Genomic DNA, 72089 nt, shown 5'->3' with positions numbered 1-72089 from the left:
ACAATTACATTGGAACCTCGTGACTTTGCTGCACATCTTTTCTGCAATGTATGGCTTTGGCTTCCTCTCTTCTATTGTTTGCTAACAGCCAATGATTTTTCTACATTCTCACTAAAGTACTTACATTCCTGTTATTTTGACTTAAGACATATTGATCAGGTTAATTCCAATTAAAAGCAAATGGCAACAAATCAAAAATAGACAAAGAAGGAAGAAGAAGAGAGGGAGAGAAGAGGAGTGGGGGAGGAGAAAGAGGAAGAATAAATGTTTGGAACTATCTATATCAGTGAGTTTTCTTAGCTTCAAAATTGTAGTCACCTGTAAAGGTTTTATATAAATGCAATCTAACATTGTGTTGGCTTTCAAACTGCACCCCACAAGAAGCAGGCATTCTCAGATATTCACATTGGATGAGATATTCTGAATATTTTATTATAAAACTTTTCAAATTAAGCAGAATTCTAATTAAAGTGGAAGCAAGAAGCACTTGGTATTACTTTTCTTGAATTGAGAAGATTTTATAGGAAAGGAATTAAATCTTTACAATTAATCAGAAAAATAACAAGCATATGACAACTCTGAGATTAGATTTCTATTATTATATATTTTAGAAAGAAAACTATGAGAAGTATTTAATGATCCTTTCAGTCTTAACTTTTCCTACTGATACATTTCCAAAATGTCTGCTATCTTGATTGATATATGTGACCTCGCCATCTAAGCAGCCAATTAGAAGGGGTACTTCTGGTATGGCCGTTAGAAGTCTATAGACTCTATACTAAAATGGCATTTAGGTTACCCATTAAAAAGAGCTTTAAAAGGCAAAAAAAATGTTTCCAGTAAATCTCTCTTAAGCTCCTCTACAGGCAGCTTTCTAAGCTGGATCTTTTGGCCCAGAGTAGGGATGAAATTCTTTAGTTCTTTCAACCTTTAGGACTGCTTGTCAATCAGGATATAATATTCCTAAGTTTAAAACACAAAATCCACATTTTGGATTTGTGAAAAGGCTGGTTTAATCCTATTTCAAAGAACACAGTACAAATTAAATAGTGGGGAATCAATTCAACTGCAAGACTATGACTTCTTAAAAACATAAACAGGAGAGAGTTCTTTGGAATTTCAAGTATCTTCATTCTAATATTCGGATGTGGCTAATGAGATAGCTGACATTAGCTGTATATTAAATAGTTTAAGATACTAACAGTATCATTCCTGAGACAAATAAAAAAATGTGCAGCTCTGCATTCACTTACTCAACTATCTCCTCATGGTTTGAACCAAGTGGTGAACAATAAAGCCTTACAATGAAAAAACACACACTATATATGAACCCTATGGTTTCCCCATCAGTTTGCATTTCATTGTCAACTCTTATAAATCTACCTGGTGGCAGGCCTGGGGAGTCACAGAAGATGCAATGGCTCTGGGGCCAGGATGAAAGGAAAGGACTATTCTTACTGCCCAATAATGCAAACTCAGAAAACTACAAGAGATTATATTTAAAATTTTGATATTTTGTTCCTCAGGAATTTTCTTGCATTATTTTGGTTATTTTAAATATGGTCAGTGTTATTTATCTCCATTACCAAGTTTCCTGGCAAAAATATCCCTGATGTTGTTCTTGAGGTGCATGCCTCATTCATGTCACTGCAATCCCTACCTTGATGAATGTTAAAGTGCAAGCAAAATTTGTACCACTGGAAGAATCAAAAGAATTGGATCAAACAGAGGAGATATCAAGCAACAAGAGAAAATATTTGGTGGCCAGTACTCATATCATTATGTTGGTACAACAAGGCCATCTTCTCACGGGTGGTTTAATCAGGAGAAATTCTAAAATGCTTGAGCAGAGGGAGGTCAAGGACTGCCATCAATTTGTTAATCAATCCAAAAAGTCCTAAATTTCTACTTTGAGTTTTCTGTAGCTGAAGGGAACTTGACTATAAAGAAACATGTCTCTACCCTGAGATCCTACACTTAAATATTTTCTAAAGTTAACTGACTGATGAGAATTCTTAATCTCATTCTCTATGGATCCCCATGATAAAGGATTCAATTTAATCTTGCCTTAAGGACAGAGGCTGTTTGTTTAACTCTCTTTTCTCAAGTGGTAGAAATTAAAGCTTTAATCTCGATGCAGAACCAAATTAGCAGGGACATATCCCCAAATTCTGTCACTTACTCACACAGATAGTTCCCTCAGCCGCAGCCACTTGTCCTCTGAGTCATCTCACCACCCCCTCTGGTATTGTGTATTCAAATCAACCTGCAAAGGGACAAAGGGGATGCTGCTCTCTTCTCCTCTGATAATGGATAATTGAGCTCAATATTATTTTATCACCAGCCCCTGTGATTCCCAAATAATCTTAACAGGTTGCACTGTATAAAATCGAGCTAGGGAATGATTCTTTTGAAAATTAGCATGTTCAATCAAAATCCAGCCGGCTTGCCTTTTTCAAAGCATCTGTTGTCATTTCAAATTCATGAACCACTTTAGCAATGTCTGTGACATCAATTGGCTTTTGAGCGATCAGTTCCTAGTATGTAGCAATATGTGTTCTGCTGAATGTTAGTGAAAGACAATATCGGCCTTTGATGGCTTATCAAAGTGTTTTGATTTAGCTACTTTTCAGAATCATTTTTGTGGTTTGCTTTGGGGTTTCAGCCTAGGAAGATTCATTCATCTGAAAGAAATGGGGAAATCCAGTTAGGGCAGATCTCAGCACTGTGGCTTTTGTTCTGTCCCCCAAAGAGCAGTTTTTTCCCTTAAGAGTTAAGGAGACAGTGCCTCAAGGGGTAGTACTGATGTACCCTCCTTAAAAAATCCAAGCTTTACGGTTACAATTCAGGAATAAAAATTCCTGATCTGCAAGTAGTCAGGAAATTAAAAAATTAAGAACTTAAATTATGTAAACAGTGTCTTTTTCAATAACTTATTCTATGAAAATTTTTGCCTAGGAAGGGGGCACCTCCCTAAGGTAGATCAGTGCTTCTCAAACTGAAGACTGCTACAAACACCAGATCTGCTTGTTAAAAATGCAAATTTTCCAGCCTCACCCCCCAAAGACTTTGATTCTAAATTTGTAGACTTACAGTCAGCCTTGAAACATAACATTTCATGTGATTATGATGAAATTAGAACGAGGATCTCAATCGGAAGAAAAATTATATTCATTGTAAAGTATGTAATCACACTGGACACATAGAACTCAACAACTATTAGTTCCTCCCCATTTTGTCACCTTTAAGGCAGCATACTAAAATTAATAGCCCCCAAATTCTAATTTGCAATTATTCATTAAAGTCAGTATTTCTTCCTCAGGAAAAAAAAAAATCTTTCTAAAGACTAAGTTTGAGTGGACTTTTTCTTGTGGTAATATTTCGCCATACAGTCCTCCAGTTTATAATGAATGTCAAGGGGAAAATAAAATGCAAGTATTACAAAAAACCATTTCCAGCAACTCTCTTTCTAGAATGTGTCTATTCCCTAGAGTAAGCAACACCTATAGTAGAAAATCAATTTCTATTCTCACAAAGATAACTATAAATTGGTAGATGCTCATAAAACCTTAGCCTGAAATAAATGAAGCTTTAAAGAAACCAAGTTATGGTTGAAGATGGATTTAGTTAATTTTTTAAAAAAATATGTTTAGAAAACTTATTACTTCTGCATTTTCTCCGATAATGCTCTATCCAATTAATATGCCCCCTGCCTTGTGATGTAGTTAAAAAGGAGAATTGCTGATTAAAAGGAGAAGACAATATAATTTGAAATACATACGCAAGCTACGTTTTATCTTGGCCTCAAAATAGAAGTAAACAACACACACTGCTAAAGTATATAAGGTTGGTATGTCTTCCACTCTTTTACAATAAGTGATGAAGCATTTTCTCTATGTTAAGAAACTATATTTTTTATATAAATGTACTTAAATGATCCTATATGACCTATATATGATTGTGCATTGTGTTGTTACTGTTATCTATTTTTATGTATTGTTATGTAGTTCAATCAAGAGATTTTCTCTGCCTAAAATTGATTCTTGTTATATTTACTGCCAACTAAATGACCCCTCCTACTTGCCTTGTGGATGATTTCCATTTACTTTGCTGTATCTTTATAATGTGTTGCTGACCAAGTAAATACGTGATATACTTTAAATTGTCTACAGATACTCAGCCCTACCCAGGATCTATAATTTTGAAGTCTTGCGCCTAACAAGGGAGCCCATATTATGTGTGCAGTTCAGGTATGTATACTTTAAAAACAGATGGTCACTTCAAATTGTGTGATTTCAGAATCGCAGGGAGGCAAGCACTTACGCAAAAAAGGGATTCCACCTGTGATTTGCTTGTTGAAATCTCACCCAATACATATTCATTACTCTGGGACCTTCCCTTGCATTTCCCCTCCATTTGTTAAGGGCAAAATACAAATACCACTAGAAATAACAGCTCTATGACATTATATGACATTATAAATGTTATAACTCACACAGTCTGAGTTAGGTATTTAGAGTCTTCTTTTTTCCCTGAGAGCAATTTTCCATTGGTAAGAAGTTGAAAAATCACTTGAAATTGACATCTTTCATGAGCGTACGTGTGTACGTGTGTGCGCATGCGTGCATGAGTGTGGAAGAAGTGTAGTTTGGAGAAGGATCTGCCAAAAAGAATGGGTAGTCTAGAGAGTATTACAATCCTGCTACATTTTATTACTTAATAATTTAGTGTGGGGATTGCCCATGTATTATGTGCACTTTTAGATTATTATGAAACTGTCATGTAGAAGCATCCTATCTAAAAATCATAATAATGTTTGCCAACTGACTTGCTTAACACCTGTCACTGACCTGTAGTGCAGAGAAATGATTTTAATAAAATACTCTTACAGGCATAAAAGCGTGTTGTCTTTGTCCAGTGAGGGATAGTGGTATTTCAGTTGGCCGACAAAGCACACTGGTTTCCATTCAGGACACGGTGTTGCCAAATCAGTAATTGGGTGTGCTCACTAGTCACAAGCTGTTTCTGCCATCACTTGGGAATTTAAATTCCCAACATAGAACTTAAAATGAATTTTCAATAGAGTTAACCATTTCTTATAATTTTATTTCATTTCAGTACTGTTGCCAAGTACATGTTTTCTTTCATTATTCCAATAAAGTATACATATGTATATAAAGAAAAATATTTTAAAAATTAAATATTTTTAGATATTTTTTATTTCTTATTTACCTTTTGTATTTTTTATTTTAAACAATTTTGAAATGTTATGCAAAAGAAAGAAGCTTAATTTTTCCATATAGATTGGCAATGGCATTGAAGGCTTAAGAGTGGAGAGGTCAAAGGTCACTACAGAGAAACAGTAGCGGAAAAATAGATGGTTTCTCCTTTTTTTTCTCTTTTCCTAAAATATTTTTTAGTACTTGTCTCTCATGAAAATGTTTGATTGTCTGAAAGACTCTTGTAAGTGTCAGGATTTTTTTTTACCTGTGCCTATTTAGATTGTTCACAATGTGGTAAAATAGAAACAACTGGGTATCAGAGGACAAGTGTAGACCCTATGTAAGCAGCAGGTGAAGACAGGTGGTAGGTGGTAGGAGGCATTGCCTGGAAAGATTCATGGTCAACCATCTCAGACACAACAGACTCTTGTCAAGCTGAACTCACCCTTACTCCTGCCTTCCTACAATAGACTTCCCTCCACCTGTTCCCCTGGTGATAGCATTGCCTTGTTGCATTTACATGTTATTTACTCTTCGAAAAATGTATATTATGTGCATGAGAGAAAGAGAACCAGAAAGAGAGGCAGAAGCAAGGTAAGGAGAAGAGTGCATGAGACTCCCTAAAATATGCTTCCCCAAATATTGCTACTATATTGCTATTTTACTGAGGGATTTGTTTATTCTAAAATGATCTTACATTTATCCATCTGAATATGCCTATGATGTGCTTGAACCAGAAAAAAAGATGAGGCCAAAGCTATTTCCTTTAATGATTGGCAAATAACACTTTCTGGATCACTGGCATCTATGGATAAGCAACAGGGTCTCCATGAACCACCCCAAAATTATTAAGTCAAGAGAAGCAGTGTTTTGTAATGGTTTAAGTATAGCGGGTTGGAACCAGTAGATCAATCCCTTAGGATTAGATACTTTCCAACTTTGGCAAGTTACTTGACTTCTCCACACATTCAGCTCTCTCTCTCTCTCTCTCTCCTTTTTTCCTAACCATAAAGGAAAAGAAAAATACTAAACCTTGGTTCTTTTTTCTTTTTTCTTTTCTTTTCCCTTCTTTTCTTTCTTTCTTTTCTTTTTCTTTTTTTTTTTCTTTTTAATTTAGGGAGTGAGAGAGAGAGTGAGGAATAGGGGGGCAAAAGGAGAGCAAGAGAGAATCTTAAGCAGGCTCCACACCTGGTGCAGAGCCCAGCCTGGAGCTTGATCTCATGACCCTGATATCATGACCTGAGCCGAAATCAAGAGTCAGACATTTAACTGACTGAACCACCCAGGCTCCCCAGTTATAAGATTATCTTCAAAATGAGATGACTTAATGCATGTATTTTAGAAGAGTGTTTGTATATTATAATCCTACTATTACTGTAACAAATAAGCACAAACTTAGTGGCTTTAAAACAACACAAATTTATCATTCTGCAGTTCTGTAGTTCAGAAATAAAAAAGGTGTCTCACTAGGCTAAAATCAAGGTGACAGCAGGGCTGTGCACCTTCCTGGAGGCTTTCTGAAGATTGTGTTTCCTTGCCTTCTTCCAGCTTCTAGAGGCTGCTGGCATTCCTTGTCTCCCTGACTCTTTCCTTCTTCAAAGCCACAGTGGTGGTCTTGTCTTTCTCATATCAAATAGCTCCAGTGATGACTCTTCTGACGCCCTCCTCCACATTTAAAAGCCTCTTGTCATTTACACTGGGCCCACCCAGATAGTCTAGGATAACGTCTTAATTTTAAAGTTAGCTGATCAACAAATTTAATGCCATATGCAGCTTTAATTCCCAATCACTGTGTACCTAACATATGTACTAACGCCAAGGGTTAGGATATGGGCATCTCTGGCAGAGTCATTATCTGCCTAACATACCCTAATACATAGTAAGAACTTTAATATCTTAACTATTGCTATAACATTTTTAAAATATATTTATTTACTTGAAAGAGAATGAGAAATAGCAAAAGAGAACATGTGCAGGGGTAGAGGGAGAAGTGGACTCCCCACTGAGCAGGGAGCCCGACACAGGCTCAATCCTAGGACCCTGGGGTCATGACTGGAGCCGAAAGCAGACACTTCACTCACTTAGTCACCCAGACACCCCTGCTATAACTTTATGAAAATTAGCATACTTGGATTTTTTTGTCAGGAGTTATAACTTTAATAAACTCAAAATAATCCAAAAATGACCAAAGATATCACTATTTGTAGAAATAAAGTACATGCATTAGAAAATAATGTATATGCATTCAGATGAATGCTGAAGAGTGAATGACCAGAATAAATCTTTGTGTCTAATAATATATAATCCTTAACTGGATCCAGATTTTTATTTCTCTTAGAGAAGTATACTCTTTAAAAAAAAATATATATATATATATAATATTTTAATTTGAGAGAAAGAAAGAACAGGAGCAGGGAGAGAGAAGCAGAAGCAGACTTCTGAGCAGAGGGCCAGATGTGGAACTCAATCCCAGGACCCTGGAATCATGACATGAGCCAAAGCAGACACAACCCACTAAGCCACCCAGGCACCTGAGAAGTACTCCTTTATTTGAAAAAAAATTGAAATGCTTTTGTTTTCTGTCCAATTCTAAACATCTCATTCTAAACAGAAATAATGAGAAAGTAATAAAAATTCTTATAAAATAAAAAATAAAAGTATATGCATATGGCTTTGTTAAATTCCACAAGATAAAAGTCACCAATATTAAATCAGGAATGGGAACTAAACCCAAGTGCCTACATGTTCTCGACAATACGCTAGGTGCTTTATTTGTTGCTTCATTCTCACCAAAGTCATATGTGGTTCAGAAGGGTTGTCCCATTTTACAATAAGAAATTGAGAGAGGAAAGGAAGGAAGGAAGGAAGGAAGGAAGGAAGGAAGGAAGGAAGGAAGGAAGGAAGGAAGGAAGGGAAAGAAAAAGGTCAATCAATCTGAGATTTGGAATAGTTGAGAACCTTGACAGAAGTTACAAAGCTAGTAAGATGTGAAGCTAGCATATTGACCAGATTTTTCTAACCCAGAGTCCTGCTGTTCTCTCCGCCCTCTGCTTCCTCTCCAAACTGCAGTTCATGTTGCTTTGCCATCTGTACCATTAAATTTTTCATAAGACATCACCCAGTCTCCACATAATATAGGCACATATAACATTTATAACATAACCACACGACCTGTAACACAGTATTATGGATGGCTGTGACATTATTTCCTAATGCCCTATTAAGTGAGCAGAAACTACTGTTTTGAGGGCAAATAATATTTTCCACCTAGTAGTTAGCATATTCATAATTTTCAGTCAATGCATGTTTTCAATTTCATACCAGGTGATTCTGAACTAACAATTTCAAATCAGTGATATTTGTCTTTGTCTCCTTCTTAATGAACTGAGTATTTCTAAAAAACATAATAATGTAATTGTATTGCTAAGAAAGATAAAGTCATTTTCTCTGCAGAAAGTATTCTTACTAGCCTCCAAGATTGGAATTAGTTGAGAGTGATTCTTAAGAATAATGAAGTTCAGTTAGGTCAAACTTGGCAATTGGTTCTCCTCAAGCACAAAAATTTTACTTAAGATTCTTTTTCCTTCGATATCTTATTCCTTACGCTTATTTATGTCATGTGTGTGATAATCATTTCCTAAGGAGTATTGAAGTAGATTGTGAGCTCCTTGAAGGCAAAGCTTATATTTCTACTTTATTTTCATGTTGTACAACATGGAAATACAGTAGTATCACACTTTTTCAGGCAAACAGTTAAAACAGAAAGGACTAGCAGAGCTATTTTACCTCCCTCTTCTCATAAAGGTTTTTGTTTTTTATAAAAATGTGATAGATTGAATGATTGTGTTCCCATACCCCCAGCCCCTAAGTTAATATGTTTAAAAACCTGATCCCCAAAGTGATGGTGTTTTGAGGTATGGTATTTGGGACATGATTAGGTCATGAGGTGTAGCCCTCAGAATGGGATTAGTGCCCTCATGAAAAACATGCAAGACAGCTCCCTTGCCCCCTTCGTCATGTGAGGACACAAGAAGAGGTGCCATCTATGAACCTGAATGTGGGCTCTCTCATCAGACCTGATGTGTTGATCTTGGATGTCCTAGGATCCAGAGCCATGAGGACAAAAATCTGTTGTTATAAGCTTTATGGTAATTTTGTTACAGGGGCCCAAATAGACAAAGACAACCAGATACTTTCATATACTTATAACAAAGGATGCTCATGACTGCAGTATCCAGAGCTTCCTTCACCTCACTGTCTTTGAGCCAATTTTCCATGCTTCACCAGCTCGCTTTCAGAAGACCCAAGGTGAACAAAATGGCTTGAGATGTAAATTACTCCTTTATAGCGTGGAGATATGGTAACAAAAAAATGTATTTGTGAAAAGCTTCAAATTATTGTATAATCAACAAAAATCATAAATGGTTCAGTGAGCAAAAGCAATATACACAAAAATAGATCTTTTAAGAATGGGCATGTGTCTTATCTTTGTAAGCAGCTATATTTCCTAATTGTGAAGTGGCTTTACGGAAACACACAAGACCGAACCTATGACTTATCTGTAGTTCTACCAGAATACATTTAGGAATCAGGATACAATTGACATGAAGACAAAGGATAATTTTTCTATTCCATGGGTTTCAGGGGCATGTTTCCTTATTGAGTTCACAATAGGGGAAGGCAATCATTTCAAATATTCTTGTCAGAGGGAAAGCAGGATCTGTCACTGTGAAATTATATTTTTTAACCATAATGACCAGGCTGAAATTCTCTTTCAATGAAGATTCTTATACAGAAAGAAAAGAAATGCAAATTAAATGTTGCTAAAGTGTTAAAAATTGTTAACGTTTGACAATCAGAACTGGGGACATAGTTGAGGTTCATTCATTGAGCATTTAAATTATGGAATCAAAAGAGTTATTTTTAATAATTCCTCTTTATTGTCTCGGACTACTATGTCTTCTGCTTATCTATTAGACAGAAAGAGAATTGCATTTATTTACTCTTTGATTGTTTCACTTTTTGTTTGTTTATTTGCTGTCTGAAACACGGTAATATGGGCTAGTTGCCAAAACACTGATGCTCACGGGGATAACTCATGTGACAGAATGAAATCCAGATAATTTAGGATTTACAAGGGGAAACTGAGTTAAGGGGAAATGTCAGTGGAAAGGTAGGATTTTCTTCTGATGGTCTAAGTGTTAGTCACTATGTTCCTTTTAGAGTTTGGATGGTGGCACCTGTGCCCAGTCCCAGGTCACAAGGTACAACACCTGAATATGACTCATATCTTAGCCTTTGCAAGACACACTGAACATTCCCAAAGTGGTATCTGATCTTTTACTCTGTTACCCCAGTAACAGAGGAGCTGGACAGTTTTGTTCTCTTTTCCATCCTATGTTAATGCTATCTTCTAAAAAAAAAAAAAAAAAAAAAAGATATCCTCCTCTTCTTTTTATTTTCCTACTTCATAAATAGATTTTAAAAGATTTGGTTAAATTTAAATTTTTCTATAAGCCAGAGCTTATTTTAAACTTGTTTTGTTCTCTTGACATTGTGGCTTTTTCCTATAATCATCCATGATCTTATAGCCTTCTTTCCAACATTTATATAGATCGTTAAAAATTCTGAGTTCATCATAAAGCTCCCTGTCTTTTGCATTAAGTGTCCTCTTTTTTCTTCTCACAAGAATAATATGTGATTATATTAGTATAACTTTTATAGTCTTCAGGTCTTCTTGAGTTATCAATATTCTTAAGACTCTTAGAACATAGGGTCATAAAAATATTTTCCTAGAATGTTTTATTATTGTAAAACTATTTATTAGTTATTATTAGCTGAACCACACATATTTTATGATTTTGTGGGTAAAAGTCAAGAGGTGTATAATAAGTCAATGGTCTGACTACTAGTAAACAACTAAATGTCTTGCAGACGGGAGGTGTGTATGTGTGGAGGTGGGGTGGGGTGGGAATAAAGATGTGAGGCATTCCCTGAATTTCCAGTGTAAACACTCCCACTATGGCTAATTTGAAGCAACCAGCATTACAATAGTGGACAGGGAGTAGGGGAGAGGTGAGAACAATGAGCTCCAGGGAGCTGGTGTGAGCTAGTTGTAGCTTACTCCTGATTATATTAATAGTGCTCTATTTGCCCAATACTCCTCCCTTCCACCCCTGTCTCCTGAGTCCTCTCTCCTGGGGTGGCAACTTTCATCTGACATTTAGGCATCTATCTATATATTGTTTGTATGTATGTATTAATAAGATTAAATAGCTCCTTTTGATCTTAGATATTAGACATTGACTTATTACTCTAATAGAGGAGGATTTAATTCTCTAACACTGCCATCTCCCTTGCTTCCCTTCCCTCTGCCTTTCAGTTTTATTGAATAATAGTTTTTGTTTAAATCAACATTGTTTTACTTTATTATGTTTATGAATATATAATCCACATATTGTTGTGTACCATTATTACATTTTACTGCCTACTTTTTCCTAAATCTAATGGATACCTTTAAAAATTTTGCATAACTTTTCTTGTACCTATTGCTAACTTTTTCTACATCTTCCAATAGCTTCACAGGACTTTGCAGAAGATTAATTATATCCTATAAACTAATACTTTCAAAGTTTCCTTGGAATCTTTTCTTCTAGAGACTTCTTCTAACTGGATTGTCTGTCCTCTAGTCCTACCCAATAATTCTCATTCTGGGACTTTTCCTGCTGCTCTCCTAAGAACTCGCTTTGCTTTTTTGCTTTTCTCATGGTTGGCTTACCTGTTTACCCATTTGATAGATCTTATTTGTCTTTCTAGGCGCCCTCTCCCTTTCTCTTTCTCACTGGAGTACATTCTCTTGTAGTCTCATCAAAATGAAAAGGCAACAAAATAGCTGAGAACATGGTATTAATGGCCTCAATATATTTAACTTGAGTCACACAGCTTCAGACCATGTTGTCTTTGCCTAGTGCACACCTGGTATTCTGAGATTCATCACCCTAGAGGAGGATTTTTAAATTTCTCTCCAGGTTTGTGCTCCTGCTTCCGATTACCTAGTATCTAACTTTGTTGGTTTACTCTTTTTTTTTCTTTTTTTTTTTAGTGAAGTGTATCTTAAAACAACTTCATGAGAAAAGGAGATAAATATTTTAAGACTATGTATATCTGGAAATGTCTTTATTCTTCTATACTATTTAATTGACAGTTTGGGCATAAAATTTTAGACTGCAAATCATTTTCCATCAATATTTTGGAGACAGTTTTCAATTGCCTTTTCTTATCAATCTCTGCTATTAAAAAATTTAAAGCCATTTTGGTCTCTTTCCATTTCATATAACCATCTTCCTCCTCTGGTTGTTTGTACTACACTCAGTGCTACACTATTGCTCTGAAATAGTGAAATGATATTCCTTAATTAGTGAGTTGACTTTCTTTAATTATGCTGGGATCTCAAAGGGACCTTTTAATCTTGCAACGTACGTACTCAAGATTCGGGAAATTTTCCTGAATTACGTCATTTATGATTTTGTTTTCCTTTTCTCTCTTGGTAGCACTTCTACATTTTGGAAACTGAGTTTTCTTAACTAATTTTCTAATTTTGTTTTTTCCCCCTGTTTCTATCATCTCCACCTTTTCACTTTACTTTCTGGGAGATTTTATCAATTTTTTCTGTTTTATTCAATTTATAATTTCTTTCCTCATGTTATTTCCCAGAGCTCTTTTTTTTTCTCTGAAAGATTCTTTAATACACCCCCTTCTTTCTTATGTGGAATATATTTATTTCTCTGAGATTATTACTAACACATTTTTGAAGATATTTTTCCTTCTCCATCGTATCTGTTTTCCTCAAAGATTCTTTATCTTTTCATTTATTTTGGTTTCTATGTCTCATGTTAGCAGTCTTTCTCAGAAGTTCAGCAATCCTTGATTATCTGCTCCTATTAAAGAGTGAGGGAGTAGGGCACCAGGGTGGCTCAGTGATTGAGCATCTGCCTTTGGCTCAGGGCATGATCCCAGGGTCCAGGAATCAAGTTCTGTATCAGGCTTCCTGCAGAGAGCCTGCTTCTCTCTCTGCCTCTCTCTGTGTGTCTCTCATAAATAATACATACAATCTTAAAAAAAAAAAAAGTGAGGGAGTAAAAATCAATTGGCAGCTTTGACCCTATGGATGGTACTTGTAACTAAAGACATATTGGGGGGTCATTTGTTGACATAGGTGGGCCATTAGTTGGAGAAACGCTATGGTAAGTATGATTTAATATTTCTTCATGAGCTTGTTAGATTTTCACAAAAAAATAATCTTCTGAACTTCTGCTTGCAGGAATGAAGGCCAGTCAACGTTTTTGGAACCCAACAAGGAGAAAGAAAAGTGGGGCTGGGAGTGGAAGAGATTGAACATTCAGCATCCAGCTTGGTTATTTTTTTGCCTTGGAATAATATGCCCACCCTCAATCATGGGGGATTACTATAGCCTGTAGAACCTCAGTTTTAACCTCTCCAAAGAATGAAGCTTCTATGTCTGATAATATGGTCAGATAGGCACTGAAAAGCATTCCAAGTCTGATTTCTTAAATAGCTTTCAATAAGTCCTCCGTGGTTTAACTCTTCCTCCCAGGTATCCCATGAAATCTGATGTTCCCAGTTCCTAAGCTACCTGGAAATTGTGTGTACAGATTGAGTTGTTGCTTGGCTGCCTCTTTCCAGTCATTGTTGATTTAAGGTTTGGCTTTATAGTTTGTTTTGTTTTTCCTGTCAGGTTAGTTAGAACTTGTATATTTATTTCTTTTCAATTTCTAAAAGTTTGTTGGTGTTTAGTCTTCTTTATTTCCTCCATTCTTGTGGGTTTATGTCTAGTTAAAAAAAAATCTGTTTACTGTCATTTATGTGGGGTTTATGGGGGGAACAGCTCAGATGCCCAGTTAAATCTACCACCTGCATTCAAAGCCCTTTCTTTGAACTTTTTGAAATCTGCCTTTCTAAAGCACAGAGTGCATTCCTGGTGAGACCCAGGTCTCCACCTGATGATCATAGACTCTGCAAGTGCATGTTCATCACATCCCAGAGTTCCTGTCATTTCCACTTCACAGAGTCAGTTCTCTGCATTTGCTTGTCATTGTATCCATGGTTACAGTTCCCCTTGTTACTTACTCAAACTTCAGAGATAGAAAATAAAAAAGAAGCCATAGTATCTTTGTGCAACATATTCTGCCTTTCCTGGACAAAGGCTTCATTCAGGAGAGGAGACAGTCATGATTACGGGGGAGATATAAGGAAATGAAAGAGTATAATTGATGCTGAGAGGGTCAAGACATTCCCTTAGCCAACAACAACTTTGCTGGTAAATGCTGGCTAATGGTTTTCTTGGAGGCTTAATCTCAAAAAGTGTTTCTCACTATCCAGAATTGAGTATTACATTTTTGAACAATTATAAAGATACATGGGTCCACATGTATCCAAATTGTACTTGAAGTGAAACAGAAGCCCTTCCTTAATTCTGCAGACTGAAAAAAGGTACAGACCCTTATTTCCTTGAGCCCTAAAAGAGGAAAATAACCCCCAAACATCAGCAATAAATTCCAAATAGCATTTCCCCTACTACAATACCCCTAAAACCCATACCTTCTCACTGGTATGAAGCAGGGAGGTCCAGTGAGACTCGCATCCAATCCTGAGCTTGCCCTAGAGGATCATCAGAACATTCTTAACCCACCAAGGAATCAGGCCCTTGGATGCAGCAGGAGAATTATTGGCTTCAAAGTCAAGGTTTTAACTCTATCCCGCAGGAAGAAACATACTGGTCAATGTCCTTGACAAAGTCACTTCCTACTCCTGAACGTCAGGTTCTCAGTCGATACCCAGGGAATGATACTTCTCTTTGCAGGAGTTTTGAGATTTAGTAATAATATTTGTAAAACATGTAGCTCTTTGCTTACTAAACGTGGATGGCCAATTAATAATACCTAATGTTGGCATTTATAGATGATAATATAAATTGAGAATTAATTATACTAAAATGTTTTAAAAGTAAATAGCTTCCATGTGTCTTCAATAAACCAAAGAGTAGGTAATATTTTTATATCATCTTCATAAGTTAAACTAGCTATCAGTGCATTTCAGTTTCTATGACCAATGTGTCTAATTGTTTGGCTTGTGAAATATGAGTATGGTTTGAAAGTTACATGTGTCAAAGAACACATTCATTACTGCTAATGGAGTTCAAACTAAGTACCTTTTTAATGGTCAGGCTTGAAGCCTTTTCATTAGAAGATTTACTGTCTCATCAGTTGTAGGGTGAATAGCTATGCATTGTTTTTGAATAACTAATAATGATAAACATCTTAGACCAAAATTTAGACAACCTAATGTGCACAATAATGAGAAGAGATAATATTAGCATTTAACTTTAAAATGCCCTTTTATTCTGTCGCTAGCAGTTCATCACAGTTAAAATTCAATTCATTTCTTACTTGCCCATGGTGAAAATGCAACATAAAAGCTATAAAATGGACATCCACAGTGGTGGAGTAGGGAGCAAACAAGTCAGAGGAACATATAGGTGCCTTAGACAATTATATTGAATATTTCCTTATGTTGTTTTTTATTTATTAAGTAATTGAAAATGTTGACTAATCAGGAGGGGGACGGAAACCCTACATGGATTGAACACTTCACTGTATCTCATTCACGAAGATAAAAAGCATCAGAAGACTCAGATCTTATCCATAAGAACTCACTATTTTTCCAGATTTACTGAGAAATAATTGAGACACATCGTGTGTAGGTTTAAGGTCTACAACATGATTGCTTGATTTACACGTGTTCTCAAACGATTACCACAATAGATTCAGCTAACGTTCATCTTCTCATTGAGATGCAATAAAAAGGAAAGAAAGAAAAAAAAATGCCTCCTTATCATGAGAATTCTTAGTATTTGCTCCCTTAACAACTTTCCTAGATGTATAGGACTGTGTTGTAGTCATCATGTGGTACATCCCATCCCTAATACTTATTTATCTTGTAAATGGAAGTTTTTTACTTTTTGACCATCTTCCTTCAATTCTCCCTCCCTTCCCTCCCCTTCCAATACCACAAAACTGATATCCTTTTGTATGAGTTTGGTGGTTGGTCAGTCAGTCAGTTGGCCACTTGGTTGGTTGGTTGGTTGATTGATTTAAGATTCCACATATAAGTGAGAGCATACAGTCTTTTTCTGCCTGACTTACTTCACTTAGCATCATGCCTTCAAGGGCCATCCATGTTGTAATGAATGGTAGGATTTCCTCATTTTTTTTTTTTTTTATGGCTGGATAATATTCTATACCATAACTGCTTTATCCCTTCATCTGTCAATGAACATTTAGGGTGTGTCTATGTCTTAACTATAGAAAATAATGCTGCTTGTGAACATGGGGGACAGATACCTTTTTAAGTTAATGTTTTTGTTTCATTTGGATATAATCCCAGAAGTAGAATTGTTGGATTATATGGTAGTTCTATTTTTAATTTTTTGAGAATCCTTTATATTCTTTTTCATCCTACCAATAGTGTACAAGAGTTCCTTTCTCCCTACATCTATTCCAGTATTTGTTATCTCCTGTCTTTTTGATGAGGCCATTCTAATAAGCATGAAATAATATCTCATGGTTTTATTTTGCATTTTCCTAATGACTAGTAATCTTAAGCAGCTTTTCATGTTCCTATTGACCTTTCTTATTTTTTTTTAAGATTTTATTTATTTATTCATGAGAGACACACAGAGAGGCAGAGACAGGAGAAGCAGGCTTGGTGCAAGGAGCCTGATATGGGACTCGATCCTGGGACTCAGGGATCATGCCCTGAGCTGAAGGCAGATGCTCAACCACTGAGCCACCCAGGCATCCCCCTATTGACCTTTCATATATACTTTTTTTTTTTTTTTTCATATATCTTCTTTGGAGAAAAGTTTCTTCAGGCCTTTTACCTACTTTTTAATTGGGTTATCTGGGGGTTTTTTGCCATTGAGTTGTGTGAGTTCTTTTTATAGTTAGATATTAATCCCTTATCAGATATATGATACAGAAAGTTATACATGATTTGGAATTTTTTTTCATATTCTATATAGATTGTCTTTTAACTTTGTTGATGGGTTCTTTTGCTGTGTGGAAGATTTTTAGTTTCTTTTTTTATTTTGTTGCCCATGTTTTAGGTGTCATATACAAAAAAAAATTATTACCAAGACCTATGTCAAGAAGCTTTATTCTTGTTTCATTCTAGGATTTTCATGGTTTTAGGCTGTACATTTTTTAAGTTGCATGTAACTCCTCTCTTTTACTATTCTTAATTTTTTTTCTTTGTCTTTGAATTTTGACAATTTAATTATGTGTCTCAGTGTAGTCCTATAAACCTATTTGGATTTTTTGGATTGCCTGATCTGGATATTCATTTCTCTTAAGTTCAGGAAGTTTTCAGTTATTATTGTTTTAAATATACTTTCTGTCCCTTTCTCTTTCTCTTCTCCTTCTGGAATTCCCCAAGTGCAAATACTGTTTCTTTTCATGTGTTTCATAATTCTCATAGGATTTCCTTATTTCTTTTCTCTCTCTCTCTCTCTCTCTCTCTCTCTTTTCCTGTTCTGACTGAGTAATTTCCCATATCCTATCCTCCAGGTCATTGATTCTTTCTTGTGCATGCTCACATTTACTTTTAAGACTCTATTGAATTCTTCTGTTATTGTATTTTTCAACTCTAGGGTTTCTGTTTGTTTTTAATGGATCTTATTTCCTTGATGAACTTCTCATTTTGTTCATTCATTGCTCTCCTAATTTTGTTTGGATGTCTGTTTTTTTTGTTTGTTTGTTTGTTTGTTTTTTGTCATTCACTAAACTCCCTTTGATGGTGTCATATTTATCTAATTTTTCATGATCCTTAATTCCTTATGTTGGTATCTGTGAATTTGAATAATCAAGTTTCTTTTATAGAATTTTATAGGTTTGCTAAGGCAGAGACAAGAGACAGTTCTTCATCCATCAGCTTAATTTTCGTTTCTATGTGTGTTTCCTGATAATGTCCTTGGGCAATTGGGGCCTACTAGTATAGTCTATTTTGGGGGAACACAACTGTTTGAGTTCTAGGGATGGTGGTTGTGCTACTGGCTGCAAACAGTTGTCTAAGACAGCTGGCTTGGTTCCCTACGCAAGTGAGCCTCTAAGATAGGTTCCATGGTTGCCTGGATTCTCTGGCCAGGCTTCCGAGATAGTTGGGACTGGGTACTCTATTGAGTAGTAGATGAGACTATGAATTAGCTTTCCTGCCCTGACAGAGCATAAAGACAAAACCCAGGGCCTATACAGTTCATTGCTTGTGGACCCAAATCAGTCCAGAGTGTGCACTAAATTCCCTGGTCACATGAAGTTGCCAGTTTTGATCTGCAGATGAGGAAGCCATAAGCTGTACTCTCTGTTCAAATGCCACCATACGTAGGACTGTTGAATGATCTGTGAAGCTTTCTATGTGCTCTGGTTAGGGTTCCTGGTTTGACAGGCTGAAGGCTGTATTAGGCAGTGAGTAGGGCTATGAATTAGGTTTCATTCCCAGGTGCAGTGGAAGAAGCAGATCCAAAGCAGGTAAAGCTTTTTGTTGTCTTAATTCAAGCCGACCTGTATTCCAAGTTTCCTGACTCAGCAGAGCCACTGGCTTTGCTCTGAAAGCTATCAGCTCGGCCTGTCCAGTACTCGGTTTAAGGGCTGTTGGGCTGCACAAAATCCTGGAATTGTCTCCAGCCCTACTGGTCTATGGGGTTAGAAAAACACTCTCCATGGTGGGTGGGACTATGTCTCAGCTCCCTTGCCTAAGCGGGAAGTGGAGAGTCTTCTATAGGCAAGTCTCAATTTTCCAAATACACTTTCTGATTGTGAGGGGCGGGGAGATACCTTCAGTCCTGGTTATGAATTAATTCCTCTGCCTGTGCACAACATGAGAACACTCCAGGCCTGGTAAGGGCTTTGCTCTGAGACAATCAGCTCTGCTCATCTGCCTCTCGGCTCAAGCACCGCTGAGCTACACAGCTTCGATGCCTTGTTATTAACCCTTTTGGTCAGATGGTGTCAAAAAGCACCCTTCACAATGGGTGAAAATGGGGCTCTAGGCTAAGCCAAACTTCTTGTTTGGGGGGCTGAATCAGCCAGATCTGCCTCTGAAGAGTTCCTTAAGCAGAGTGCACCCTTGACTTGGTTCTACAGATGAGCAAAACCTCTAATTGGGACTAATACTTGAGAAATACAGATACAAATTTGGTCCACTAAGGTCTGTGTGATGGTTGTTGTGCACCCCTCTCTGCCTTTTCCTACAGTCAGATTCCTTATGGTTGAACCCAGCACATTCATTTGGGGCTAGTTGTCCCCCCTGGGTTCTTTTTCTCCACTGGAGGAAATTAGTGCTTAGGAGAGACCTCTCCTCGTGATGCTGTGTTGGCCTTGGGCAAAGACTCTATGTGTGGTCACTTCCCTTAACTTTCTATTACAGTCTGTCTTGGTCTCTGTGGTGTAAGGATTGCTTTAGCCTCACCTCTATGTTCTAGGATTCTCTCAGTGATGTCTTGTTCTTGAATCACTGTTAGTTGTTCGTCTGAAGTGGTGGAGTGAAGTCAGGAACAACCTATGCCATTGTCTTGGTGACATCACAAGAACTCACTTTCTGTGAAAGATGACTGCAATGCAGGATGCTATGTGCAACAGCTAAGGTGATTTCCAGGTACTTTGCAGGAATGGAAGAGGGTTCACTCCAGGCAGAGTATTCAGGAAGAGTTTCATAGTGATTCTGGAGGAATAACATTAAGAAAGCAATCAAATAAAGTAACCTGGTAGAAAGCTGTGTTAAGAATGTAAGCAGCAGTGAAGTAGATGTTTTAAGAATTACCATTTTGAATTGTTTTGAGACCCAGTAAGCAAACAACACTGCTGAAAAGGTTTCAGGGATTATAACAGCATACACTCCTATTGATTTCCATTTGACTATTTCTTGCTAGAGGTAATGTCAAACAAAAATATAGTTTCTATTTGGATTCATTGTTCTATCTATTCCTGCTTGGGGCTGCAAAACCGAGCCCATGGCCATATAGCACTGGGGAAGCCCGACTGATGATGAAAACCTTTGTCCCAAATGCTTTATTCTTCAAGCACCGGATTTTCTCCAAGCCTGCATTTCTGTCATGTGTCAAACAATTCCTTAATCTTTCTTTCTTTCTTTCTTTTTTTTTTTTTTTTTAAGTCTTGACCTATTTTTTTTTCTCCTCTGTGTCTTTTTCTCTCTTTGCTATATTTCTGTCTCTTGATGTCTGTTTTCCACCTGTTTTTTTGCCTCCAGAAGAGACATTGGGGACAATGATCAGAAAGCCACCCTGTGTCCTTCTGCTACACACAACTGGATCTCCAACTCCACTATCCCAACACTTGAGTGTCCTCCAGTTTGGGCTAAGGACACTACAAGAATAATTAATACCACCCACGTTGTTGAAAGTGGAGAGAAGAGGGGTGGAACTTTATTTTTACCATTTAGGTGAAGATACAATCTCCCCAGTACCCTTCTACACATACACTCACCTCTTCTCCTTCATTGCACACTTTTCTTTTTCTCCCTTTTAGAATCATTGTGAAATATGCCTTTAAAGAAAATCAAAGTGAGAAGATTGCCTTCTCACATACTGCTCCATTTTTGCAGGTCCCCTGACATGACAGCAAGTGTCAGCATCAATCTATCCTTCTTGAATCATTGATTTTTTAATCCCATATTCTTCTACCCACAGCTACTAATTGCAGCTGTCTGTCACTCTGGCTTGGATGGAGAAGAAAGGCTATCGTTTCAGTGAGTGAATTTGATGGGATGCAAAGAGATGCTGCAGTTGAACTCTGCCTCCAGCCAGTTTTTCCAGAGACCAAATATTAGACCTACCTGTTTAGCTAGATGCCAGCCAGCTTAGTAAAAGGAAGATGCACAGAGCACACACATACAGACACTCGTTCTAGGTCTCTTCTTTTTTCTCTATTTGTCTTTGTCTCTGGGCGTTCTCCGTTTCTCTTCATTATTATCCACACTTTAATTCTTTATTTTGTTTAGCTTATGTTTTGCGGAGAAGACATAAAGCATCTTTTAAGCATCACAATTATTGCATAAACCAAGCTGCCTTGAAGCTATTTTGTACATATGTTTTTCATTTACTGAAGGCAGGGGGTGCTATATGCAAAGAAATTAGCTCCAGTAACTAGGTAACATTTCCAAAGAGACACCTGCAGACATTTATAGTGCCACATTATAGAATTGCTTTAAAATGTATCATTTCTCTCAGATGCTGCCAAATGTACTATGATGCATGTCCTTACTGAGGTATGCAGACAGCAAATGTCATACACATATTCTTCTCATCGAAGAAGCAATGTGTTGTAACTAATAATGATTTCTCCAAATCGCAGATTAATTGGTGTGCAATTAATTTGGCATATCCTAAATGTAGCAGAGTATCCTTCACCTGAATACATATACAGCAATAAAACATTTTCACAGATAATATTGCTGGAATGCCCAAATAACATCCTTGTCAATAAGAACTCCACAATCTTCCACTGACCGAATAAATGAGAAGCCAGAGAAAATATGAACTAAACATCTCATTGTTTTTCCTTCCAAATAACTGACATATTTTGATATTTTTCCTCAAATGGAGAAGATTTTGAAATATCTCCCTATATAACTTGGAAATGGAAAAAGGAAAAATAAGGTGCAGTGAATATGATTCACATCAATTACAAGTACAAAAGGTAAAATGTAGTACAGAGTATTACATAATTTCAAAAGCCTCCTAAAAGAGCTAGAACTACAAACTTTGAAAGGTCAGTGAATATTGCAGTGTTTTGACATGCCATAGGGATAAAAAGACTCAAGGACAGGCAATTTGACTTGTTCAAAAAAAGGTATTATTTCTCTAAAACATTCACTTTTGATATTTTCCCATATTACAGTTATCTGTGGACTAAATTGTACAGGATAGACATGCAAGACACTTCAAAAACTTCTTTGCAGCAACCAAAGCCCAACGTCAAAAATGAATTATCTAGGATAAAGTATTCATTTTTGCGTTCAAATCTTTCCAGGCGTTCAGAAGATGCCAGAGTAAATTTGAATGTTTGGTGGGACTAATAGAAGGTCAGATCAGAGAGAGTGAATCTTTAGGGCCAGTTTCTAGATACCCAGATTCAACCATCTAAATGTGATGCAGGTTTTTTTTTTTTTTAAGTTCAAAATGTTGAGTAATAAGATAATTAAAACCACCAATTATTAGTATTGAACCAATCAATTTATGTTGAGTCAGTGATGAATAGTAACTTGTATTTACTGATCCTCTTTGTATTTGCGAGTTTCTCAGGTTAGAACATTTGTAAAAACTAGTGTCACATTCAATACAAAACTGAGACTGCTTTAATACCTAGCAATAAATTCATTGACTTGTTTGATTGTTGAGGGGACAGCTTACACTAGAGAGTATAGCCACCAACCTGCTGATACAATATTCCAGAAAATTAAGGGGAAAAAAAGTAATGATAGCACAGTAGTAAAGCAAGAGCAGAAAAAAAATAATACATTGCATTTGTAATGACTATAGGGCAGGGTGTAGTAGAGAATGGATGCCATGATTGCTACTGATTTTCATATTGGGGAGCTTCAGACAGTAGTTCTAATCAAGATAAGTCAAGATATAACGTATTATATCTTTAAAATATTTACCCATATACTATAAAATACATTTGTTTCTGTGTAAGAGATTATTACTTATGCCCACTTCATGAAATACTGTGTTGGTTCCTTGGTGGCAGTAAAAGGGAAATAGAAAGATAAAGAAGACATATTCCATATCCTCAGGAGTGTTTATCGTCTAATGGAGGAAACCAGAAATCAATCAAATAATAGGATTGCAGGACAGAGGAAGAGAAAAGACAATTGCTGGATGTGAACTGATTAGCACAATTGCAATATGGTGAAAAAAAAACAGAGACAGAAATAAGAAATTTCTAGGTTCAGTTATTGGCTCAGCTTCTCACTAGCTCTGTGATCTTTGGGCTTGTTCTTAATCCCTCTGAGCTGGTTATCTCATCAATAAAACAGAGATAAAACTGCCTTTCATTTTGTCATTATGAGGATTAACATTAACAAGAAAGTGTATGTAAAAGTACTTGACTCATGTTAAACACACAAAATTGGTACTCCTCTCAAAATCTGTGCTGATGCAAGTCCTGGTTAACTGCTGACTTTGCTTCTGTGATCAGAGGCATCAAAGCAGACTCTGATTGGCTCCCTTTCCTCCTCAATCCTCCTCTGCTTTTTATACTGGTTTAAAGGCAGAAGTTCATTACATGGATGGGTGGGAGAGAGAGGTTTATGTGGCCAGAGGAAGTAGAGAAAAACAAGATCTGGCTTAAATCCTGACTTATCAGGGATACTTCAATTGAGGGAACATGACAGGCACCCAGTGGCCAGAATGGCATAAATGAGCTCAATTTAAAGAAAAGGGATATAATGGGATATGAGGATTGAAAGTCAAACCAAATACCATAATGTTGAATTCCCAGCTGAACTAAGGCTCTTTAGTTTATTTCTCGCCAGGTTTCAGATGAGAAGCCAACATAGGACTGAGCCTGCAAGAGTGGGCAGCTAGTCTCAATTGTGAGCAGAGTCTCTGGCAGCAGGGAACCAGAAAGACCCTGACTTGCATGGAAAAGGAGAGATATTCACACAAATTCATTCTTAATAACCAGTATTGATTCACCACTTACTGTTTTAGGTGCTGGAGACATAAAAAAAAAAATAGATCCACATTCATGAAACATATTCTAATGGAAACTCAGTCCAGAATCAAGGCAACCAGTATGCTAGTTGGTAATAAATGATAAGGAATAAAATCAGTGGGGAGAGGAAAACAGACTGTAAAATTCTATGTTGGGCAAGAGAGGCCCCAGTGATAGGTAACATTTGAGTAAAAGTGCAAAAGAGTTGAAGGCAAGCATTGCTAAGACACCTGGGGCAAGAGAATTTTAAGCAAGGGAATAACTCATGTAAAGCCCTGAGTTAGGAGTGAGCTTGCTTCCTGTTTGAGGAGGAGCAAAGGGCATCAGTGCTGATAGAATGAAGCAGATAAAAGGGATGTAAACAGGAGATGATGTTAGAGAGGTAGCGGCACCAGACCTGCTCTATAGATTTAGAGGCCAGCTCCCTCGGGATAAGAGGGGCACTGATTGGTAGCTTTATCAATCACAGTAATTCAGTGTAAGGAATCATTTCCAAATCTATCAGCTTGGCAACAATCATCTGTTCTCACTCCTGCATGTTTGGCTGGGTTGGTCAGCTGATCTAAGTTCTCAAATGAGCTTCTTCCCAAGATGAAAAGCACAGGTCTGTTCTGTGTCTCTTATGCTCCTCAGACCCAGGGGCTACTGTTTTCTTTGTTTGCCCCTCCAGAGCCCTAGGGCATTTCAAGTGTAATAATAAACCAGTCAACTGTGAAAGCAAAATTGTTCTTTCATAGCAATGCTAGAGGTCTATGGAAGAAGGTTCAAATGCACAGGGGTAGTTTAAGTTTCTGCTGGCATTGCATCCACTGATATTTCATTGGCCGAAGAAGTCATATGGTTGAGTCCAAAGTCAAGATGCTGGAGGATGCCCTCCACCTCTAGTGGAAGAAATGTAAAGTCATGTGGTGAAGGATATGGATGTGAGGGCTGACTATTGTGGCCCATGGTCCAATCTATGACAGAGACTGGAGCAAAGGAATGACATACTAACTTTGGTTTTAACGGGATCATTCTATCCTCTGTTGAAAAAGGGAGAAAAGAATTTGGAGGAGGATCAGTCCAAGAATGATGATGGTGGCTCAGATCAGAGTGATTAGCAGTGCAGATGGCAAGGAAGTTTGCATTCAGGTTATGTTTTGAAATTACAGCATGACTTTTCTCAAAGAAAAATCACAACAGACAGATTAAACAGACAAAGGAGGCTTTATTCAATACTATTGCAATAAGGGAGAGAGATTGAACTCAAGTCTGATATAAAAAAAAGAAAGAAAGAAAGAAAGAAGAAAGAAAGAAAGAAAGAAAGAAAGAAAGAAAGAAAGAAAGAAAGAAAGAAAAGAAAGCCTTAGGACAAGCTAGTGGAAAAGTGCAAGAGGGGAAATCGGTGATTTGGCCACCTGTATTTGCTAATTGTCCCTTATCAAAGTCAGGCTTCTATCCTCCCAGAGACACCAGGAGATAAAGACACCATCTCCTTCAATGATTCCATTGCAAAAAGAGGGCTTCCAGGTCCCTGAGAAAGAGACTCCTGGTGAAACTGGCAAGACTAGGAGAAATTTTATCTCCATTTCAAAGAGATAAAGAAATTGTAATTATAAATTTTCTAAAGTAATGGTCTATGAAAAGAGAAGTCAAGGACCTACAGTCAAGAAGAAACCTGTCTCAAGCTTAGTCACACTAAAGGGAACATTATGGCTGTCTTGGGCACAGTTAAGTGCATGGTCTCTGGCATGAGATTATCTGGGATAAATTCTGACTCCTCTACTTTCTCACTTGTGACCTAGAGCAGTTACTTAACATCTTTGTGCCTTGGGTCATTGTTGTTGTTGTTGTTCATTTATAAAATGGGCACATTAGGGATGCCTGGGTGGCTCAGCGGTTGAGCATCTGCCTTCATCTCAGGGTATGGTCCCAGAGTCCCAAGATCGAGTCCCACATCAGGCTCCCAATGAGGATCCTGCTTCTCCCTCTGCCTATGTCTCCATCTCTTGATGCGTCTCTCATGAATAAATAAATAAAATCTTAAATAAATAAATGGGTATGTTAAAGTGCCAAAGCCATAGGATTACATGAAGATTAAAGTAGTTAATATGTATGTACAGCATTCAGGACAATTCCTGGTATGTAGTGAGCAGTGACTATGATTATTAGTAGTCACAGATCAAGCTAACAAGTTCTTCTGAGGAGCCAGAAATCAGGTATGAGAGGCAGAGAAGGTTTAAGAATAACTTCAAATGTTTGTTTTTGGTTTTCTTTTACCTGAACTACTGTGTTGCCACTTACTGAGATAGGGAAGGTGTAGGTACAGATTTTATTACACAGGGAGTGGTTAAGTCCAAAGAAAGAGTTCAAGTCTATGAGCATTCAGAGGAAGGATTAAATTAGGTAATGCTATTTCTCTTCCTTACAAAATATCTATCATATACTATATTTTAAGAGTCCTAAGTAGGATGTTAGAAAATTTTCACTTTAAGCTTTTCCTCTGGGACACCTGGGTGCCTCAGTGGTTGAGCGTCTACTTTCATCTCACTCCAGGGGTCCTGGGATCAAGTCCCCCATTGAGCTCCCTGTGAGGAGCCTGCTTCTCCCTGTGCCTGTGTCTCTGCCTCTCTCTCTGTATCTCTCATGAATAAAAAAAATAAAATCTTTAAAAACAAGCAAACAAACAAAAACAAAAACAAAAAAACTCTTTCCACTGTGCCCCAAATTAAACATTGATAGTTACTGGGGAAAGACATATTAGGCAAAAGTATTAAGGTTTTGTAAGCCATAATTAAAAAGAACAAAATGCTATGGGAAACTATTAGAAAAAGTTTGGTTGTTAACCCTAATGTATTTATTTGTGCGGTTAAAGAATCATCTTTAGTTCAGAAAGCAAAGTATTTCCTTGAATAAATGTCCTACCTACAAAAGCTATGTCTTGTTTACCACAGTGTCTCCAGTTCCCAGGGCAACCCCTGCCACACAAGTGTGCTCAATAAATATTTATGGAATAAAATCATAGGCCGACACTTTAGAGTAAGTTGTGTCCACATGAATATTGCTTTGTAATACTGTGAATTATTTGACTTGCAGCATTGTGCAATTCTGCTAGGCTGCAATTTGCCGACTGATAGATCAATATATTAAAATTCTCAACTTGAAGTTTGCATTAGCATTTTTAGATAAAGAACATGCCCAGCAGGGTAAATTTCATCCACACTCTTGATAGGATTACAATACAATAATTGTACAATTGATGAATACCTTTAAAACGATCACAAAATAACAGTTGGGAATTCACTTCATATAGATCAGTTTACAGAATGTGGTGGCTTCACTTTCCTTTTGGTTAAGGATTAAATAGTAAGTTTTTGCCTAACACTTTCCTACTACTAAGGCTAATGGCTATCCGATTTATCTTTTGTATCCCATCCATTCTCCTTCCCTTCCTCTCTTCTTTTCTTCTTTTATTCCTTCCTTTCTGCCTTCACTGTTTCTTTTCTTTCTTTCTTCTGTCACCCTTTTTTCAAGAGAGAAATTCTGATTTCTGAAATAAGACCCGGATATACAGAGTTGCCAACAGAGAAATATTTTTAAGATTCATAAAGTCAGAGTTGTATTGTGAATATTATCTGCTTATTTTATTATCATCCTGATTCATAAATTCTTGGAAGAAACAGAACATTTCTACAAAGAAGAAAGAGAGGAATATCCATAGGAGTCTGTTGCAAATGTGTTATTATCTGAAGTATTGAGTAATTGGCTTGTGGTGAGATTCCTTAATCATTTGGGGCTTCATTAGGCCAATAGTGATTCCATACTCCATTTAACAGGAGAAATAATTTGGAGGAGAAAACCAAGAACAAATACAAACAAAATTGAATTACTTAACATGATTACAAGAATTCTTTTTAGCACTTTTCTTGCTTAGTAGATGATATTGAAAGTATCACGTTTAAAGTCCTTTAAAATAAATATAAAGAGACAAATACCAGATAATAATTCCCCCATATTATTAGTATAACTTCCTTTGTATTTGTTTCTCAAAGTTTCAGCATGAACTACAGTTTTCCATCCTAAGTCTGATTTTTGATGCCTTTATCAGGGTTGTTTCACATTCATATCTGACTGTGCTTTTACAGCAATATATGTTCGGTGTTAAGTGTACACTCCTTCAGCCTCTTTAAGTGGTTAATGATCCGTAAACAAACATTTAAAAGCTAATTAAGGAAACCTAAATTCTTGTGAAAAATTTTCCCCTAGTTTGATCCAATTTTTGCAAATTATATCTGGGCAGGGTCCTCAGATAGGCATATCTTTTCCACAAGCATTTACACAACCTTCTAAGAGTCTACAAGGAAAACTTAAAGTATCTTCTGACTGAGTTGTGTGGCCTTGATTAGCAAGGTCTATTCCAGGTTACAATACCTGATACCATTCTATTTATTTAAGTTTGTGTTTAAAACATAAATTTGAGTCAAAGTCTGATATTGGTGGGCAAAGAAAAAATTAGAATGGATTATGTACTTTTGTTTTTTACGTGGTTTATTAATTTAAAAAAATTTTTAATTACTGAACTTTTTTATATATTGAAGAGGATGGTAATAATTTAAAAATTTTTTAAATTACTGAACTTTTTTATATATTGAAGAGGATGGTAATAAAATAATATTTGTGATAAGTAAAGAAGGGATTTCTTTTGTAATTCTTTAACTTTGTGAAAGATAACATTAGAAAAAACATTAAAATGTATATAGTTATTTTCATTCTGTCTCCTATTATGTTCCATTAATTGTTTTTCTACCCAGAGATGGCATGCCTTATGAGGGCAAAAATTCTGTTTACCCATCTTTCCTAATTAGCAGTTTATTTCAATTCTCTACCTAATCTCTTTGACATTTCATTGCAACCCAGGCATGAGTTAAAATATTTCAAATTGATTTTTATTATTTTTATAGATGTAACCAAACATTTATATTAATATTCATTGCTCCTTCCTTCTTTATTATTGCATATTCTCTAATATGCAAAGCAATTTCAGGATATATATTAACTATACTTCACTGTATTCTCCAATACACTGGTCAGTCTGGTGAATTGTTTGAGAATTTTCATTAGTTGTCAAGATTGTTCTATGGTATCATACAGCACCCACGAGTCAATAACCTATCATATTATAGTAAACATTCCATTCCCACTACTCTTACAATTTATTTCCATGGGGATATTTGGAGAGTGTTGAGTGGTATAGGAATAGGAAATCAACAGTTTTTCTTTTCTTTTCTTTTTTTCTTTTCTTTTCTTTCTCTTTCTTTTTTCTTTTCTTTTCTTTCTCTTTCTTTTTTTCTTTTCTTTCCTTTTATTAACTTTTTAAAAAGTTACATTCAGATGCCTTAAAAAGTTACAGATTTCCTAAGATTTTTAAAAATCAGGTTTGAAAAATGGGAAATTATCCATTTGTGTGTGTAACTATATCTACATGTTTAGTTAATGCACATATTAAGATATTTTTCAGAGTAAGGAATTGCACTGTTAATGCTGTAGATGTGTTTTAGAGAACGAAGTGAGATGAAGATGTCTTGCCACACAATGTCAGTTGTCTACATCTAGTCCAGTATATGAAGACAGAGTAATGCTTTGACTTCCATGAGTCTTCAGGCATCTGGAGAGTTTAACTGAGCATCATTATGCTATTGTTAAAGCCCAAGCTAGGTTTACAGAGAAAAAGCATTTCCCTTAAGAGAAAGATAAAAGGAAGTTTAATGCCTAGTTTGGCTGTTACTGTTCAGGAAGTATATACAAATAATCAAATCTTACACATGTTATTCTTCTATTTAATTACCATTGATTCTGAAGAAAACAGTGGATTACATTGAGGTGTAGAAGTTTGTTCTGTTTCATTAATTTTTTTCTTGAAATTCTATCCATTCCCTCTTCAGTTTATTGGATGAGGAGCTGGGGTTTTAGTTATTAACATACTTTTAATGTAACTCTTTAAATTTGCAAGTGTTAAAAAATAAAAAAAATAAATTTGCAAGTGTTGAAAATATAAACTTTTCTCAATATTGTTTGTTTAATTAATGTAAAAAATCTGAAACTGGATGCTTTTTAATCATAAGATTCCCAGAATAGTAAAATGGATCAACCAACAAAGCCAAAGTATTTTTTTAAATTTCTAAAAGTTTTTTTTTTTAATTACTGATTCTGACTTATTTATGGAAACCAACTGAAATAAAGGCAGATGGCTAGGTAATATGTTGTATGACAGATCATTTAAACCTCCTTTTCTTCATATTCTTTTTTGGAGCTTAAATTCTTTGGTCATTATCTTGGCTATCTATTTTGGCTTTTTTAGACATGCTTTTAATGAAGCATTCAATTTACAATGGACTATAAACATAAACAGTTACTGCTTTTTAGTGTACGTATAAGAGACCTTCCACGTCAATGGTAATTTAATGCATGACACATTATCACAACATGTTTCTTCACATATAACTAAAATTTCAGAGGAGTAAAATAAAAATAATGGTATTGGTATGTGGTCAAGCATCTTCAAAAAATACATGGGAAAATAAATTTTTAAAAACAATTTATTATTTTTAGGTGAACAGAATGCTTGCTTTTACTCTGTACACAAAAGATACAAAAGCAATTTTTTTTAAATCACATTTTAGAGGAGCAGAAGTTTAAGGTATGATTCTGAAGAGAAAGTCATTTCAAATTATATTTCAAAAAGTCTAATGAAAAGGAAATAATGATTGAAAACATCCAGATAACCAAGCCACCAGTTGTCTGCTGTTGACTGTAAGGAAGACTTAAAATAACATAAACAATTAATCCATGTTTCATGTGTTATATCTATAATTTTTCTTTTTTAAAAAATATTTTATTCATTTATTTATGAGAGACAGAGGGGGCAGGCAGAGACAGGCAGAGGGAGAAGCAGGCTCCACACAGGGAGCCTGATGTGGGACTTGATCTCCAGTCTCCAGGATCACACCCTTGGCTGAAGGCGGCGCCAAACCACTGAGCTACCCGGGGATTCCCCTCTATAATATATTCTTACAATAATATCTAACTTTTTCTTAATTTTTCAGTATTTCTAGGCTATGCGGTTCTTCGGCCAGTTTTTCCAAATTTCTGCAAATTCCTCCCAAAATTTCCAATATATTTATTTTTTAAAAAATCTGTGTATCAGTAACCTGTGCAGTTTAAACCAATGTTTTTCAAGAGTCAACTGTATGAACACCTACATGAATGTAGATGTTTCATGAAATATATTTTGAAGTTAGACATGGAATTAGGAATCGTTCTGAAAAGCAGACTGAGAAGGATACAGAGAGAAATATAGTGACATTATCAAACTCTACCATTTGTTCTGATAAGGAATGTCTGTTTTGGCAGATTCACTCTTGGAAATATCCAACAATTTTTGTGACGTAAATGAGCATAATAAATAATATAATCATAATCACGCATATTGTTTTCAAATTTTAGATTTGGTTTTCCATTGCTGAAGTTTTTTATGGGTTAGTCAAGATGAATTTGAGCATGGAAAACAATATAACTTCATTTGTTCTTGGGATCAATACTTTGTGACTATAAAGCATATGTTTAGGATCTAGGCAATTCCCTTGGTGTGCTGGCTTAGGTAAGAGCCATCAGAAAGGTAATGCAGATTTCTGTGACAAAGAAATAAATTACTTGAAGTCCCAGGACTCTGTTCTTGAAAACTCTTACCCTCAAATCTCCAACTGATTTGCAATTATAGGATATCCATTTGTAAGAATTGTAAGAATTCTACTTCATTTTAAGAAAGAAAATGAACGAAATAATATGAAGTGTCAACAACTGTATCTCAAAAGATATATTTCCTTAAGATGAGTAGTTTCTGCAGAAGGCAGTTTCTGAAGGTAAGACTCAGACATTTCTACTATTGCTCTTGAAATGCTACCTGTTTTTCTTCGATTGCTTCAAATTGTTAGCATTTCTCTCACATCAGTGTGATGTCTGACCACAGTTTAAAAGGCCAAGGTGACAACTACATTGTATTCCTGTTGATCATGCTTCTATTGATTAGATGGTTTGGGAAGAATGTTGAACTACAGGAAGTTTCTGCACTGTCAATCTCTAATTTGATTTACACAGTAACATTTTGGAGACTAGAGTCATTTTTTATTTTATCCAGTTTCCAAAAGCTAAACTGTCCTTGCTCAAGAAACATAATGTCCAGTCAGTTGAGTTTTTCTCTAGCACAAGATTTCACTTATGTTGTTATTTATTAACTATTAAAATTTTAGGTAATAATATAAGCCTGAACATTTTAAATATGGAATTTCCTAGTAACTAGAAATTTACTAATTTGAAGGTAATGTTAGAGTGGACTAACATATATGTGATCCTAAATCAGATATTGGAGGACCCAGTTAGAGCATCAGTAAAATGAGTTAAATCCTAGCTTCCTACTCAGAGTTTATATACACACAGAACAAATCTGGAAATGAACTCCAAGCAATGACCTGGTGTTTAAGAAATTACTCCTCCATATTTCCTAGGACTCAGGAGCAATGTTCCACTGAAATGGTACACTGTGCTCCAAAGATGTTGTATGAGAACAGTAGTACTGGCAAGATTCTGCTTCCTTGGCTTTACAGAACTTTTGCTAGGAATCAACCACATGTAAATATCTTGTTTTTTGAAAATGTTGGAATAACTGTATTAAGACGTCCTTTTGTTAATTTTTTGCCATCTGTCAATTATATTAGTTTTATGCTCTGACTTTATCTCATAAAAGAATTTCACGCTAAAGCAGAGAGAACAAATGGCAACTGCCATTGGTTTTAATTCCTCATTTAGTAATTTCCTTACAAAACCTGGTTTAGGGCAGCCTGGGTGGCTCAGTGGTTTAGCGCCGCCTTTGGCTCAGGGCGTGATCCTGGAGACCGGGGATCAAGTCCCACATCAGGCTCCCTGCATGGAGCCTGCTTCTCCTTCTGCCTGTGTCTCTGCCTCTCTCTCTCTGTGTCTCTCATGAATAAATAAATAAAATCTTAAAAACAAAAAAATAAAACCTGGTTTATTATTCATTATTTTATCAGAAGTAAAATGATCACTCACCATTGATTTTATAAAATTAATCACATTCAAAATAAAAAATGTGTTCAAATTAGTCGTTATTAACTTGTAAAATAGCCTATATTTTATTGTTATGCTTATTTTTAATTGTGAACAAACCTGTGTATATATATATGTGCATATATATATATGTATATGTATGTGTGTGTATATATGTGTGTATGTGTATATATGTGTGTGTATGTGTGTGTGTATATATATATATAATGTGTGTGTGTGTGTATATATATATATATACACATATTATGTCCACACATATATATGGTGGACAGAACTGAGAAAGGGTTCTTTTAATTCTTTGGAAGAAAATTTAAATGCACTGAAAAAAATATTAACTTCTTTGCAACGGAGTGTGGTAGGCAAAATAATAGCCCCCTATATTTGTGAATATATTTCCTTACCTGGCAAAAGGGACTCTCCCTACATGTTTAAGAGTAAAGACCTTTAGGTGGGGAGCTGATCCTGGATTCTCCAAGTAGATCCAATCTACGTGCAACCCCTGAAAAGCAGAGCACCTTTCCCAACTTTGGTCAAAGAGAAGGATGTGGAAATGGGAGAAGATTCATAGAGCTGTAGTGGTGCCAGTTCTGAGAAACAGGCTGCTCATCACCCACAGAATGTGGGTGGCATGCACACAGTGGAAAAAATAAGGAAACAGAATGTCACTGAGAGCCTCCAGAGGATAGCTAGCCTGGCTGAAATCTTGATTTTAGCCTTGTGAGACCTGTATCAGACCTCCCGCCTGTAGAACTATATATATTTGCACAGTATATTTGCATTGTTTATTCCACCAAGATTGTGGTAATTCCTTCTGATGCAGTAGAAAATCACTACAAGAGTCCTGGTTTTTGAAACTTATGCCTTTCTGCTTCCACTCCTAATTCTCTTATTATCAAAAGAGCTGTGTGTAATCAAGGTTTATAGTGCCATATCCATCCATGTCACAGAAAACTTGCGACTTTCTAAATAAAAAACTACTTGTGCATGTTTCTTCAATCCTTCAAAACTTAGGGAGATGAAAAACATCTCTTCTCTTTTCAGTCGTAGTTATGGTCACTTTAATAACACGCTTGTTTTTTCATTAAATGAGGAATACCACAGCATCAGTGACAAACTCCCTGATCCTTTAGATTTTCCCAGTAGTTATAAACTTTTCCACCCATGTTCTGAGGCTGCTGGGACAAACCTTTACCCTGAGCATTCTTGGTTAATATTTGACCTTGTTCCTCTAGGTGAGACAGATAGATAAAAACTGACTTGAAAATTCACTTGCAACTTCTTTTCTCTTTCTGTAACTTTTTCCACTATCCCCTTATGAAGAAACGGAAAACAAAATTGATGCTACCAGTGTCCAGGACCCACCACCCTAAAACAACACAGGGAGTGACAGTGTAGATGTTTTTGAATCCTAAAGTTTTTTTAGAAACATCCCAAAAGCCCTCTTGGCCACCATTGTCAGTCCTTCCTGAATCAGGCAGTTCATTCTGCCTCCAGATGCAGATGGGCACTTTTAAATGCCTAGAATTTCTTTTCTTGCCCATATAATCCAACTAAGTCACTTAAATTGTTTCAATTTACTTCAAAGACAAAACAGAAAAAAGGGTGAATTTTGTTTGACATTCATTTCATTTTTATGTGACTGATATCAAATTTAAGCCTGTAACCATGGACCTGCCTCGGTAGGGATATCCTTTTTTTTTTCAGAAATTAAAATTAAACTTTTAGCATATGCTTTATCTAGATAATTACAAAAGTCTATTCTCTTTTGAAAAAAAATGCAAACTATCTCTTAGTTCTGAAATGACTTGCAGATACATTTAAAATACTAGCATTTTAGATTTCAAATACAGTTCAAATATTTGGTGTACTAGTAATTATGCAAATGATAAAAATCAATGCATGTCAAGAATTTGTGTCTGATTTCCTATCAGATAAGTCTGTCTAAAAAAATGTCATTACTGAAGAAAGGAAAGCTGTAGTATGAGAAACAAAATTAACTTAAAAGTATCATGAGGTATTAAATTCTCTCTCTCTCTCACAGACATACACACACACACAGAGTTTTGGGGAAAATGTTTCAAATCTTTTCACAAACTAAACATTGTGTTGACAAGACTGTTCGATGTGTTAAATGACTGTCATCTATAATTAGTACATATTGAGCAACAAGATAGGTGTTACATCAGGTGTTACATCAGGTAGAGAACTGTGCTAAAAAAACTTAATGGCAATTTCTATTGTGAGCAGAGATGTACACTGAATACAGAAAGCCCAGTTTACAATCTTTTCCTAAAAGGTTAGCTTCATTTTCTCCTTAGCTTTTCCCAGAATGTGTTTTATCTGGAAAATGATACATGCTTTTAATTTTACTGACACGCTACATTGATGCAATGCCATATAATTGAGCATTTATCATTGTTATTACACTGCAGCACTTTAGGTGATACATAGGAGCCAGCTTCCTTCCAAAATCTACTGCTTCCTTATTTAGATTCCTGACATGGTGCTTCTGTTGCCAAGTGCAAAACATATTGTACTGTCTTATGCCTTTTTTTTTGCCTTTGCTAATAAGGTCACTCAAATGTAGCATTGAAGAATTGTGAATTGTGCTTAATATCTTAACTAATGGCTAAAGGCAGAGAAATTAAAAAAAAAAAAAATCCTGTCCCTTACATTACTCTACCTTTTTGATTCTCTTTCTTTTTAAAAAATTATTATTGCTTTTTATTCAACCAGGAAAACATTTCTATATTTTTATTCTTGCTTTTCTCATTTTAAGGCACTATTGTTTTAAAAATAATGATACTATTACTACCAATTCTAATCATAATATTCATAGCTCACACTTATATGGTACTTTTTACGACCCGAAAGCTGTTCTAAGCAATTTCTATATATTAACTCAGCTTTCATAATGGTCTTTTCAGATATTACTATTATTATCCTAATTTCATAGGTAAGATTGAGGTATAAAAAAATAAGAAAATCTTGCCCAGCTACTGGATGATAGAGCTTGGGTTTGAACCCCCAGGATTCTAGTTCTGGGGTCCATGCTCTTAAACCCTATAGTAAACCTGTTAATAAAGTTTATTTGAACAAGAATGACAAAATTTATTGATCAAGAATGTTAATAATTGTTAAAGCTTTTCTCCCTAGTGTTTCTTTGAAAACAAATTCTAATAAGTAATTGCATTTTATGTAAAATTTTGTGAAAATACTTTTTAAGTCTCTAAACAAAATCACACATTCTCTTTTAATTCCTTATATATTTTTGTAGTATTCAGTACTGTTTATTCAGCAGGTCCTACTTTATCCCACAGACTGCATATTGTCTCCCAAGGAAGGTTATATTTGCTAACATGTTACCTGGCCTTAAATCATATCAAAGTTCATATCAAATTTTCAGTGAAGTGAAATGCATTTATCCTCTGGAGTTCCAAAGTTGGGTAGGAGACATGTCTACACTTACAAGTTTTTTGAAATTCTTTCAGAACTCTGGATGGACATCATCTAGATTAGATGAGTCACTTAACAGAGCTTATTTTTTCATTTTAAGAAAAATTTTAAATGGTAAAAATAAATTGGGAAAACTGTCATAATATGGACAGTTTTAGTTTCATTTAACAAACCCTGTGTTGGGCACTTGTACATAAGAGTCTACTGGAGCATGTTGGGATACCAGCTGTGGAATAGGAAGAAAACGGAGGGCAGCCCTGGTAGCTCAGCAGTTTAGCGCCGCCTTCAGCCCAGGGTGTGATCCTGGAGACCTGGGATCGATTCCCATGATGGGCTCCCTGCATAGAGCCTGCTTCTCCCTCTGCCTTTCTCTGTGTGTGTCTCTCATGAATAAATAAATAAAATCTTTAAAAAAAAAAGAAGAAGAAAACTGAGGCCACACGGTGGACCTCACTGGTGTGTAGGGCAGGAACTGAAATTAAAAAAATGTGGTGCAAAAGCTCTTCCCACCAAACATAGGCAATTGGAGGTCCAGTACTAATATTAATCCTGATATCATTTGGCATGATTCAGCTGCTTCTCAAGGCTGAGACATCTCTATCTGATCGAAGATAATGTCTCCAAATCTGATAGGCAGAAATTATGAGCCTGTGACTATAGCATATACTTAGAAGGTGATTAAAAAAAAAATCCAGAAAACTGAGCCATATTAGTGACCCAACGAAACTTTCTGCTATTCAGAACAAGGGTGTGTACTGAAATATCCCATAGGATAATTAATCACAAGTTAGAAAGGGGATAAACAGACAAAATCACCCTGATGGAAGAGAAAAATAGAGAAGGTATGTCCTGCTCAGGTATCTATTTTTTCTCATCACCGGAACACCAAATCTTTACTTCTAACACCATCATCCAACTAAGTCCTAATCATCCAGAATATTGAGCTATGGAGAAAAGAAATGTAGAATCAAAGGAGGTAATCCAAAAATAACTTCTAAAGCAACATAACATTTTACACTATTAATAAGGGTCACAGGATTATGCTTTCATTCAAGACTCGGTTAAAAGATTAATTTAACACTCTGCTTAGGAAAAAAATATTGCTAAATTTTTTGGTGCTTAATTTATTATAATTTAAAAATAAATTAAACATATTTGAATTAAAATTAGAAATAGGCTCAAGAGAAATGCTACAAAATTGTTATGAATATAATATATATCTTTTCCCCCCTAAAATAGATTCTAGAATATTGATTCATTTTTGGTGGGGCACGCCTTGTTGAAGACTACAGAGAAAAGGTCAGTTTTCTGCAAAATTACTTTCATTAAGTTGTCCCCGAAGGTACAAGACAAGTTAATTTAAAATTGCAATTACATCTTCACACCAAATATATCTGGATTAAAAATAACAAGAAAGGTTTTTTTTTTTGTTAAAATTTTAAACAAGTGAAATTATCTTAAATGTCATTTAATCTATCTTTTATTTTTAGTAAATATCCAACAAGAGCTAGGCTATATAAAGTTAAAATATAATACTGTTGAGATAGCTGTAAATTTAATTAACCATCTTTAATGGAAAATTAGAAATTCAACGTGAATACTTTTTTAAGATTTATCGAGCTATAATTGACATACAAACAATTGGACATGTTTAATGTATGCTTTTTTATGAGTTTAGACAGATGCACACATCTGTGATACCATTACTAAAATCAAGGTACTAAACATATCCAACACTTCCAAAAATTCCCTTGTGTCTTTTTGTGGTTTTGTTATCACTGTTGTTTGGTTGTGTTTTTGCTGTAAGAATATTTAACATGAATTCTATAATATTAGCAGGGTTTTAAGTGCACAATACCATGCTGTTAACATGGATACTATGCTGTACAGAAGAACTGTAGAACTTACTGTTTTGTATAATTGAAACTTTATACTCATTGAACAACAGTTCCCCATTTATTGCAGATTATTTTCATAAAACACAGTGTCTATTGTTAAGTAGGCATACGATTGTGTTTACAGTGGAAAGAATACTCTTGTTGATTACTCAGTAGAACTCTACATCTCATTTTAATATATAATTGTTGATAAATTATAATATCATGTTTGAGGTGATTTTCTCCATAGTAGATCAATTTATAGGAAGAGGAGAAAAATATCTGTTGGGTCCTATTATGTGCTAATATCTTAGGTTTGTTGTCTTATTTAGAATAGAAACAGAAGTCCAGAGAGGTTTACCCAACACTACAAATGTACTAAATAGGTTTCTAGGAAAGACGTAAGTCTACTCTAAGATTCATGGCATTCAGACTTCCTATATGTGCTCTTGCCCCATGCCCTCCTTTGACAACATTTTTTTTCAGGTTGTTCCTGCTGACCTGGGTCGCTAGGACCTCCTGTGTGCTGGTCTTGCTGCTACCAGCCCTGGATTCTGAGCCTGTCACAGAGAAGAAGCTCCAGCAAAGCTGCCAGGCAACATGGATTCTGAAGCTAGAATGGACGTATGAACTCTCTCTAGTCAACAGCACAATTACTTGGTCTGGATAGTTTAGTGAGCAGCTCAATGCTGGAGAATCAAGGCTGTCTATCTCCACAGTCAAACTGGACACTGAGAACTGAACCACACCTGCCTGTGTGGAACACTGACTTTGCCATTTCACTGTCTCTGTTAACGTTACTTTACTTTACAAGGACCCTTCTGCCCAGACGAATGGTTTGTTCATTTTATGTAATCACTTCTCAAAATACTTATTTCTCAATGGAAAACATTAATAGACACCAAGGATTTAGAGGTCATTTTTTTTTTTTTTGCAAAATTACTTTTATTATGTTATCCTTGAAGATAAAGACAGGATGATTTAAAATTGCAATTTAAGGGGCGCCTGGTTGGCGCAGTTGGTTAAGTGTTCAACTTTTAGCTTCAGTTTAGGTCATAATCTCAGTGTTGGGAGATTGAGCCCTGAATTTGTCTCTGTGCTGACTGCAGTGTCAGCTTGAGATTCTCTCTTCCATTTCCTCTGCCTCTCCAGCTTGTTCTCTCTCTCTCTCTCTCAAATAAGTAAATCTTTAAAGTTGTAATTTGAGTTCAAGGCTTAAGTTTTTTTTGAATTCCTCCACCAATCCTGAACTGTTGTATCTTGATTCTTACTTAATCCTAAACAAGCCCTTTTTTTGAAAGAATTGCCTTAAATCCAAATTTTAATTCTCAATAATTTCTGATGTTCCTGTCTCCCCTCTGATATACTGCCAATGATTTGCTCCTCCTTATTATAGTAAGCAATAAACTTACCTTTGTCTTATTAACAGATTACTAGTGATATTTGGGAAGCCAACTTTGTGCAATTTCAGACAGATGACAATTTTCTTACAGGTGTATATATATATATTTTTTAATTTTTCTTTATTTATTCATGAAAGACACACACAGAGAGAGAGAGAGAGAGAGAGAGAGAGAGAGAGAGGCAGAGACACAGGTGGAGGGAGAAGCAGGCTTCGTGCAGGGAGCCCGATGTGGGACTCGATCCCAGGACTCCAGGACCACACCCTGGGCCGAAGGCAAGCCCCAAACCGCTGAGCCACCCAGGGATCCCCACAAGTGTATATATTGACATGAGAAGAGTTACTTTCTCTCCAGACCCAAATAGATTTGCTTGTCTCAAAAACATAACTGTTGCTCAAGCCATACACATCTAGCAGTTGCCTGGTCTGCTATATCTATAGCTATATGACCTTTCCTAGAGAGAGAGGCAAGTTAAGAAGAAATATTTGGGGATAAAGTTCCACAACACAAAAAAAAATATTCTGTATGAACCAGTACAAATCAAGAAGTAGTAAAACTTTGAATGTTCATGTTAAAGACTGAATATGTGATGTCAGAGGCTGCTAAATCTGAGACATTTTGGTTTTGTACTAGGCCACACTTAACTTTGTAATGATGAAGATTCTTTCCTTGACCGAGCTTTGGTCAAGCTCTTCTGAGCTATCTTGATTAGGCCTGACCTTGGGTTCCTAGATTCTTCCTTATAGAATCTAGTTCTAGCAAATATCCAGTGAAGTTACTTTCAGAATCCCCACGCTTGATGATAACTGATGACCTCAACATCTGGTAACTGATCGCCTCAAATCGCCCCCAGGTGATATCTGATCATCCTGACTTGCCTCCAGCAATAATTCTATTAGGTCAGGTTAGCCACAATTCCTTGCTCTCCAATTTCTTCTTGGTGATCTTCCATCCTCCAACCTCCTCATCTTGTTCTCTGCCTGTAACTCCCACGTTTCCTTTTTGTATTCATAATTGAGCCTGACCTCTATCCTCTACTGTAAAACCCCACTCCAGTGGTCCCTACACCCATCACGATGATGCCCTCGAATAAAGTCTTCCTTATCATCTTTAGTAAGTGAATGAATACTTTCATCTTTAGTAGTTAGCATAGTTGTATAAAAACAAACTGTGAAATTTTCCTCTCTAGTACAACCGTTGATTCTTACATTCTTGTTGTCTATCAAATATATCAGAATCTCTCGGTGTTGGCAACACAACATCCAGGCCCTCCATCATCCTATCCAAGTATAGCAACATTTCATAAACCATGTTACGTGCATATATTCTGAACTATGTTGATGGACATTCAGAAAAATAATGCAACATTATATGCCTTCTTTGGACATTCACAATTAATTTTATAACATTAAAGACTGTGAGCTCATCTAAAGTTAAAAAAAACAAATCTCATCAACTTAATTCAATTTGATGTTTCCTAAAAGTATGTGAAACCACTTTTCTCTTCCTTCCTTCCTTTCTTTTTTTCCTAATACCTTGCTGACCCTTTTTGTCTCAATAGAAAACAGTTTAGAAAATGGTTCCCTATTCATTAAGTGAGAAACTGATACTCTATTTCTTGTATTTCTCCCCAGGTTGTAATCTAATAGTTTCCTAAATTGAAACACCCTTTCAGACTTCTGCCACAAGGAAAACAACAGGCTTCCCCTCTTGTCCTCACTCCTATTTTTCCTTTAATATTCTTAGATTTTTTTCCTCTTAATTTATCTCTTGAAAAATTCCTGGCACTTTCCCAGTGCCAATGCCAATTCTTTTGTAAATTCTCCTGTGACCACTAGTTCATGTTTTCTGTTTTGTTTTGTTTAAATATTTTATTTATTTATTTATTTGGCTTGTGGGGAGAGAGAGAGAGAGAGAGAGAGAGAGAGAGAGAATCTGAAACAGACTCCACACTGAGCACAGAGCCTAATGCAGGGTTTGATCTTGCAATTGGGAGATCAAGTATTGGGCACTTAACCAACTGAACTGCTTAGGTGCGCCACCCACTAGTTCATGTTTAAATTATGCTCTATAAATCTGAAATGCATAAAATAGTACAATAATTGATATCCAGTACTCAAACTCAGAAGTTTACCTCTTATTTTCTATCAATAATGTGTCCAAATTTATTGCTTAGTATAGCCCACCAAATTTCTGCAAAAAGATCAAATGTAGCATTACAATTCACCAATAATAAGAAGCAAACATAAACACTCCTCAAATTTGGATGGAAATATCTTCCCATTACCAAAATCCCTGGAAAATTATAAACCTAAAAATAATACCCCATACCAATTTTAAGTTTACAGCATCAAAATTTAAAATAAATTTCAAAACAATGATTTTTCTTTCTGTGAGTATGATGAAATAAAATATATTTTGAATGTCTTATTTGCAGTGTTAGCTAAAGGGATAATGGACACGCAGGTGGAGTCGGGGATTTCTGTAGCAATATGAGCTGTCTTTCATGGAAATAGCTACCATTCTTTTAGCACCTCAGTTGATATAGATCAATGTGAAATAACTTATATGTCTCATTTTCAAGAACATCCAACTTTCCAAAGTTGAAAAGACATACAGGACTATCAAATATTAATCTTTCCACCCCCTCACTGGCCAATAAATTTAGGAAACAAGAAGATCTCCGGTCCTGGGAAAATTTTCCAATCAAAATAACATTCCTATAGCTCTGTACTTAGTTTTCCAATAACTGTAGCAGAAATGTGATGGTAGTTGAGGGAAGGAGGGAAGAGAGACAGATCTTCTAGGTAGCAGCATTATCAAATATTAGTCTGTGAAATCAGATATCAAGAAACTGCAAGAAAATATATAATTAGCAGAAATCTCCCACAAATCAGTTAAATTTTACCCTACTTAAAGAAAATTCACTATACATGGTAGTGGAAGTGGTAGCAGTGGTGGTGGTAAGCAACCAACATAGATTGTCATTCTATCAGAAAGTGACAGTAACATATTGCCTTTTCTTGCAAAGCTTAGATATCCAGTATGGTAGCTGCTATTGTCACTAGCTATTTTTCTTTATCATCCACTATTCAAAACCTTGTAACTTCTTCCACTTAGCATAATGTTTTTGAGGTTTGTTTATATAGCTACATGTATCATTAGTTCATAATTTTCTATTATTGAGTAGTATTCCATCATATACCACATTTAGCTTAACCATTTACCAGTTGATGGATATTTGGATTGTCTCCAGTTTGGGGCCATTTTAAATAGCTGCTGTGAATAGTTAAGTTCATATCTTTGTGTGGATATGTTTTCCTAACCCACCAAGGAGTGGAATTATTGGGTCCTATAACTCTTGAAAAAACTAAAGAACTGTTTTTCTGAAGTAGCTATAACATTTTATGTTCTTAGTATCAATGAAGGTTCTCATTTCCCTACATCCTTACCAACATCTGGGTTGGAAAGACATATCCACTTTAGCGTTATAATAGTTACATAGAGGGATCACACTGTGGTTTGAGCTTTCAATTCCTTAGTGAAAAATGATGTTGAAGTTCTAGTTCTCTTTATTTTTTTAAAGATTTTATTTATTCACGAGACACACACACACACACACACACACACACACACACACAGAGAGAGAGAGAGAGAGAGAGGCAGAGACACAGGCAGAGGGAGAAGCAGGCTCCATGCAGGGAGTCCGACGTGGGACTGGATCCCAGGTCTCCAGGATCAGGCCCTGGGCTGAAGGCAGCGCTAAACTGCTGAGCCACCCAGGCTGCCCTGAAGTTCTCTTTAGATGCATATTTATCACTTGTATATCTTATTAGATGAAGTATCTATTCAAATGTTTTTTCCATTTTTTTTTATTATATTGTCTGGTCTCTCGTGGTGATGGTTGAGTTGTTGAGTTTATTATATATTCTGGATACAAGTCTTATCAGAAATGTGTTTTGCAAACGCCCTTCTGCTGCCTCTCTTTTTTAGTTTAATGATGTCTTTTGAAAGGCAAAAGTAAGAGATTTAAATTTTTATGAAGTCTGTTTTATGTTTTATTTTCTTATAAGGATTATGCTTTTTTTGTTATAGCCAAGAAAGCTGTTTCTATCCCAAAGTTGCAAGTGTTATGTTCTATGTTTCTTCTAGAAGTTTTGTAGTTTTGTCCTTAAATTTAGGTCGGTGATCCATTGCAAGTGTGTGTGTGTGTATGGTGTGAGGTAAGGGTTTGGACTTTCTCTTTCCTTTCTCTGCCATGTGGATTTCCAATTGTTCTAGAACCAGTTTTCAAAAAGTTATCCTTTCCTTTTGACTTAGCTTGGCACTTTTGCTGAAAATCAATTCATCTCATATTAGATTCTGTTCAGACTCTTTTTTCTGCTGTATTAAGCTATATGCCTACATTAATGCCAATACTGTACTGTCTTGATTACTACTCCTTTCAGATAAATTGTGAAATCAGGTATTTGTCTTCAACTTTGTTTTTTTTTCAAAATTGTTTGACTATTCTAGATTCTTTGCATTTCTAGTTAGTTTATACTATATATATATATATATATATATATATATATATATATATATATGTTTATTGCAACAAACCTACATGTAGATGTTTATAGCAGCTTTATTCGTAAGTGCTAAAACTTAAAAAGATTCAAGATGTCCTTCAGTAGGTGAATGAATAAATGAAATATGACACATCCAGACAATAGGATACCATTTAGTGCTAAAAAGAAATGAATATGAAACCATGAAAAAACATAGAGGGAACATATGGAGGCTTCATTACAATGGCATAAGTCATCTCATTAGCATAACAAAGACACCTTTATCACTCACATCATTTAGGAAATTCCAAGAGTTTGGGGAGCTCTGTGCCTGAAAAGGAAAAAAGAAGCCAAATACATATTTCTTATTATATAATTCATAATATCACATTTATCCTGTGAAGATCAAGGTCAAACTATGTGGGCTCTAAATGTGAGGTCTGTGTCTTTCCTGAAGCCTGGCGTTAGAGACTCAACTGAGTTGATCCCAGGCTTTACACAGGACTACAGGTTATTTTATGAGACTCGTACTCATTAGCTCAAGGATGGGCTAGATATATACAAGCACTATTAAACTTAGGAAAATGATATCTTCCATGTGGCCTAGATATTCAAGTAAGGCTCAGCTGTTAAACTTAGAACCATAAAAATACAACCTCATTTCAGAAGTACAGGACTCTGTAAGCTTCTCACATAACCTGAGTTAATACAGTGTCTCCAACACTTAAATCCTCTTGATCAAGACTCTGCCAGATGCCTTTATTCTCATTTTTTTGTTTCCCAAATGTCCATCTTATAATTTCCATTTCCAGTGTACCAAATCTTAACATTTCTCTGAACTGAAACTGTTACTTTCACAAACTTCAAAATCTGCCCTCTTTCCTTGCTCCACTTTCCCAAAGGGGGACTTCATGTTTTAGTAAGTCTCACAGCATGGAAGAGTGAAGCAGAAAGCATGCACCTCTATAGGCAGGTAGTCGTATCTCAAAGAAAAAGGGAAAGGGGCAGGAAGAGAGTCATACTAACTTATTCCTCTCTGTGTCAAGAGGAACAATTGAGCAACGTGTGTTTTGCAAACAAAACTCTTTATAGAAGGAGGTTTTAGGTCTGGGGAAGAAGCATTCCTTCCTAGCCTAAATCCATAGGCACATAAATTCTCACAAATTTTACTCTTACTTCTTTTTGAAATGTTGCCAATCCTTGATTCTGGGGAAATCCCACTATCTACATTTTCAGTTCTTGTGTTCAGCTTGGCAAATTTGCCAAGAAAATGAACTCATGAACATATTGATTCATTAACTATATACATTTTTTTTTCTGTGATAATGTTGTATTCTCTAAAAGATGTTTAAACTGTAATTATTGTTCATTGCTAAGTGTGATGTAGGGAATGATTGGGTTTCAGAGCCGACCACCAAGGAAGAATTCTTAAGTATTTTGGTGCAAAAAGGTGGTTTTATTAAAGCCCTGGGACAGAACCTGTGGGCAGAAAGAGCTGCATTCGGTTCATGAGGGGTGGCCCATTATATACTTTCAAGTTGGGTGAGGGTTAGGGAAAGGGTAAGCCTCTAAGGAATTTTGGAAGCAAGGTTTCCAGGATGTTAAGGGGGCTAGCTATTGTTAGGAAAAGGTCATTTATTACTATGTAATAAACCCTTAGTCATGAGACCCTTCAGATGTATATTGGTGGGCCATATGCTTGAACAATGATTGCCAACATGTATCTTAGGGGATAAAGGTAAAGAAAGTTTCTAAAAAGGAATTTTTATGTGTTAAAAAACACTTACAGGATCCTGGGGGAAGGAGGGCGGGTAATATTAAGCTCAGATTGCCTATTGCCCTTAGCAAAGTATTAATATCAAGGCAGCAGAGCTCCCAGAGGAAGGTCACTCTACCTGTTTTAAGGACTTGTCAATGGGCTGTAGGAAGTAAGGAAATTTAATTTTTTTTGTCTTTGTTTCCCACATCAAGTGTACCTCAAATGTGTTCTTTTTTATCTTGACTGATTTTTGTCAGTGGTGCTCAGTGCTTACATTACTCATCTTCCAATTTTAGTTTGCCACAGTCATTGGAAACATGTTACATTTTCTTCATGCACCCATGTATTAAAATACATAACTCACATGACTTTTTATTTCCTTGGAGGTCTTCACTCGTCCTTTTTTCCTTTCTACAGAGGCAGGTTCTCTTTCTCTTTGTAAAGTCAATATATATATATATATATATATATATATATATATATATGTATATATGTATATATATATATACATATATATGTAAGACAACCATTCTGTGCTAAATTTGTTTATGCTACTGTACATTTATTACATAAATGGTATTTTATTAGATAACCTCACATTCATTTCCTATGAGTGGTGCTTGTTGCTGATGTTGCTTCTGTCTAAATATCCTGAAAATCTAGAGAACCCTCAAATGTGCCCTAGAGATTTTTCTTTTTCTTTTCTTTTTTAAATATGTACATCTTCTATACTGTTAGAATAAGCTTTAATATATTTGAAACCTTGTCATAAAATAAGAATAAAGTGAGAATTCTTGACAACTCACAAAAAGTTTTGGCTGCTAATCACTTAAGATGTGAAAAGAGCCACAGATTATTTTTCTTTTCATCCTCTCTGTTTCACTGTAGGTCCATTGTTCCCCACCTTGTAAAAATGCTCAGTAGTTTTGATAATCACTTTCGACCATCTCTCCCTACTGCGGTGGTTTGTTATAAACATGCTTCTGGCAATCTGGAAACCTAAATACAATACAAAGTTTTCATTATTCTTCAACAAGAGAGACTGCCAGAAAATGAAGTCAGCACCAAGGAAAGCAGAGCTAAGTTGTAGGGAGAATAAGGAGGCTGTGAGAGAGCACAGCTAGAGGGAGAGCTGTGGGTCCCGGTTGTTGTGGTCGGTCAGGCCCACAGACGGATCCTTTTTATTTTTCCAGTTAATCCAGTGTATTGATAAATTCACTATACTTGCTAAAACTAGCTTGAGTCAGTTTTCTGATACTTGTAAATAAATTGTGGTGAAAAGAAAAACATTGATAGCAAGAGGAAATTTTTGCAATTCAAAGACCTCTAACTATGAAACCAGTTAATTTAAGGTGGGGTGAATGACAGAGGGAATATCTTTCCCTCAATCTGGGAAGTTCATCTTTTTTTTTTTTTTTTTTTTTTAATGAGGAGCAAAGCAACAGATTAGACTTATATATGCTGTATGTCTAGAAAGAGATACTCAGTTGAGTAATGTCAGGAAGTAGGGCTATCTTGTCTAGTGTGACTAGTGTTTTTGCCACAAACATTTTTGCTGCATAACTAATTGGCTATTAGACAATTTTGCTATAAAATATAAAATCACAAAAAAGTGGGATATTTATTTAAAAGTACATAATGAAACATGAAAAATGAATAAATTAAAAGACTATTGCAGGGTATGAAGATGGGGTAACGGGGTGACCGACATTAAGGTGGGAACATGATGTGATGAGCACTGTGTATTCTACGCAACTGATGAATTATTGAAAACTACATCTGAAAATAATGATGTACTATATGTTGGCAAATTGAATTTAAATAAAAAAAAGACTATTGCAAAGTACAAAATATTTGAATATGTTTAAAATATGTGTAGATATATGGCAATATTGCATGAATAATAGATTTTATTTTGTGGATTATACCTAATAACTTGTCTTCACAGTCTTAGTAATATTATACATGTTTTTTGTTTGCTTGGTTTTTGTTTTGTTTTTGTTTTTGTATTTTGCTTATTGATTTGTTTCCTCATTTAGCATCCCACTTTTACTTTTTCGCTGAAATGTCTTCCTTTATTAAGAGAGGTATCAGTTTCCAAACACAAGGATAAAGGCTGTGACTGAGTTTTGTATTGTGTTGCTATGAAAGCCTTCTACACTGAGGTTTGCTCGTGGCATATTCTCACATGTCCACTGATAGATGTTCCAAAGACCTATGGGACATGTGGGTTCAAAGTCTGTGCCCTATATAGACTGTAATGAGGGCTAAGCTTTATATACTCTAAGAATGGGAGTACTGAGTCAGTGGAGAAATTAAACTGTCAGCTGGTTGATAAAACCAACAAACTGTCAAATCAAACTGTCAACCAGTTAATTTTTTTTTATTTTATGGCAGATTGACTTATGGCCCATTAGTTGTGTGGCAAAAATGTGGAAATGCTTACTGAGAAACTATCTAGAACTACTGTCTAATGTCTGCAACCTAGAATGAAATATAGGGGGCAGGGGAGCGGGCTAAACTTCAGTCTTGCTGGCCTGACTAAAAGAAAAGAGATAAGAAAATACAATTTCCAATGGCCCTTCATCTATGATGACTGAGACTGAGAATCCATGATGACATAGTGGGAGGTTGCGCTAGCAGGATCCTCTGCCCCTGACAAGGTGGGGAACAGGAAACTTATTCAGGAGTGCCACTGGGCAACGGAGGATGCTAGATTCTTTAGTTTTATGTGAAAACTTCCCATACTGTGTTCTCTTTCTGATCCAGTTAATTGCCATTCACATTGGATACATTCATCCACTGGGATTCAACCTTGTGTCGGGTAGAAAACACATAGGACATATTTAAGCCATTAATTTGGAGGCAGAAGCCTGGAGGGAGGCTATCAAAATACAGACCAAGGTTTCGAATAGAGAACCAAAGCCTGTTGCTAAGAGACACAACCCCTGAATCCAGATTAACCAACTTTGAATATGACCTTATGTTTGGTTACTTGACTGGGGAGTCGAGAGAATGCAAACTTGCCAGCTTTTTATTGTGGTTTTAAGATTATATATGTATAGTCTTATATAAATATATATACACATATGTATGTATTTGAATAACCAGGAAAACAGTAAGCTAGCTGAGAAAATAGTCATGATTGTTTACTCCTAATGTTTGAAACCAACTCCACAAAAACAGAATGCTAAAGCGGAATAGCTGCCCAATTCCCCTTCCACGTGTGAATAGGAAGTCCAATGGAAAGGTGTATTTTCCAGTGAAAAGAATCAAGGGTAGTGAGATTGGGGGACCAAAAAAAAAACATTTCACTGCCTTGGCAGGGAGTCTTTGTGCTCTGTGTCCCAGAAATACGATAGATGCCTTACATGTTATTTATCTTTCTTCTCCTTTATAAACTGGAGCTTTGTTGGATGCTTGTCTGTTTTATGTCATCAGTGTGCACCCTGTAATACGGTGTCCTTGTACAATACACAACCTTTACAACTAAACACTATGGCATCAATTATGACAATATGGAGCCACATGGACATGAAAATTGGAAACCAGCCTTGATAGTGCTTTGGCTACACTAAATAGTTGATATAACAGAGTTAGGTTACATGGAAAGGGTTACAACATCTTCTTTCCAGACAAATGAGATCACATCGTTGAAGATCTTGTGACTGTATTCTGAATTTTGAACTTTACACAAAAAGGGGTGGGTCGCTGAGGATTTTAAGATAGGAAGTCAGATAATCAGAGCTGTGATTCACAGAGAGGGGAGCTCACAGTGAAAATAGAAGAAACTAGAATCAGGGACTATTATTAAGGACTTGGGCATTGAGGACAGTGTTGTAATTCCTACAGGTTTTGTTTGTGTGGTTAATAGCACAGGTAGTGTTTACCTAACATCCAGCTTGCCCAGGATTTTAATCCTTGATTCTCTCGCAGGAAAAAGGGAGTTTTTAGAACAATTTTTAGAGAAAGATGCATTGGTCTCAGATTATGTGTGTGTGTATATATATATATATATATATATATATATATATAGAGAGAGAGAGAGAGAGAGAGAGTATACATACATATATTCATATATAATAATACATATATTATATATTTACATCCTACAGAGTTTGTAAAAACATTGTATAAAATTTATAAAAAAAGGATAGAATGGAAGAAGAGATGTATAAATATAATATAGTTACATATAAAAATAAGAGAAGTAATTCATATGTAAAGCTTAGTGATATGGACTTTGGCAGGAGAGAATTCAGAGAGGAAAGAGAAACAAGTATACTGGAATTGTCGGGTTTGAGAGTTAACCAACAGTCAGACTTTATTCGATGATGTCAAGATTGCAGGCAGTCAATAAGGGCACATGAAGCAGAGTGTCAAGGACAGCTTACCAGGTCCTTCTGTCTCATATTGGACATGTCTTTTTGGCCAGCATAGATGAGGTCTGTAGGTGTGACATGTGGGATTCCTCTTACTGGAGCAAGCCTTTCAGCTGTTCTGTGTTACAACCCAGAGCTATATGCCTTCGGTAACATTCTCCAGGGAGCCCTACATCATCGACCCAGGGTTTTATTTACTGTAGGTAATCCTTAGCTAGAGCCATCTTTCTAAGGGCATTTTAAAGATAATGAATCTTTCTCCGAGCAAATCTCATTAGTTCCCCTTCTTGAAAAAGTCCAGTTGACAAGGAAATTATGTCATCTGCCTCCTGTCCTTCCCAGTACCTTTCCTGTCTCCCACCAGGGAATGGCTGGGTTGCTGGGCTATTATTGTCTTCACTCCTTTTCCCCCAATAGTATTTCAGATCCATTCTGAATTATACCTGAAATAAGATGAGTTTTTTTTTTAAGATTTTATTTATTTATTCATGAGAGGTAGAGAGAGAGAGAGAGAGAAGAGAGAGAGAGAGGCAGAGACACAGGCAGGGGGAGAAGCAGGCTCCATGCAGGAAGCCGGACGTGGAACTCGATCCTGGGTCTCCAGGATCACACCCTGGGCTGAAGGCGGCACTAAACTGCTGAGCTACCCGGGCTGCCCTAAGATGAGTTTTATTGTCAGAAAGTGCCCTACAGTTATAGCAACCTGATACAGGGCATGAAAAAAGCTGTGAAGAACCAGGTGATTTGGAAAAATTAAGATCGCTGTAGTGGGTGGGAGTGACATGGAAGGTTTTTTAATCTTGGAAGAACTGACTGAAGGCAATATAAGGAAGCAGTCTCTTCACTTATCTTTAGCAGATTGACTGCAGCTTGATTGACTGTACTGAGGGTATTAGACAATTTTAGAATCATTATATAAATCAGCATGTCTCTCACATGTAAAAATGTTTTCTTTTAAATGGAATACTTGTCTTCTTTTTTAAGAAAAAATTAAATATCTAAATTCTGGGCAAACATATGGTATGCTTTAAAACTGCTGGCAAATAACCTACATAATTGGACAGCCCATTATCTTGATTATTATTATTACTTACCACAGATATAGCATTTGACTAAAATGGTATTCACTCAAAGTAACTGACAAGCATTAATTACTTAATGTGTTCAATGTTCTTTACAGATAAGTTAAATATAGTTGAATATATATGTGAGTATACACACACACTGCCCCAGGATTAGTATGGAGTAAAAAGAAAGATTTGCTGCCTGTTGAATGTGTGGATATCGGTCTTCTTTTCAGAAATAATATTCTCAATAACAACACTTATAACCACTTTTAGACTTGTTTTTAGCATAAAAAATATTTTAGGAAGTTCTCAGCAGTTAAACTTTTGTTATAATATTTTTCTAGTTCCATTGAGGTATAATTGACAAATACAAATTGTTTGTATATAAGGTGTACAGTATGACTTCTTTCAAAAAAATCTATATTTTCTTAGAGCAGTTTTAGGTTCCAAGTCTGAGGGGAAGATTTGGGGGTTTCTATTATACCGTCTTCCCTACACATCAACAGCCTTCCCTGCTATCTACATCTCATACCAGAGTGGTAGGTTTGTTTGTTACAACTGTTAAACCTATGTTTTTGACTCAGTATTGCTATTTCTAACTAAATTTACCAAGTCAGCCCTTCCATGTCACAGATATATTCATGACACTTTGACTGAATTAATTTGTCTTTCAATTGATCAATACCAAACTATTTAAAATTTTTTATCTTTAATTACATTATTTGTATTACATAACAAATGTAATAGAAAATATGGCACTTTTCCTTCTGTGCCTCACCTATTGTTATACGAAATGAAGCTAGATAGGCAGTGAAGGCAGTGAAGACAGGATGGTGGGAAGCATAGCACAATAGCAATAAATAAATAAATGGTATGGCCAGTCCCAGAGGAGAGGTTTCTATAATATGGAAAGATAGAGTTTCAACAGGAATTAAGCTGTCCCATAATCTATTCCAAAATACTCTGTTTTATTCATGTTCTTTTAGGTCCCTTTTGCTTTAAAGTGAGTCTCTTTTTTTTTTTAATCCTAATTGAAATTTGAAAAGCAGCCAAGCTTATTCTTTTCTTTGAAAATCTGATGAGAGACATGGATCCTCTATACACATAAGCACAGGATTTTGAGGACTTACAAATAATGTCCATCCGGAGACCACATGAGCGTTCCAAAAAAGAAATGTTAAGAATCTCTGTATTTTATAAAATGTAAGGGAAAAAAAGTTTATATTTTTTAAGATTTTATTTATTCATGAGAGACACATGGAGAGACAGAGACATAGGCAGAGGGAGAAGCAGGCTCCCTGTGGTGAGCCCGATGCAGGACTCCATCTCAGGACCCTGGGATCATGACCTGAGTTGAAGGCAGACGCTCAACCACTGAGCCACCCAGGAGCCCCAAAATTTACAGTTTCATTTAATAATGGCTAGATTAGAATATTTATAGTTAAAATAAATTATTCTTTAATGATTTAGCTTATATATAATACCTCTAACTTTTATAAAGTTTTAAATATCTAAAACTTCAATACAAATGTATTATTCTACAATTTTTGAGTTTAGTACTGATATTCATATACCTGCTTATGAAAAACTCTGATTTTGAGTTAGAAGTCTTTTTGACTTCTTAAATGCATTCTAATATTTTGTAACAACTCTGAGTTATAGAATTATCAAAGGATACACCTACTGAAAAATCTGAATAGAAATACAAGAGTTATTAAAGATATTGGTTACTATTGATATAGTAGTTTGGCAGTATGAGAATGAGGAAAAATATCTGTTCCAGTTATCCCATCATTGTGCAACAAGCCACCCCAAAACTAGTGGCTTTAAAAAAGAATTTATTATTCCTCAGGTTTCTGTGTTTTGGCTGCTTTCAGCCTGGCAGTTTTCACTTGGAGTCTTTGAGGAGTTGTAGGCAGATAACAGCTGGGACCAAGGTCATCTGAAGGATAAACTGGGATGATTACTGGAACTCCCTATCGGCTAGTCACTCAGCTAGAGCTGCCAAGTGAGCACCTCCATGAAGTCTCTCCGTAGGACTCCATGGGAGTCCTCACAACAGGAGTAGTTGCAATTCTTACATAGAGTCTGAAGGTTCAGAAAGAAATGGTGCACATTTCCAACGCTCTTATAAAGGCTAGCCCCAGAACTTGGATTTTGTCATTTTGCCATAGATAAAGGAAGCCATGAAAACCAACCCAGATTCCAGTGGGAGGACATAAGACTCTACTCTTAGTGGGAGGGATAGCAAAAAAGGTTCTTGAATCTATCACAGTATCCACTGAGATAATCCCCAGACATAATTAGGGTTAATGAGCTATAGGAACAAGGATATCTCTTATTATACTTTCAATTGTTAATGTTGTTGTTATGTCCATGAGATAATACTTAATTCCCACACGTTTTAGTCTACCATACACATATAGAAAGGCTCTGGACAATTAGGGGTAAGAGTATTAAAAGGAAGCATAACTTGTTTCATATTTACCACACTTAATAATAATGATAAAAGAACATCTGATCTAAAAGATGTGTCCAGGACATTCAGATAACGAGAACAAACTGATGGTTACCAGTGGGGGAAAGGGTGGGGGATGAGTTAAATAGATGATGAGGATTAAGGAGGGCACTTGTGATGAGGCCCAATGTTGTATGGAAGTGCTGAATCATCTAATATTATACTGTATGTTAATCTACTGAAATTTAAATAAAAACTTAAAAAAAGGTATTTAGGAAAGGAAAAAAAAATAATATAAAATCTTCATATAAAATCTTAACCACAATAAAAAATGCTTGAGAGATCTAAAGTAAAAACTCCAGAATGGTCTTATTCATCCAATAGTTCCCAAACTTATTTCAACCTAGATTGTGTGCTTGCCTTCTCTCTCTCTCTCTCTCACACACACACATTCTTCTTAACAAGTATTAATAGCTACCAACATTGGTGTTTACTTCACACATTTTGGAAAATGTTTCATAGCAAAATAGACAGAGTATGTTGAGTTGATGAAAAGGAAAAATATCTTTGGACTACAGCTTTCAAGGTAGATTAATGAAGGAGGTAAAACTCTAGTACAATCATTAATGAAACTTGTTTTAGAAGAGAGGAAAGGCAATTTTATTAGAAAGAATATTAGAGATCATTCAGGCCAAGAGTTTTCATATTTTCAGTGGAGTCCTAAGGTGTTTCAGAGAAGACCAGAGAGGGAAGTGGGTGTACAAACCAGTGGGACTCTAATATTTTGCCAAGCAACATCCAAAACAGCTCAGTTTATGGGGAGTTAAATATTAGATTTCACTTGGAATAGTAATGTTGATTAAAAGTTGAAGAACAAGAAAGAGGAGAGGAAGGGGAGGAGAGTTAATTCAAAGTTAGTGGCACAATCAGAAATAAAACAAAGATGCTCTGACTCTTAGGACATATTCAGTTTTCTACAGCATATCTGTGGGAAAATCCTGAGAGTAAAAGAAAGTTAGGTTGTGGTCAGATTGTGAACAATCTTGAATTCAGTACAAAAACTTTGTCATTATTCTTGGGGCCCCTGGGTGGCTCAGTTTGTTAAGCATCTGCCTTTGGCTCAGGTCATGATCCCAGGGTCCTGGGACTGACCTCCTCATTGGGCTCTCTGCTCAGTGGGGAGCCTGCTTCTGCCCCTCCCGTGTAGCTCCCCCTGCTTGTGCTCTCTCTCTCTCTCTTTATCTCTCTCTCTCTCACTCTCTCTCCCTCTCTCTCTGTCAAATAAATAAAATCTTTAGCTTCCATGTGGATGGAACTGGAGGGTATTATGCTGAGTGAAATAAGTCGATCAGAGAAGGACAAACATTATATGGTCTCATTCATTTGGGGAATATAAAAAATAGTGAAAGGAAATAAAGGGGAAAGGAGAAAAAATAAGTGGGAAATATCAGAAAGGGAGACAGAACATGAGAGACTCCTAACTCTGGGAAACGAACTAAGGGTGGTAGAAAGGGAGGTGGGTGGGGGGTGGGGGTGACTGGGTGACGGGCACTGAGGGGGGGGTCACTTGATGAGATGAGCACTGGGTATTATTCTATATGTTGGCAAATTGAACACCAATAAAAAATAAATTTATAAAGATAAATAAATAAATAAAATCTTAAAAAATTTTTTGTCATTATTCTTATAGATTTTGAAAATTCCACAAATATTTCTTAGCAGAAAATTAGATTGCATTTTTAGATGATAAAGTATGAGTAGTGCAAGATAAAATTGAGGAGAAAAATATTGCACTTGAGAAGGAAAATATGTGAAAAAAATTGACTAGCTGTTTATTTAAACAATTCTGACAAGAGATGTTGAATTCGAAGGACTCTTAATTCCATGCTGATGGAAAGGAAAACAGAAAAAGCAATATATTGACTATGTTGAAGTTAGGAAACTTCCTTAATTTGGATGATTTTGATTTTTAATTCTGTATTAGGAATTTCTAATGGTTTTAAGTCATAATTGTGGCAATTTGGTTCAGTTACTCATATTTATGCTAAGCATCCTATCTCTAAGATGTTCTTTCACTTTAAAAAATAGCATTAAGACAGATTTTTGCATCTTCTTAAGTAGTTTCGAGGTGAAATCATCCAGTGTTATTGGATGGTTTACTGAAAAAGGAAATTAACAGTAGTTTAATGCATTTAATTGTGTAGACAAAGAGCATCTCCTCAAGCCACTCTCTGAAACACAGTACTTAAATTGTCAATTGCAAGTTTTTGTAATTAAGCTAATTCTTTAAGCCCCAGTACAACAGACATGTTTGTCTTATTTGTTATCATTTTCCCAGTGTTTGTCACCCAGTAGACACTCAAGTAGTAGACACATAATGAATTGTCACCTGGTAGACAGAGTTATCCCTAGAATGAACACAAGCTAATATATAAAGCAATTTATTTTCATGTTGTTAAACATTTTGTATAGTATACCATTACATTTTGAAAGTTTGTATAAAGTTTACTAATCTCCCAATAATATATGTGAATAAATATGATCAGATAAGACAAAAATAGTATTTATACAGAATTGAACATGTTGTAATTGAAAATTACTTAGAAACCCTTGAAAGGAAATATGTATGTAATATCGTTTTGTTCAAGGTCATCACTCCCTTTCTGAAAACACATTCCTGTTCAGCCTAAATTAGTTCTTCCAATCAGACAAACTGATGAGGCAATTTTTACCACACTTGAATTTTCTGCACAACTATAAAGATGGAATAATGCATAATTAGAAAGCCTGGAAGAAAATTTGCCAAGTCACATCTGATTTCTTTTATATTTTTTGTTTATCCTTCTTCCTCTCAGCTGAAAAAAATTTTTGAATTTTTTGAATCCTTAAAATGAAATAATAATGTATTATAAAGTAAGACTTTAAGTCTCCCTAAGTAATTTCTCAAAATCAAGTATAATTTAATTTTTTTGAATAAATAGACACTTTCTAATATTAGACTATTAAAATCAGTGCAATTGTTTTTAGTAAGAAGAATCCATATCAGGGATTTAGGTAATTTCTTGTAATTTTGGCTATGTAGGATCTGATTGCAAATATCCCATCAGAAATTCTGATTAGCAGTTGGAGATGTGTTTGATTAATAAAAGTGATAAAGTCATCATTAGTTAATAAATGCAGTTTGTTTCACAGAAAAATTCTTTTCTAAACATGTCACTCATGGGGGGCTGGAGTCTTTGTCCCTTGGGTGGCAAAAATATTGGGACCCAATGAACTCAATCTGGTTAAAGGAATTAGTAGCTCTTTGATAGAGAGTGCGCTGAAGTAATTAATTTGCTTTTCCTTCAAGGTTTTTAAATATCCAACTTGATCTTTGTCCACCTGATTAACCAGTTAATTAAATTTTTATGTAAGTCTTCTGACCTAGTTAATTTGCCAGGAGCATGCATTAATGGAGAGTAACAGATGAAGTTCTTCTGTGACCCCTCTGCACAAATCGCTGCACCTCATCAGCTGCTACCAGAGGGAGCCCATGCTTTTACTAACATATGAGCCACTGTGGAGACAAATAAGCAAAAGGAGCAAATACTAAAACTGGGAGATTTTTAGAGTCTATAAGTTTCTGTAGCAGAAGTCAAGACGCTGAAAGGAGAAGAGAAATGTTAGCAAAACTGACATAACACAGTGACCTCCAAGGGGAAAGCACTTACATGTTTATTGAATAAACAGAATGAACAAATGAATATATAAATGGCTTATGGACTGTGTCAACTTATTTTGTGGGTATCCTCTTCTATTCAAGAGGATTACAATTGCAATGCTCTTTTTATTTTATTTTTTTTAAGATTTACTTCTTTATTTGGTAGGGAAGGGGCAGATGGAGAGAGAGAATCTCAAACAGACTCCCCACTGAGTGTGGAGCCCAACCCGGGGCTCGATATCACGACTCTGAGATCATGACCTGAGCTGAAATCAAGAGTCAGAACCTTAACTGTCTGCGCCACACAGGTGCTCCTATAATTGTGTTCTTCTAAAGTCACTGATTTTAAGACTTTAGCAGGCTTTATCTTTTAGATGTGTATAATCTGTATAGTTTGGAAAGCCAAACTTGAAAGTGGCTGGAGGACAGTGTTGATTAGAGCAGAGGAGTCACTTGAATGCCTGAGAAAATGGGCAAAGGGATCAGAGAAGAGACAGGGAATAGAAATAAGAAAAATTTTAAATTGCTTCTTAAGGTTAGGCCAACATTTAGGAACTGGCACTTAATGGCTGTCACCTCCTCATCATCCTCTGTCTCCTCTCCCTTCTCTCTCACATGTCTCTTCTCCCCCTTTCTCCTCTCTAAACTTCAAGATCCGTATCTCTCAGGCTACAAATGCAGGCTGGAATTATTTATTCTATACTTAACACACATGAGAATTCAGTATAGTTCAGGGAGTTCAGACCCTATCATAATAGTTTCCTTGGGAAATGTTGCTTCATTACAAACTTTGTGTTTTCTTATAACAACAAAATTCCCAGTTTGGGGGCTACTTATATTTAACAGATCAGTGGAGTACCTATCTGCTTTACGTTTTTCCTCATTAAAATCAAAATCAAGATATTCTAGTAAATTCCTTCACTTACTGCCTCATTGGTAGTTGTAACTCTCAAATACCTGTGAAGAAAACTAATGAGCTTCTGCAGAATACTAACACTGTGCATATCCTTGGAAACTAATGTTGTATTTAGCTTCAGGCATGATGGATTGATGGAGTGCACTGTTGTACTTTGCGGTTTCAGAAAAATGATTTATAAGAAGAAAAACAGGCGTCATTTTGTTTATGATTTATGGGCTTTGATCTTTAATCCTGAATTTTTATATCATTAGTCCTGAGAAAAGGATATTATAAGACAGGTGCAATGAGATTTCAAATATTTTCATATGTATAAATCAGTTTATTATCCGTACTTTGGTCATGGGCTTTATGATAGAGAACATAATCATGAGGGTGCACACAATCCTTAGCCCTAGCATAATTTCTCAAGTACGTAAATGTGCTAAGTTGCATGACTGTATGTATATTCACATAGAGATAGATACATGTGTGTGTGTGAAAAATCAATTAAAGTAAGTAAAGATTGCAATAGAGAAATGGTTTATTCAAAGAAATTGAATGACTGAATACAAATACTCTATGTAGAAAATAAATTCCTTTTTAATATGTGAGGTCACCTACGTTTTATAAAAGGGAAGATTTTCAAGGACTTATTGACCTAAGTTCAGGAGAATTGCCTTTCTCCTTGCCTGGCCCCAAATAAATGAATAGGTTAGCTATAAATGAATCAGTAAAAGGTCCAGAACTCTATAGAGACATCAGTCAGAAAGACTTTTCAAAAAAGTTCCTTTTTTTTTTCTCAAGATAACAAGGAAAAATTATTAAACATTGCTGAGACTATTTTTATTAGTCTTCCAGTGTTCTTTCTTCTTGACCAGCTTCAAGCTAAGTTTCAAGCTGAGCTTGAAGCTCAATGTAAAGAGGCAGAATGTGGCTTGTCCTAGGTCAAAGCCCTTGGAAAACACCCGCTTATTTCCATGAAATGACTACTTTTCCTAAAGATGACTAACTTTCTCCTCTACAACCAAGATAACAGAGAATTGTCGCAGGTTCAGCCAAAGAAGCAGAACCAGTAGGAGATCTATATTAAAAGATTTATTGCAAGGAATTGGCATAAGCATTTGTGGGGGTTGAGTAGGTATGTTCAAAATCCACAGGGCAGGTTGAAACTCTTGTGTTTGGGCTGAAGCTGTTGTCTGCAGATGAAATCTCTTCTTTATCAAGGAAACCTTGGCAATGATTTTAAGGCTTTCCACTGGATTGAATCAGATCCACCCAGATTATCTAAGGTAATCGCTTTCTCATGTTTGACTTTTACACATCATAAGCAGGTAAGGAATTATCTAGGATTATCTCACTTAAAATCAATTGATTTTAAACTATAATTATATATATAATATATATAATTGCAGATATATAAGTAGTTATATATCTGCAAAACACCTTCACAGCAATACTTGGATTAGTATTTGATTGAAAATCATAGCTTGTAGTTTAGATAAATTGACACATCTAAAGTTTGTTACATCGCAGTGATGCTATACAATTATAGCTTCTCCTTTCTCCTTTGGGGCACCCAATGGCAAGTGCTCTTATGAGTCGGTGCAGGATCAAGGTACTAAGGGCATTTTTATGCTTTATGTTTTCTCCCCCCTGTTATTATAACAGAGCCTTGCCCTACTGTACTTGCCTAGTAACAATTCTGTCAATTCTATTTATTTATAAATGGAAGAAGCATTGCCAGGAATTTCTGGCACTGGCACAGAATGGTTCACATTGGAAATTCTGCTATTTAAGTTAGTTGGCAATTTTGTCATTCAGACTAAACTATAAAGTATGAGTTCATGGTTTAAGAAGCTTTATAATCTATGTAACAATTATTAAGGAGATAGAATATTTATTCCTGGTAAATATGAAATATCTTTAAATCATAAGTCTGTGCTTTTTTAGAAGATCATTATATTATTATAACACTTTCATATGGACAGGATAGAGATTAAATTAATATTTTCACCCAACATACTATTATATCATACTATTCTTTAGTTTTGAATACGAAGATATAGTCTACAAAGAAAGTAGAGATGTTGTTAGAATATTTTAATTAAAGACACCTTTGGAAGAGAGATCAGTATTAAAATCATTCTGTAGAGAGAAACTTTTGTTACAGGCTTGGGTCCTTTTATGTCTTGAAATGCTTCTCCTCCTGTCACTTGAAACAAAAGTCAGTCTTTAAGAGGGTCTCTAGTCAAGATACAAAACCTAAATTAGGAGGAGAACATCTCATCATTTTAGTTACAGCAAAAATAGAGTCAAAACAATAAATTTCTTGAGAAAATGAGGATTTCTTAAGAATTGCAGAATACATGTTTACTCTGTTATCCCCTCCTCTATTCAATTCCCTTTACTTGTTTTATGGCTACTGCATTAATTAGCAACTTTGTTTGCTTGTGAATATCTCTGAAGGAATCTGAAGTAAACCAACCATAAAGCAATTTGGTCTTTTAATTTTTTTCCTAACATCACAGATTGCCTTTACCCAAGCCAAATAATTCAAAATTTTGCATTAGTTTCCTATCTAGGATTAATTAGGTCTTGTCTTTTCCTTTCTATATTATTTTATCACAGAGTGGGAGCATGCACATACCTAATAGCTGTTTTGTAAATATTTGTTGATTGATGACAGAGGCTGGTTAGAAGAATTTTAATGAATCATTAGTACATTAAATTAATAAATCATGACAACAATATTAATGTTGGCTTAGCTATTTCTAGACTCTGCTTTCATATACACAAATAGTCCATTGGTGCTTTGGGTTCACTGCTTACTGTATATAATACAAAATAATATTCTAAATTAAAATAAAACTTTCTCACAAAATAGTTAAAATTTATCTTTTTATATGTATTTCTGTGTACTTATTAAAATATTACATTTGTTCACAAAAAAATAAAATGTCACCTTAGTCCATTCACTCAGGACACATGCACACTTGGATCTAATTTTTTATCTTGTGAGTATCACTTCTCCAATAACCAAGGCAAACAATTTATCACAACAAAGGGAGGTGTCAAATGAGATGTTTTTCTTTGAGGTGGAACTGATTATTTCCTAATTGACCAACAATTTTGCTTCCTTAGCATTTCCTAATCAAAGCTTTCCCTTCTTTGTTTGTTTGTTTGTTTGTTCAAGTTTTTATTTGAATTCCAGTTAATAGTGCACTGAAATATTAGTTTCAAGAAAGAATTTGGTGATTCATCACTTACGTATAACACCCAATGCTCATCACAAGTGCACTCCTTAATGCTTGCACCCATTTAGCCCATTCCCCCACCCACCTCTCCTCCACCAACCCTCAGTTTGGTCTCTATAATTAAGTTTGTTTTATGGTTTGTCTTTCTCTCCTTTTTACCCCCTAATGTTCATCTGCTTCATTTCTATCCCATATGAGGGAAATCATATGGTGTTTGTCTTTCTTTGACTGACTTACTTAGCATGACACAGTGTAGTTCCATCCATATCATTGTAAATGGCAAGATTTATCCTTTTTTTTGTGGCTGAGTAATATTCAGTTGTGCGTGTGTGTGTGTGTGTGTATATATATATATATATATATATATATATGTATATTTACTCCACTTCTTTATCCAATCATCAATGGACATTTGGGGAGTAATATTCAGTTGTGTGTGTGTGTGTGTCTATACATATATGTATATTTACTCCACTTCTTTATCCAATCATCAATAGACATTTGGGGTCTTTCCATAATTTGATTACTGTTGACAATGCTGCTATAAACTTCAGGGTGCATGTGTCCCTTTGAATCAGTATTTTTGTATCCTTTTGGTAAATACCTAGTAGTGCAATTGCTGGATCACAGGGTAGTTCTATTTTTAGCTTTTTGAGGAACTTCCATACATTTTTCCACAGTGGCTGCACCAGTTTGCATTCCTACCAACTGTGTAAGAGCGTGCTCCTTTCTCCACGTCCTTGCCAAAATCTGTTGCTTCCTGCCTTATTAGTTTTAGCCATTCTGACAAGTATGAGGTGATATCTCACTGTAGTTTTGATTTGTATTTGCCTGATGATGAGTGATATTAAGTATCTTTTCATGTGTCCATTAACCATCTGGATGTCTTCCTTGGAAAAATGTCTTTTCGTGTCTTCTGCCCACTTCTTAACTGGAGTATTTGGTTTTGGGGTGTTGAATTTGAAAAGTTCTTTATAGATATTGGATACTAACCCTTTATCAGATATGTCATTTGCAGATATCATTTCCTATTCTGTGGGTTGCCTTTTAGTTTTGTTGATTGTTACTTTCACCAAGTAGAAGCTTTTTCCTTGATGAAGTCCCAATAGTTCATTTTTGCTTTTGTTTCCGTTGCCTCCAGAAATGAATCTAGTAAGAAGTTGCTGCAGCCAATGTCAAAGAGGTCATTGTCTGTGTTCTCCAGCATCTAGATAATTTCCTGTCTCACATTAAAGTCTTTCATCCATTTTGAATTTATTTTTCTGTATGATGTAGGAAAGTGGTCCAGTTTCATTCTTCTGCATGTTGCTGTCCAGTTTTCCCAACATCAGTTATTGAAGAGACTTGTCTTTTTTCTTCTGGATATTCTTTCCTGCTTTGTTGATGATTAGTTGACCATATAATTGCAGGTACATTTTTGGGTTTTCCATTCTGTTCCATTGATCCATGTGTCTGTTTTTGTGTCAGTACCATACTGTCTTGATCACTACAGCTTTGGAATGAGTTAGGGACAAATGCGGTAAGGCAGGGCTATGTAGAGGGCCAAGAAATCAGGCTCACCAAAATCCCAAAAATGTGGAGATGAAAGTAAACCAGAGATAAATAAACCAGACCATTCTGTCCCAGGTACCAGAGGTGGGGTCTTGTTATAACAGCTACTTGTGGCTAACAAAGAATTACTGGACCCTAAAAAGTAAGTAAACCATTAAAGATGTTATCGCTAGTCCTTACTCAATGGTGATCAATAGATACATTAAAAGGATTTAGGTTCCCTATTTGGCTTTCAATAAAAGACCAATCCTACAAGCCCTCAGTGGCAACTCTTCTCACTCCTAAGACCTTTCTCTGTATCTCTGCTTGATAAACATCTATCTCTTTACTTACTCTCCTGTGTCCACAAGATTCATTCTTGCACTCTGTGAGACAAGAACTAAGTTCTCCCATATCAGTAATATATCTTGAAATCCCAAATTGTGACACCTCCAGCTTTGATTTTCTTTTTCAAGGTTACATTGGCTATTCAGGATCTTTTGTGGTTCCATACAAACTTGAGGATTGTTTGTTTCAGCTCTGTAAAAATATTGGTGGTATTTTGATAAGGATTGCGTTGAATGTGTAGATTGCTTTGGGTAATATAGACATTTTAATAATGTTTGTTTTCCCAATCTGTGAGCATGGAATATTTTTCCATTTTGGGGTATCATCTTCAATTTCTTTCGTCAGCATTCCAAAGTTTTTAGAGTTCATATCTTTTACCTCTTTGTCTAAGTTTATCCGTAGGTATCCTACAGTTTTTGGTGCAATTGTAAAAGGGATCAGTTCCTTGATTTTTCTTTCTGATGCTTCAATATTGGGGTATAGAAATGCTACAGATTTCTGTGCATTTATTTTGTATCCTGTGAGTTTACTGAATTCATATATCAGTTCTAGCAAATTTTTGGTGGAGTTGTTCAGGTTTTCTATATAGAGTATCATGTCATCTGTGAATAGTGAAAGTTTGACTCTTCCTTGCTGATTTGGATGCCTTTTATTTCTTTTTGTTGTGTAATTGCTGAGGCTAAGACTTCTAGTATTATGTTAAATAATAGTGGTAAGAGTGGACATCCTTGACCATATAGGAAAAGCTCTGTTTTTTCTCATTAAGGTTTATATTAATTGTGGGTCTCTCATACCTTGCCTTTTTGATGCTGAGGTATGTTCCCTCTAGTGCTACTTTGAGGGTTTTTATCAATAATGGATCCTGTACTTTGTCAAATGCTTTTTTTTGACATGAGAGGATCATATGGTTCTTATTCTTTCTTCTATTTTTTAAAAAGATTTATTTATTTCAGAAAGAGAGAGTGTGTGAGTGTATAGAAAGGGGCAAAGAGAGGGTGAAAGAGAGAATCCTTGCTCCTTATTAAGCACGGAGCCTGACATGGGGCCCAGGGATCATGATCTGAGACAATACCAAGAGTTAGCTGCAGAACCAGCTGAGCCACCCAGGCACCCCATCCTTTCTTTTATTAATATGATGTGTCAAGTTGGTTGATTTGTGAATATTGAACCATCTTTGCAGCCCAATAATAAATCCTAATTAATCATGGTGAATAATTCTTTAAATGTACTGTTGGATTCAATTTGCTAGTATTTTGTTGAGAATTTTTGTATCCATGTTCATCAGGGATATTGGCCTCTAGTTCTCTTTTTTAGTGGGGTCTTTGTCTGGTTTTAGATTCAATATAATGCTCTTAGAAATGTAATGTAATAGCCTCATAGAAAGAGTTTGGAAATTTTCCTTCCATTTCTATTTTTTTTTTGGAATAGTTTGAGAAGAATAGATATTAAATCTTCTTTAAATGTTTGGTAGAATTCACCTATGAAGCCATCTGGTCCTGGATTTTGTTTGTTGTGAGTGGGGTTATTTTGTTTACTGGTTCAATTTCTTTGCTGGTTATCAGACTGTTCAAGTTCTCTATTTCTTCCTGTTTCAGTTTTGGTAGTTTATGTGCTTCTGGGAAAAATCCAGACTCTTGATGTTACTCCATTTCTGCCAAACAGTTGGGAGTGGTAAGAGCAATGCCAGTGGAGTGGTTTGCCTTGAACCCAGGTAGAAGTAGCCTGAGAGCACAAATAGCAGAGCCCTACTCTTAGGCAGGGCATGTTATGAGTTGTTCAGCTCTTCAGCCTTGTGCTTTCTTGCACGCTGTGGGGTCCACGGTGCTGTTGAATGAATAAGCAGGACTCTGCAGTTCAGAGGAGTTACCTCCCTCAGGAGAGCCCTTAAGCTCTGGGATGCAGGAGCTTGTGGAAAAATGTCCCAGCAATTCTTCAGACACATGTTTGAAAAGTGTTCCCTTTACTTCTCAGGAAGTCCCATAATGGTGACCATGACACCATGCCCTTCTGTTGAACTTTTTTCCTTTCCTGTTCACTGACGGCAGTTTCCTGAAATCACCTCTCAAATAAACAGTCTGCATCTGCTGCAAGCTCAGCTTTCAGGGGAACCAAAGTTAATACTCACTGGCTGTCAAAGGGAGATTTAGAGATCCAAGGAAGTCTTTTGTTCATTTATTTGTTTTTTTTTTTTTTTTTTTAGATTTTATTTATTTATTCAAGAAAGAGTGAAGAAGGGGTGATGACTGGAGGGAGGGGCAGAGGGAGAAGCAGGACTGCATCCCAGGACTCTGGGATCATGATCTGATGCTTAACCTACTAAGCCACATAGGTGCCCCATTTATCTGTTTTAAGATGGAAGAATTATAAATGCATATAAAGTCCAAAATGATGCAGGAGTGCAAGAGAGAGTGAATTCAAATGGGAGAAAGTATATAGTCAAAGGAGTGAATTACCTCAAGAAATAAAAAGTGATAGAATTCATGATACTGAGCAATTATCTTAAATGAGAAGAAGGACACACACACACACACACACACACACACACACACACACAAATACTTCCACACATAAAAGGGGGAAAATGGGCATGGATAAATGTTATTTTGTAGAAGTTATGATGAGGATCCATGGATTTTTTTCTGATGGCTTCACTATTACCCATGAGGTACAATCACTTAGATTTAACTTGCACTTAACTTGCCCACCACAAGCCAGAAACTATGCTAAGTACTTGATCCAGAGAACAAGGTAGTGATCACTCTCTTTAAAAAAAATAAATAAAAAAAGAGAGAGAGAGAGAGAGAAGAAAGAAAAAGAAAGAAAGAAAGAAAGAAAGAAAGAAAAAAAAGAAAGAAAGAAAGGCATTTTTAAATAAATTTTAAATTTTTATTTATTAGAAGAAAATTTACAGACTAAGAAAAGAGAACCTGAACAGCATTCTGCTTATTGTTTCTTTGAGTTTTATTTAATAAGTGTGTAACAGGGATCCTTGGGTGGCTCAGCAGTTCAGCCCCTACCTTTGGCCCAGGGCATGATCCTGGAGGCCCGGGATCAAGTCCCATGTCGGGCTCCCTGCATGGAGCCAGCTTCTCCCTCTGCCTGTGTCTCTGCCTCTCTCTCTCTCTCTCTCTCATGAATAAATAAATAAAATCTTAAAAAAAATAAGTGTGTAACAATCAAAGTGGAATTTAAGTATTCATTTTGGAAGTTTATATTATGGAAACTCTATGTCATTATTCAAGAAAATTACAAAAATGAAGACAAGGAGAATTCAGAAAAAAAATCTACCTGTGATTTCACTGAAATAATTATTTTCATTTTTCATTTATATTCTTCCAGCTTTCCATTCACAGATTTAAACATGTTGCTATAATTATATTATTCATATACATATGTTGTTTATTTTATTCACTTAATGTAATTATTTTTCTGTCATTTCACAATCTTTACAAAATAATTTTAATATATCCAGAATATGCATACACTATAACATATTTAACCATTTCCATCTTTATAACAGGTAGATTTTCTCCATACCACTTGAATGGAATTTAATACCATTTTAATGTAATTTTTGAATAGGTATTATATTCATATAGCTCAAAATCCAAAAGTTTCATAAGACTAGAATTGTTTGAGCAAACTGATACCTGTGGTCGCCTTACTATATAACAGGATGTCTCTGCTCACCAATATTAGATTTATTTCCTTGATTACTTATAGCCTGCTTTCTTAAAGACCTCAGGAAAAGTCCATCTGAGTGAATGAGAAGAAAATACTAAGGTACTATCTAGAACTAAATCCCCCCCAAACCATCCTTCCATACTGACAAGGCCTTAACACCTATGGCCCACCCTGAGTGGGCATGAATTAGTGTTTGCTCACCTTTTCCTGAGTCCTAATTACATTGCTGTGGTTTTGTAGGCTGTCAATAGTTTTAGAACATCTTTTCCATTTCTCTGCTGAGAAGTCCATCAAGGTTGTACAAAGGGAAGCTGAAAGCTGCAAGGAACAACCCAGGAGAGCAGAGGTAGCTTCCGAGCCCTGAGATTACAACTTTTGGTTCTCTATTATATGTCAATGAAAACTAAAAAGAAGTGTGGTGATAGATGCTTTGGCTATATATTGTAATTGTTCTTGATTGTTGTTTAGCATTGTATCTGTGGATCATAGATAAAAGAAATTTGGCTTGGTTTAGAACATTTGGTTTATAATATTTTATGATATATAAAGGGTAACAAATTCAATTAGCATAATGCATTAAAGACAACCTCAGCAAACATTTTTGAGACTAGTATGTTTAAACGAAGTTTTCGTTTAATTATTTTTATCTTTATGTTCATGCATAATTCACAGAAGACACTAGAAATCATGGCTTTAAGGCTCTCCTTGACTTGATTCAGACTTTAGCAAGTATCTGTTTGAAAGCATTGATCAACTAAATACAAATATTTTAAGTATCTGAAAAGTTAAATTGGAAACTGAAAAGCCGGGCTTGTCTCATGTCTCACAAAGATGCCCAAGCATTGTATTCTTTAATGTGGAATTATTTCCCAGAGCTCTCCTGAGCTCTCAGCTCTAGGCAGCCTACCACATCTAAATGTTATAATCAATTCATAGATGAACTCCTAAAGAAAACGAATGCTCCCCAATTCCATAAAGATAGACGGTGCTCCTGAAAGGATGGCATATATTTTGTGACAGAGCAAGATTTCTTATCTGTCCTGGGAGCCATTGACTGCAGACACATTACTATTCAAGCAGTGGTAGTTAATGATTTAATCTTTATTAATAGGAGAAAAGATTCCATTTGTTTAATATGCAGGTTATTTGTGATGCTAAATGCAATGTAATTGATGTAATTTAAAAGTTCCAGGGATAATGTCATGATTAATTCATCTGTAAACAATCTGGCATCTTTCATTTTATTGAGGCAGGCAAAATTTTTAACTAGCTGAAATGTGGGTAAGAACATTTATGACAACAATTATCATTTAAAAATATAATGCGGTATGAAAGATGAATGTCCTACAGGGCATTTTGCATTTGCTGTAAGGTCTTAAGAGCTGTAATTCGGCATGATTCATTGTCTCTGTGTGAAAGAAACACGAGGGCCGCATAACTAGCTTCGTGTCTTTGGGCTGAATGAGGTTTTAGACTTTCATGAAAGAGGTTACTGAGCATATTTCAAGGGTCAATTTCTTGAGAGTTTTGCTGCCCCTATGCAACTATTCATTCGCTGAATCACTTATTCACCCATTCAATAAATATCATGAAGTGTCTTTTAAAGGACAAGGGTCTTAGAAGGGACTGGGGATATGTATACATATTAATATTACAGTGTTTCTGCCGTCAAAGGCATCTCTAAAGTATTAAGAAGATAGTTTCAGTAAAATGCAATTAATATGCCAGGGCATACATAGATTGGAGACTTTGGGGGCAATGAGAGAGGGCGTTTCATCCAAGCTTGGGGAATAGGCTGGAGGAATTGATATGTGTCTTATCTAAACTTACGTAAAACTGCGTCTTACTTAAAGGATGCAAGTAAAGTCTAGGAAAATCTCTCCAGGCAGAGAAGATGGCATATGAATGCATGAATTTTAAAAACAAAACAAAGGGAATTGTTCATTTGTGAGAATATGCAGAGCTGTTGGAAGGTAATATGCACAGCAGGGATGTTTGTGTAGCAAGACTGGAGGGATGGATAAAGGTGAGAATGTGGAGGGCCATATGGGTTCTATTACAGAATTTAGAGTTCATTCCTTAGTACAAAATCATGGCAATACTATTATTTTAGATAGATCATCTTAAGGATTTGGAAGGGACCAGACTAGAGGCCCAGAGAACGTGGTTAGGATTCTATTGATGTAATTTGAGGGAGACACCATGAAGGTGTGATTACACTGACTGGACCACGGCTTAAACTTGAGTGTGAATGGGACAATTCAACATAAACTTGCTGTTTCAGAAGTTTAGAGCTCAAAGACAGAATAAACGTGGGAACCTCAACATATAGTCATATGAGGATTATGTAGGGGCCCAGAGAGAAGATCCTATAAAGATGACAAAGAAGAAATGGTGGGACGACAAACGATGGATAAATATGTGTGTGTGTGTGTGTATAAATATATATATATATATATAATGGAATATTACTCAGCCATCAGAAAGGATGAATACCCCCATTTGTTTCAACATGGATGGAACTGGAGGGTATTATGCTGAGTGAAATAAGTCCATCAGAGAAAGATAATCATCATATGGTTTCACTCATATGTAGAATATAAGAAATAGTGAAAGGGACTGTAAGGGAAAGGAGGGAAACTGAGTGAGGAAAAATTAGAGAGGAAGACAAACCATGAGAGACTCCTAACTCTGGGAAACAAAGGGTTGTGGAAGGGGAGGTGGGTGGGAGGATAGGGTGACTGGGTGATAGACATTGAGGAGGGCACTTGATGGGATGAGCCCTGGGTATTATACTATATGTTGGCAAATTGAATTTAAGTAATAATAATAATTTAAAAAACAGAGTTGTCATAAGACCCAAGGAACAAGCAAGCAACATGCAATGATGTAACAGGAATAAGAAAAGTGGCCTTAACAATGAGATTATTATTAGTGACTTTGGAAGAGTAATTTCAGTGCATACAATGGGTAGAACACAAATTTTAGTGGGTAATGAATGGAGTTGGGAGTTGAGGAAATGGAGATGGTTGTTGATAGTTGTGTCTCTGAGAGCATATAGCCTGGATACCAAATGCTCTGTATCATTAACTTGCCATTGACCATGACCAATGTGGCAGCTGAATATATGCACAAAGAACAAAAGTAGTCTGATGGCTACTTACTATAATTGGCTAAAGCTTTTACCCCAAACTGCAGTGTATTCTTTTATTGAAATATGCTGGGTTAATGAGGCAAACTCTTCAAATGCAGGGCCACATGAAAAACTGGGTCAATGAAAGGGGAAAGATGGGGACATTGGGGCACTTGAATGGCTCAGCAGTTGAGCGTCTGCCTTCAGCTCAGGTCGTGATCCCCAGGACCTGGGATCAAGTCCCACATCAGGCTCCCCTCAGAGAGTCTCCTTCTCCCTCTGTCTGTGTCTCTGTCTCTCACTCTGTATCTCTCATGAATAAATAAATAAAATCTTTAAAAAATGGGAGGACATTAACTTCAGAGGTTGCACATGTAAAGAAAAAGTAAAAGTAGAATAGAATCACATATCAACTAGGTCCATGCAGATGGGTTCTTTGGGGCCATGGGTGGGTTAGAGGATATGTATTTTATATAACAAATGTAATACTGTCTAAACCCTTTTAAAATGTTAGCTGTTTGAGTGCTTTTAGAATTTGATGAGAAAAAAAATATTATAGATGTATAAACAGAAAGACAGAGTAAGTAAATTGCCCAAACTCAAGCTGTTATGAGAAAAGTAAGGGTTTAAACTCACCAGTCTGGCTTCAGGGTCTTTGCTCATCCATGCTCTTAATATGCTGTATTGTATAGTTTCTTGGATTTAATAATAAGGACATAGAGTCATTATTTAAAGAAATCATATGGAATCTTCTGGATTCAAATTTCTCTAATAATACATAAAGAGATTCTTAAATTCAGAACTTTAGAAATATAACAATGGTTTAATTATGAAACTCAAATTATGTAAGGAATTCCAATTCCATTTATATATAATAATATACAGGTGCACTTACACTGCTGTTTATTCAATGGTATCCTTAGTTTTGAGCTTCTAAAATAGAACATCTTCAAGAATGAGAAATCCAGGACTGGAAGAGAATGCAAATGTTTTGGAATGGGCATTATGAAAAATGAGACAATAAGATGGGGATTCAACCGGAGACTAGTAAAAGGCATGTTAATCAGCTACAAAGCCTGACTGAGTCTGAATAGCACACATTGGCAGTGAACCAACTGGTTTGGCTTTATGACTTGACTTTCACTAGCAACAGTCAATAGAGCAGGAAGATATGTGTGTATCTGTTGTGTCAGGGGCTGGGGAAACAAATGATCGTGTCTGCTCAGGGTTACTGAAGGGAAATGCAGTAAGGCAGATGGAAAAGAGAGCAGTTGGATTTTTAGGAATATATATTTACATAGATCTGTACAGTTCAGTAATAATCCAGATAAATTGCCTGGGCCAGATGGTTGGTTTATCCAGCCATGCTGTGTGCCTTTTTGTATGCAAATGAAATGTCTACATATCAAGAGAGCTTTGGGAGGAGTCCAAATTGAAGC

Source organism: Vulpes vulpes, chromosome 5 (assembly GCF_048418805.1).
Source record: "Vulpes vulpes isolate BD-2025 chromosome 5, VulVul3, whole genome shotgun sequence".
Classification (NCBI taxonomy): Eukaryota; Metazoa; Chordata; class Mammalia; order Carnivora; family Canidae; genus Vulpes; species Vulpes vulpes.
This window is presented reverse-complemented; position numbering follows the sequence as displayed.